Source organism: Chenopodium album, chromosome 13 (genome assembly GCF_948465745.1).
Source record: "Chenopodium album chromosome 13, dcCheAlbu1.1, whole genome shotgun sequence".
NCBI lineage: Eukaryota > Viridiplantae > Streptophyta > Magnoliopsida > Caryophyllales > Amaranthaceae > Chenopodium > Chenopodium album.
This window is the reverse complement of record NC_137846.1, coordinates 13,502,447-13,574,535: the sequence shown is the minus strand read 5'-3', so window position 1 is coordinate 13,574,535 and position 72,089 is coordinate 13,502,447. Positions and strand designations below refer to the sequence as shown.

General features: G+C 35.0%; 1 protein-coding gene and 1 pseudogene across 4 annotated transcripts; both read right to left on the bottom strand.

Moving 5' to 3' along the window:
• Positions 1-15,402: 15,402 nt before the first annotated feature.
• Positions 15,403-20,802, bottom strand: LOC145576361 (uncharacterized). Of its 3 annotated transcripts, XM_081634129.1 has the most exons (7): positions 20,695-20,730; positions 19,510-20,194; positions 19,109-19,169; positions 18,446-18,518; positions 18,085-18,133; positions 17,053-17,176; positions 15,403-15,863 (listed from the first exon to the last, which is right to left on the bottom strand). In XM_081634129.1, the coding sequence occupies exons 2-7, from the start codon at positions 19,563-19,565 to the stop codon at positions 15,756-15,758; spliced, it is 471 nt and encodes a 156-aa protein (XP_081490255.1). In that variant the 5' UTR covers positions 19,566-20,194; positions 20,695-20,730; the 3' UTR covers positions 15,403-15,755. The 3 variants fall into 3 exon arrangements, with proteins under 3 accessions (XP_081490255.1, XP_081490256.1, XP_081490257.1); XM_081634130.1 differs by lacking the exon at positions 20,695-20,730 and having other exon boundaries at positions 15,404-15,863; positions 20,108-20,194; XM_081634131.1 differs by lacking the exons at positions 19,109-19,169; positions 19,510-20,194 and having other exon boundaries at positions 15,407-15,863; positions 20,695-20,802.
• A 13,954-nt stretch (positions 20,803-34,756) lies between these two features.
• Positions 34,757-57,155, bottom strand: LOC145574609 (myosin-9-like; annotated as a pseudogene). Its single transcript, XR_014098106.1, has 38 exons — positions 56,737-57,155; positions 54,782-54,910; positions 53,727-53,870; positions 53,113-53,258; positions 52,882-53,038; positions 52,739-52,797; positions 52,343-52,502; positions 52,087-52,236; positions 51,870-52,006; positions 51,638-51,784; positions 51,430-51,531; positions 50,562-50,619; positions 50,379-50,480; positions 48,514-48,551; positions 48,202-48,328; positions 47,938-48,120; positions 47,716-47,847; positions 47,499-47,608; positions 47,286-47,346; positions 46,864-47,041; positions 43,922-44,127; positions 43,708-43,827; positions 40,680-40,778; positions 40,319-40,540; positions 39,951-40,090; positions 38,660-38,771; positions 38,264-38,305; positions 37,919-38,170; positions 37,228-37,383; positions 36,895-37,101; positions 36,660-36,803; positions 36,198-36,268; positions 36,016-36,115; positions 35,877-35,933; positions 35,703-35,759; positions 35,536-35,616; positions 35,342-35,424; positions 34,757-35,025 (listed from the first exon to the last, which is right to left on the bottom strand). The product of XR_014098106.1 is annotated as a myosin-9-like (transcript).
• Positions 57,156-72,089: the final 14,934 nt, after the last annotated feature.

The window sequence follows — 72,089 nt, the reverse complement described above, 5'->3', positions numbered from 1 at the left end:
AACTCTAACGAATTCCGTTAAGTGGTAGCAATTTTTAACAAACTTGTTTTTGTATGGTAGTAAAATAAAATAAAAATTTTCTCCGATAGCAAAAGTGAAATGCATGTGTTTTGATGATAGTAAAAGTGAAAATTTCCTTTTTAAAAAATTAATCCTACAAATATTTTGGGTACATTATCAATTTATGGAATTTTGATATAAGCTACTCCTCCGTATTTGATTTCAATAACTCAATCATTATGATGCTTTTAAACGGTTTTTTTTTTTTTTTTTTTTTTTTTTGCTTGCCAGCTACTTTTAAAAGTTGATATCAATATTATGCGAAGTAGTAGCTTATAATCTGTATCAATTCTTTAATTGCTAGCATTGATAATTTGATAATTCAATACGTAGTATTTAATATTTTCGATAGTTGATGTAAACTTTTTCAATTGTTAGTATTAGTATTTCAACTTGACATGAATACTTGAATAGTTGATATACTCATGGAAGAGGAATGAAAGTTTCTCTCTTGTAACCATTTCTTTGGCTAATTAGTCCAAGAACAATCCAACTCTTGAGGTGCAGCAAGAGGATAAGTTCAAACGCCTTGCAGCGGAGGATCTCAAACTGAACGAGGGCGACGAGCTCGATTGATAAATGTGTGCATCATCTCAGAAATTCTTGGCTTCAAGTAGGTAGAGTCCAAGTGGACTCAACCAAGGGTATTTTCGTAAATTAAAAAAAGTACCTTATCTGTATAGTACCAACGAGATATATAGGTAAACCATCCTTAGTAGTATCGAAATACCATCCTACAACACGTTGGTATCATTATAGTACTACGGTTGGTATCATATTTAAGAAATATTGTTGTTGGTATAAATTGATATATTGTTGGTATCCTAATTAGTGTTTCGTTGGTATCTAGCTGCGTTCGATTGGTATCAGAGCCATACAATTAAAAGCTAAACTAAGTTGTTAATTTAATTAATAATTAAGTAAAGCTGGAGAATACTAGACCTTCTATTGAGTGTAAGAAACCTGATTTTAAGCATTATTATCATATTCCTGAAAATACTAGTAATTTTGGCCCAATCCTTAATTATATAGTAGATCAAATTGGTGAATTAAGATCGGAAATTGATAACATACATGATCGTTGTATTAATACCGAAAATAAGATATCAATAACCACAATCGATATTAATAAAAAAGTAAGAGATCTAAAAGAACAGGTTAAACAAGTTCAACTTGCTTTAACAAACGAAGTTAGGCATCAATTTGGAAAAGAAGTATCATCTAATAAAGAGAAAATTGTCCCGTATAAATATAAGTATCCTTTTCATAATCTAGAAAATAATAAAAATTTTACTATATCACTCCCTAAAAGACCTACTAGTACCCAAGAAAAAAATAAAGAAACTAAAGATGAGCCCTCATATTCAAGAGAAAACATTTAACGAACTGCAAATCTTGTTTGATAAAGAAAAAGACCCTGATAAGCTAAACAAAATTATGAACTTAATTTCTAAAAAAGGAATTTATCTTGAAATGGAGGAAAATAATTATGTTTTTTTAGAAGAAGATTTATATCTACAAATGGGATTGATAAAATTAGATGATCTAGACTTTCTACCTATAGAAGTTGTCCAACAAAAGATTGAAAACAAACTAAGTAAAAGAATAATGGATAATAATGATGTTGGAGAAGAAATTATTAATGATATTAATGTAAACAATGTTATCCAAAGACCTAGGCATCAAGGAGAAGGAAGTTGCACGCGACCAAGATACATACCAGGAAGAGTACCCGATTTAGTGTCAAGGTTATGCCTAATCATATACCTAAACAAGAAGAAGTGACTCTTGAACCTATAAGTCAAACTGGTTATAAGCTTAAATTAAATGGTGTAAGAGATAGACAAGATGTTTTAGACCAGTGGAAAAAGAGTATGAGTAGTGTACTTAATTTAAACACTGAATGGACTTCTGAAAATTTCTTAAATTATATCGAACATAGTCTCTATGGCTGTGTAGAAGACTGGTACGATGGAATAGATGAAGAAGTCAAAACTGCATTAAGAGCTAGTGAATTACCTACTAGAATGTTTAAGCAGTTATGTCAATACATTGAGTTAGAATTCATTGGTCCTAGACCCGATCCTAATGAAAAACGAATGGAATATCAAAGAAAATTAAGTAGTTTGTCCATCTGTAATATGAAATATGTTGATAATTACATTATGGAATTTAAAACATATTATTATAAAATTGGTGAAAATGAAACAAATCTTGGCATGTTCTATGACAAATTATCCAGTCTCCTTAATGAAGAAATTAGCGAAAAATATCAAGAATGGAGAAAGAAATTCTTAGCTAGGGATGCCCTAGGTAATAGAATTACTTTTCTAAGAAAATGAATTGAAAAGAAATATAGAGAGGTTGCAGGAACTCAAAAAATGAAAAGACAATTTCTCACTTGTTGGGATTTCCCAAATAACTATGGATGTGAAAGAAAAAACTAAATAAGAGAAGGAATTATAAGAAAAATAAATTTGACCGATTAAGAGGAGAAACCTATAAGAAAAAGTACTATTAACATAAATATAGAAAACCAAGTAGGTTTTTTCGAAAAGCAACATATTGTTCTGAGAAAAAGAAAACATGTAAGTGTTGGTCTTGTGGAGAATTAGGACATTATGCTAATGAATGTAAGAAAGCTAATCATAAATTAATGGAAGCCTTAGGAAGTCGGGATTACATAGAAATACCAGAAGACGAGGCTTTAGAATTGGCTTTAAGCAATAATAAAGGAATAGTAGAAATAATAGAAGAAGAAAATGAGTATAATGAAGAAGCTGAAGATAGTGATGAGTTTGAAGATGAAAATTATGAAGAAATAAATAATATGATGGAAGAAGAGGAGTTAGAAAATTCAGAATCAGATGACAATGATGAGGATAAAATCAAAATGACTATAGGTCAACTAAAAAGAGCTGAGGATTCATTTGCGTCAAAGTTTTTAGCTATCAAGCTATTAACAGAAGGAGTGAAAATGCATAAAGGAATACAACCCATACAATTAATATGGAAGGTGGTTTATAAGTTGGTAAATACTATGGACTCATCTTTTAAGAAACAAATAGTCGATGCAATATGAGCAAGAAGGAGGTCCTAAGAAGAAAATTACACCTATAAAGTAAATCCTAATGAAATTGAAATTGAAAAAACTTGGGAGGAATTTTTTATGAACCCTACAGTAAGTAATAGATCAAGTAAGATGTTAATTAATGAATCAGGATTACTTCATATTGGGATGACTACAAAACCTAAAATACAGAGAAATATGAGTCTTAGAACATCAAGTCTAAGTAGACAAAATTCAACCATAATAAGAATGAAATTAAAAACAAAGTGATGAAAAGCCAGAAGAGGATGAAGAAGAAATATTAGTTCTACTAAAGAAACTAAATGAAAATTATGAAAATAATAAAGCGTTAAAACAATCGGCAAGGCATACCATTGATATGGGATCACATTCTAATTTAGAGTTAAATGAAGATCCAAATAATCCTATTGATAAAAGAAAGGTAATTGGATATAAGACCAAAACGGTAAGTGAACCAGTATATGAAGATGAAGTTAATATGCAAATGAAAGCTCGTAATGAAATAACCAGTACCAATCCTAATAGCATTTATATTCCAATTGATATATGCATTGAGGATTATAATAAATATAAATTATGTGCATATATTAATAGTGGTTGTTCTACATGTTTTGGAAAGAGGTCATTATTTCCAAAAAATTCTTGTGAAAAAAGGCTAAAAATCCCATGCAAGTTAGAATTGCTAATAATAGTGTCATGATGCATATGGAGATAATTGAAGAATTACCAATAGAAATTGGAGGAGTGCAATATGTTATTCCTATTTTATGGGCAATTGATCAACCTAGTCATGATATGATAATAGGAAATAATTTTCAGAGACTATACTTTCCATGCACAAACCATTGATCAAATAATCTTTACTATTAATGGTCATTCTGTTCCTATACAGAAAATCACAAAGGCTTATACTCATCAGACTATGGAATTTACGCGCAGCCAGCGTGGTGATAGGGTTACTCCTACACAACGAGAGGTTGCACTTAGAATTTCTGAGTGCGATTCATCCTTAATAGAACAGATAAATAGACAGCAAGAAAAATTATGTGAAAAACTATATTCAACAAATCCATTAGAACATTAGGAAAAGGATAAGGCATTTGCTAAGATAACTCTAACAAATCCTAATAATATTATTAGAGTAAGACAAATGGTCTATACCTACCAAGATATACAGGAATTTGATGAACAAATAAAAGAATTGCTGAATAAAAAACTAATTTGGAATAGCAAGAGTCCTCATAATAATCCAGCATTCATTGTAATGAATCATGCAGAAGAGAAAAGAAGTAAAGCTAGAATGGTCATTAATTATAAACAGCTAAATGACAATACTGTTTTTGATGGCTATTACATTCCTAATAAAAATGTGTTATTTAATAGAACACAAGGAGCCACATGGTTTTCTAAAATGGATTGTAAGAGTGGCTACTGGCAAATTAAAATGGAAGAAAAGAGCATTCCATTAACTGCATTTAGCGCCCTTCAAGGGCATTATGAATGGTTAGTAATGCCTTTTGGATTAAAAAATTCCCCACAAATATTTCAGAGAAGAATGGATAATATTTTTAGAGAAGTTAATCATTGTTGTTTGGTCTATATAGATGATATTCTAATATTCTCAAAAGATTTAGAACAACATAAGAATGATCTTAAAGCGGTAACTCAAAAATGTGCTGAGCATGGTATAATCCTTGGAAAAGATAAATGTGTTTATGCTAAACAAGAAATTGAGTTTCTAGGATTAGAAATTAAAGCAGGACAAATAATATTGCAAAAGCATATTTTAGAGAAGATTGAAAAATTCCCTGATAAAATTGAAGATAGAAAACAACTAGAAAGATTTTTAGGATGTTTAACTTATGCTTCTGATCTCATAGAAAATCTTTCTCTATTAAGAAAACTATTACAACAAAAACACAAGAAAGAAATAACTTGGAATTGGAAGGAAAGTGATTCCAAAAATGTTCAAAATTTAAAAGCTATGTGTAAAGATCTTCCTGTACTAACACTACCTACTAGTGAAGATGATTTAATCCTTGAAACAGATGCTAGTAATGAACACTGGAGTGTTGTGTTAAAAATCAAAGAAGGAGAAAGACTTTGCAGATACGCTAGTGGAAGTTTTAATAAAGCTGAGTTAAATTATCCTACAATGCAAAAGGAAATCCTTGCAGTCATTAGAGGGATCGAGAAGTTCTTAATATTCTTAGCCCCTAAACAGTTCTTAATAAGAACAGATTGCAAAGGCATACTCGGTTTTGTTAAAAGAATTTGTCTAATATGCTAGCGTAAGGGAGACTCCTGCGTTGGCAATTATGGTTTAACCAATTTTCTTTTACTATTGAACATATACAGGGATCGAAGAATTCTTTGGTTGATAGTCAACTAGAGAATTAGCTGATGGCGAAGAAGCACAAGACATCAAAAAAACCTCCTGCCTATCAACTAGAAAAGATGGAGGCAGAGAGAAAAACTCTTATTGAAGAAACTGATAAAGCAATGGAGCGGGTTTCACCCTCCACTTGGGCCTTGATGGAGGCCATGATTGTTTCCTCAAAAAGAAGATCTAGAGATGGTTTAATTAAAAGTTGTCATGTAGCAGTTCGAAGGTTCCTAATGTACGAAGTGATGGTCATTATCCTGCGACTCATTCCTGATATTCAGGATATAATACTAAATAAAATAAAAGATAACAATTTTAGGTTCTGGTATGATTTAGTTGTATCAAGGTCATACAAGATGTATGATGTCTATGATATATGGGGAAGTAGAATAATATTCAACATCAATTCCAGAGTGGGTACTGTGTCAATTCATCCACATTAACTGGAATGGAGGGCATCATATGTAGCAGAGCACTACAGAGCTTGGGATATGGGATGGTTCATAGTATTGTACCATTTCCCGATAATAATACTACGTTCTTTGAGAAGCTCACGAAATTCCAGAAGTATGTTTTTAGGAGAATTTATGAAGCAACAAGATATAAAGGAAGAGTTGAACAAGTCCAAGTGCAAAGTGCAAACATTGAAATGGTTGAAGGAAAAGTTAACTCTCCACATTTCCTGATCATGTTTGAAGACATTCATCGCAAAATCAAAGATCCAATCTGTATCCAGTAGAGACGAGTAAAAGATCCTACGGAGGCAAGAGCTTATGGATTTTTCTATATTGCTCAGTATCTTAACCAGTTCATAGCGTTAAAAGAAGAACCACCAGTCATAATACATGTGGAAAATACTACTATAGTAGCACCAGAATGGTTAAGAATTTATTTAGAAGAAGGAGTATTACATGGTGAATCAGTGTATGATTATCTCGAACAAGTTGAAGCTGGGAGATATTTATCCTTAGAAGGAAAAGAGTAATTATTGGAGATCTTTGTCACATGGGATGAATCCTATGCTGCCAAATGTGTGATGGATCTAGGTATAGAAGAAGATAACCAAATGTATGTCCATTATGAGGACAATAAGGACAACAAAAGTGGTCTACAAGCTATGATGGAGTCCTGAGCCCACACCAGCAATAATGTATTCTACTTTTACTGTTGTAGCACGTTTTATTTGTTTTAAAGAATCTTTAGAAAAGCAGTGAGCGATATTCACTTGTTGAGTGAGGTTTTCTGTAAGCCATAGAAAGTGTCGGTAACCTTTGTGAGCCTTCCCCTATATAAAGGGCATTAGGCAAAGAAGTGAATGCAGAGTTGGAAGAGTTAGCTAGAGAATTACTTTGAAAGCATTAGAGAGTCCTCTAGAGAAAAATACTCACCTTAAAAGAAAGATTGGTTCTCCATCTCTCTTAAAGTAGAGAAAACTTTTGTTCAGCTTATGTCTGTTTAAGCTTTCAGTTTGTGTGTTTGTTGTAATATATGAGTGTTGTAATATTTCAAATTAAATAAAAGTTTCGTTCAAGAAGGGAACGTTGTCCCCTTGAACCTTATATATCAAATGAGTCATCTTCTATTTAAGAAGTTCCATCATAAACACAATAAGGATTGTTTAATTAGAGATTACGATCTAAGGTAGGAAAGGAATTAGATCTATGTTAAGCCTGATCTAAGGTAGACAGGGTTGAGGTTAGCTACCTTGGTAAAGCCGGAAGCTTAGAACGCCGGAGGTTCCATTGTCGACTAAGTTCAGGTACTGGTCAAAACTCTCTAGTTAAAGAATTATTATTGCGAAGCATGGTGGGCTGTTAAACTGTTAAAATAATTTATTTTGATGTATAAGTAGTAGAGTTGTGATAACTAGTACCGTTAAAAGTCATTAATTAATAAACAAGTGAACAATAATTGATATTAATATATAAATAGTATCTACGGAAATACCTTCGTTGGTATCAAAAGAAATACCAAATAGGAGTTCGTTGGTATCAAAGGAGAGTACCAAATAGGCTGGTCTTGGTTGTTGTTGATATACCATCGACATTAAAATCAATACCAAACCACCAACAACGAAAGTGTCGGTTAAAGTACAAGTGGACCCTACTTGGTGTTGAATAAAGTAAGGTGTTCGTTGGTATCAAAAGAAAAGCTCGCATTATCTTGCCATCTTGTTTACATGGGTTGGGACAATTAGACACAAGAAGTATACCATAACGAAAGAGATTGACAGAATAGTCTCACTAGCTGTAACATTTGAATATGACCATTTCAATATCTTTTTAAAACTATCATTTCAAGAACAACTTTATCCATCTTAGCCTTAAAAGTGTTATGGACTAATGGTACTTGATATTTGACTTATCGTGCCTATGATAGTATACTAGTATGGTACGTGCCAATTAAAAAGTGACCGAGGGAGCATTAAGGGGTGATATATGTACAAAGGTGGTAACGATAAGAGAGGAAAGTATTGTTATACCCTGGATGAAAGAAGAAGCAGGCGGGGAGAGGATGAAAGCTAGATTTAATGTACCTATGTATCTTATCCTAAACTTATTTTCTATCTACTCGTTATTCCACTCACCAATTTCCATTTCCCCTATATTTTTTTTTCGTCTAATATTATTCTTATTATCCCTTTCCTTCATATCTAACCTCCATGTAATTACACTACAAGTCTTCAAATAACTCCCTATTATCTTTATAATTGTTATAATTGCTCTTTTTCTCTAGGCCAATCCAAATACTATCCAAACAATAAATATCAAATTATTTCCTTTTCCTCCCAGTCCTTTTTTCAATAATTAAAGATCATTATTAATCATTTAACCTATGCACTCTATCGAGTACAACTCCTATGTAACCAAAAAAAAAAAAAAAAATCAATAGTGGCAAGACATTTGTTTAGTTTATTAAAGACTGGACATTGATTCTATCTAAAAGTGTCAAAACCACACCCGATCTGACCCAATCTGATCTGAAACCGGCTGGATTTAGATTTCGACTTGAGTGGACAGAATAATTTGATATGACTCAACTTTAAAAATTGACCCGACCTAACCCGATCTCATTAGAACCGATCCAAACATCCAAATTGATACCTCTAGTTCAATCTATGGACTGGATTTTTTGGGACCGGCTATAGAAATGTAGCATGATCATGACATGGTACCAATAATACTAATACATAGAACATATTTTGTTTGGTAACAATAACCAATAAAGATAATGTACATCCAAATGAAATTATGTTTAGCCTTATCATATTTGTCCTATTCACTGATTAAGATACTTTGTCTTTCAAGCTAATAGATAAACAACGTCAATTATTATGCATGGTTGCTGAATGCTGATAGTATTTAAAAAATTAAATAAAAGGTTTGGTAACAAGTGACATTACCATGAAGCTACCATGCAAAGCAATTATGATGCATCTACAATTAATAATAAAAAAGAATGTGTAAATCATTTTAGGAGAGGAACATCCATAGTGTTTTTTTTTTTTTTTTTTTTTTTTTTTTTGGTTTTTTTGTGACAAAGAGCACTACCAACGAAAAACAAGCTAAACAACTAAAAGGACCAACAAAGGAAGTAACGATTACGAGCCCGGACTGCTAGTCAGTGCGCAGGAGTGACCCAGCTTCGAGGAACTTTGCAAAGGCGACAGGCTGAAAAGCGGGAAAGCATCTCCTGAATCTCCTGAAACAAGTACAAACAGGAAATATCAATAGAGCAGGGATGCTTGAACAAGGAGACCAATGCCGCGTAGTCCGTATAAATGAGGAGACTACGGTATTCGCGATGAACAGCAGCCCAAAGAGCCCACAGACAAGCCTGCATCTCTGCCTGAAGAGTGAAGAGCAGTGCTGACACGACCAGCCTTCGCACCCCCACCCAGAACCGTAGCAGAAGAGACATCTCGGAATACCCATCCAGCTCCAACACTATTATCGTGGGAAAGCCAGGCACCGTAAAAAATAAGACAATGATCGAGGCAGGCTGAGGCATCACCCCGAAAACACATCCACGCACAATCAGGATTAGGCGTAGGGGAGCACCACGAGATGGAGACAAGATATTGCTGAAAATTCTGAGCTTGTATGGCCCGATTTGTCCAATCCTGAGCAAGGTGGCGAATTAAAGAAGGAGACCACACCGCTTGCTGAAATATGCATTGATTTCTGATAACCCAAATAGCCTAGAGAAAGGAAACAAATGAGACAAGGCCAATGAAATCCTTAGCATGTCTGTAATAAGAGACAACGTCCACCATCCAGTCTCGGAATGAAGTATGGCCCCCGAGAGCTCCACTTAGAGACAATAGATGGGGAGGCCAAAGGGAACCAAGGACCCGACAGTCGCGAAACAGGTGAGAGGTTATCTCCGAATCATCGCGACAAAAAACACAAGTCGGATCCACCGGAATGCCTCTGGAGTCCAAATGAGCCAGGAGCGGCAAAGCATCATGAAGCAGCTTCCAAACAAACAGCTTAAAGCATGGAAGAAGAGGAAGACCCCAAAATCTCTTCCACCACTGCACAGAAACCGGTGTACTAATAATCGAAACAACTGATTGTTGAACCAGCAAGGAAAAAACTGATTTAGTAGAGAAGCTACCATCTCTTGAGAACTTCCAGTAAACAAAATCATCCATAGGTCTGTGCGGCCTTTCCAAGGCAAGAATATGCTGAGCCGAAGAATTGTCAAAGAGCCTAAGAATCTTGGAAATGTCCCACGCGCCGGAGCGCGGAATAAGAATGGAAGAAACATGAGTCAGAATTTCCGACGCAGACACGGAAGATTTAACACGTACCCCATTGTAGACACCCAAATGTGTCTCCCCAAAACCAAACCCAGTGATGAATACCTTTTGCGTCGAATGATTATCGAACGAGGTGAAAGTGTGAAAGGTCAAGTGTTGCGGTTGGTTTTTATTAAATTCTTTCTTTCTGTTTTCGAAAACAACTCTATTTTATGAAAACATCCAATCCAGTTTAGTTTGGTCCACGACAAGGGTCCAGTAATAGTGTAGTTGGATGGGGCTTGCAAAGAGCTTTCCAACGATATATTATAAGCCCAATTCCGATGAATAATGAGGAAGTTATGGCCAAAATACTAAACTGGGCCCGGTTTGATCTTTACATGCGGCCAATGATCTAGGGGAGGGCCCAATGTTAATTATTATTCCTAAAGTTATTAGAATTGATTATAGTCTTCTAGAATTCTCTAGAGGGTTGTCTTTAATCCTAATAGAATTAGAATTAATAATTATATTTTGATAAGTTTTACTTGGAATAAAATATTATTTTATGAAAAATACGATTTCAGTTTTCATACGGACTTTACAAATCGATTTTGATTCATATGTGGACTCCGTGTTGAAAGCGCGTAGAAATCCAGGCTGTCGCCACGCGACAGACCCTGTTGCCTGGCGACAAAGTCGGTTTTGCAGCGACAGAGTGGAGTTTTATTCCTTATCAAATTCTACCTATTTCCGGACTGTTTTCTTATAAATAGGGTCCTGAACCTCCGTTTTCAGAATACACAATTATCATCTACAATCTACAACAATCAATCATCTCTCTCAAAAGCTAGAAGCTTTCTCTCTCTATTCTTTTTCTAAACCTTCCCTCTTACAAAATTCCGCATTCACAAGATCTAGAAACACCTAGCCGAGTTCGAAGTTGCCTTCGCCCTAGACGTGAAAGGTTATAATTTCTAAGGGTTTGGTCCCTAATCTCTATTTCAATTATTTGATTTGATTCTTTGATTTTATATTTTCCTTGAAGTTACTAACGCGTGTATTTTGTTATTAGAAAGAGATACGAGGCATCAAAGTATGTAATCTTATTGCTCTATTCTTGTAGAAAGCATGTTTAAATTTGTTTAATTCCTAGTATCATGTTAGGATGTTATTATTGCTTTCTAGTATCATGTTTAGGGTGCCTTTTACTCTTTTCTAATATCATGTTAGTATCATGTTAGGGCTAAAGCTTTGATCTTTAATGCTTAGTCACTTGCTAGGATTTGTTATTAATCTTGTTAGTATCATGCCTAGGATCTTGCTATTATATTTAAGCTTTATTATTAACATGATTATGATTGTGATGATTGTTATTATGTTGCTTGATATTATTGTTATTGCTTGATCACGCCCTCTCTTGCAGGTTTAAAGGGAATTTGTACTTGTAATCACGCTTAATAAGATAATTAATAATCTTGTTTAGGGCTAATATGATTATAATTCAAGTGATCGTCAATAATAGTTTTGTTTGTGCATTAAATTCAACCAACATAGATAAACAGGTTTAGGGTTAACCTATTGATTGCATGTTAGTCAGAAAGCGCACATGAATACGAGAAGAATAAAGTAGAGGCCTATTTTATAGGGCAGGTTTATCTCTTTTAGGTTGGATTTGTACCTTCATCCCCGAACCCTATTTGGTTCAAGACCTTTTGGAGTTGACGATCTCCTGGATCGTTAATGGGTGTAATCTTCACCTTGTGAACGGTTTACAAGTTCCTAAAACTTGTTGGCGACTCTTTTGCTCTAGCTTCCTTCCCTTTGGACGCCACCATGCTTAAGTGTATGATCATAGTGGGGCTCAAGTTTGGGGTAATGCTTGAAATATTCCCTACACCCATCGGGAACCCAATCATCTTCGAGAATTCGAACTTGAGAACCCGAACCCACCTTCCAAGCTAAACCCTTGTTCAAAACATCCTACCCCTCCATTAAACCCTTACAGCCCCAAGACACACGAGATGGCTGGGCCGATGTAGAGCCTAAGAATGGGTACTTGGCTCGAAGGACCCTAGAAAGAAGGAGTTGAAGATGATGAATAGTCCGCCAGCGTTGCCTGGCTAGTAAGGCCTTATTAGCATGGGCGAAACTACGAAGGCCTAAACCTCCTAGGCCTTTTGGAAGATGTAACAGTGTTGCAGAACCAAACGCCATACCCTTAGAAGACGAAGGGGATCGCCACCAGAAGCGGGCTATCATACTGTCGATGCGGCTACAAATCGAAGACGGGATCTTGAAAACAAACAAAACATGATTAAACGAACCCACCAATACCGAATTGATGACGACCAACTTAGCTGCGGTAGACAGGCGAAGAGAGGTAAACTATGAAAGACGGGCAGAAACCTTGTCAACCAGAAACCCAAACTCCGACACTTTACTACGACCCAAGTCTACCGGTAGACCCAAATAAGTACCAAGGGACAATTGAGGCTGCATGCGTAAGCAACTTGCCAAATAATCCCTATAATAAGGAGGAGTATTCAGACTGAACTTGACAAAGGAATTCTGAAGGCTTATCATCTAGCCCGACACCGAACAGAACTGCTGCACAACTTGTAGCAGATTATCACAAGCGGTGGGCGAAACCTGGAAGAATAATAAGGAGTCGTATGCAAAGAACAAATGAGAAATGGAAAGAGCTCCTCTCGAGATGCGAATACCCTGAATCCGGGCCAAGTTCTCAGCTTGCCTTAACAAGGCCGAGAAAACTTCCATACAGAGGACAAATAGGTATGATGACAAAGGATCCCCCTGCCGCAAACCACGTTGAGGATAAAAAGCAGGGGATGAACTGCCATTCACCAACACTTGTTAAGAAACGGTGGAGATACACTAGTGAATAATATGGACCTAATACTTAAGGAATCCAAACGTCTTGAGCGCGCGTAACAGAAAGGACCAATGAACCCGATCATAAGCCTTGTTCATATCAAGTTTAAGGGCCGCAAAAAACCGCTTTCGAGCCTTAGAAGAATTCATAAATGAAAGAACCTCATGGGCTAGTAAGCCATTATCCGACATTAATCTGCTCGGAATAAAAGCATTCTGATAGTCCGAAACCAAAAAGGGCAAAACCTGACGAAGACGGCCCGTAAGACACTTGGCGATGCACTTGTAAAGAACATTACATAGGCCAATAGGTCTGAATTGAGAAACAAGCTCCGGACTATCCACCCTAGGAAGAAGAACGATAAAGGCGCGATTCCAATCCTTCAACATGTAACCATGTGCAAAAAAGTACTGGACTGCAGTGATCACAAATGGTCCAACATCTTGCCAATGAGTTTTGAAGAAAGACGAAGGAAACCCGTCAGGCCCAGGAGTTTTATTATCATCAATGGAAAACATAGTCGGTTCGAATTTCTTCGGCTGAGAAAGGAACCATAAGATTCTGTTGCTGACTAGCAGACAGGGAAGGTAAATTAAGTTGATCCCACCAAGAAACCTCCGGCATATCCAAAGATTGCGGAGGAATATACAGATCCTTGTAAAACGAGAGCACAAGCGATCGAATTCCAGTAGGGTCCGAAACCCACATCTATAGTTTGGTATAAGTAAAATGAGAAATAGAAGAATTCAAGAAAACGTGTGGAGGGTATTGAGGCAATATAAATTACCCTGTAGTCTGTATAAAGTACAAATTATTTCAGGTCCAACTCGAACCCATACTAGACCTGGCAAATGGGTCATTCGGGTCGAGTATGGGTCAGGTCATTTCGGGTCGGGTCAAAAAGTTATCGGGTCAAGTTCGGGTCGGGTCATTTCGGGTTTCGGGTTGATTTCGGGTCAACTGATAATCAGGTCGGGTCGAGTTTGGGTCGGGTCAAGTTTGGGTTGGGTCAGTTCAGGTTAGGTTAATTTTCGGGTCGAGTTAGTTTGGGTCAGGTCAATCTTCGGGTCAAATTTTTGGGTCAACTTCGGGTCGGGTCATATTCGGGTCGATGCATTGGGTTAAATTCAACTCTATATACTACCTTCGTTTTATATTATTTGCAACGATTTGACATAAAGTAGAGAGGAAAAATACCTAATCGTTGCAAATAATATGAAACGGAGGTAGTATATATTTATATATTTTTTGACGAGAAACTCACTATATTTATTAAGGCTACTTTTTTCATGGAATACAGTAATTGTTTGAATTTAGATTATTTTGTAATTTCATTTGGTATTGAACATTATGTTATGTACGCATTATTATTGTACTATTTATTTTCTAGACTTGTGAGAATTATGACTTTTATTTTGAGCTTTAGTTAATTTTTTTAATCTTGTGGACAAACTCCATAGAATAGTCGTTAAATTTCAATCTTTTTACGATTTTTTAATAACTTATAGAGATAAAAGGCCGAAAAAATCGAGAAAAGTAATGCTCAAAATTTGTAAATTACTTACATTGTTACACATTACAAATTAATAAAAAAACTAAGTCAGTTTGATTTCGATTTTTTCTATTGCGGTTTGCTCAGGTCAAGTCTTTAGCTTAAATAGATTCTGGTCATATAGGGTATAAGATAATTTTGGTTCGGGTAACTTTGGGTTTCGAGTCTATTTGGGTCAATTAATTCAAGTTAAAGGTCAGGTCACTTTGGGTATCGGGTTTACTTCGGGTCTCGGGTCACTTCGAATCAGGTCAACTTCAGATCGAATCGTTTTGGGTCGAGTCATTTCGGGTTTCGGGTTAAGGTCGGGTCAATCCCACTTCGGGTCGGGGATTGAGTCGGGTTGATTCGGGTTTTGGATTAATTTTGGGTCAATTTCGGGTCATGGGTCTAGTCATTCGGGTCGGGTCATCGGGTCTTGGTCAGAATTATCAGGTCTAACCCATACCAACCCAACCTTACAATCAATGTTTTTAATGGTGATAATTTTATTAAAATAAGCATATTGGCGATAGAATTGAAAATGATCCGACCGAACCTAACCTTGAAATCTACCTAAACAAATTACCAGAAAATGACCCAACCCAAAGTGACCTGATTCAAAACCAACCCAATTGACACCTTATTACGATTGCTCAACAAACTAAGGGAAGGTAACATAGCATCAAAAAGATTAAAGGAATTTTTCAATAAATAGAGTATATACATTGCATCCAAATCCATACAACTTCATCAGTGTTCACAAAGCAAATGTATAAGCCATTACAAATCCATACTCCATAAATTTTTTGTTCTCCAAAGACAATGAAGTTCAAGTATATCTCTTAGACCTTTACAAATAGAAACCCAATTAATTACCCCTAAAGAGGTAAAAAATAATAAGCCATTACTTTACACAAGAATTCATATTCATTCTAATTACTGCAGATGGTCATACAGCAACAAGAACAAGAATCAGAAAGCTATATCAGCCTTCACTCAAATCCTTTATATCGACAAAACTTGTTAAGCTGGATTCATCTTAGTCTAGTGTACTGCTGCTTCGTTGTCATCTTCATGATTCACCTTCTGAGACTTATCTTCAATGGTTTCCTCTGAGATGGTTATGGTGGAAGAAATTTTGTACTGTTCTAACTGAGAAAAGTGAAAATTCTTCGTCAGAAGATAACCTTCCTAATTTGCTGATAATTTTGTTGAGTTTGAATCAATAAATTGAGGGAAACCTAATAATCCACCCACCATCCGGGAATTAAAGTCGCATGTACTAATTTCAGGTGATGTCCGAAAATTAATGTCACTTTCCCTAAAATGTAATTAATCATCCATATAATTCCACTAATGCACACACCACTTTGATGTTCAATCAGTCCATTTATAATTTTCTTGTTATGCAAATAGGTTTAAGGATATAGTCAGATAAGTAACAAGTCCTAGGCAACTACAAACGAATATAGAAGGTGTTCTTACCATTAACAAAGGGGCATTCAGTCAAACCATTTCATTTCTTAATTATGAGGTACGGGTTTTAATGTGAATAAATTCCACAGCCCAAAAAAAAAAAAAAAAGCCATATATTATCAATAGGATGAACAGATTAAATGTTAGGATGATATGCGTATTGTGATTAAGATAATGGCCCACTAGATGATTAGTAGTGTACGCCAATATTAGAAATATATTCATTTGCATTTCTGCAGAGTCAACATTTATCAGGCTGATCATCAGAAATTCAGAATTGTGCCATTTGCGAGTCTCAAACAGAATCACATAAACATCTCTTTTTTTTAATGTCCCTCAGTAAGCTTGACCAAGGGATTAAAGACAAGATTGGTATCACACCTTGAGCTTTTCTTATCTAATGTGCTGAATTGAAACAGGAACAGAAGCAAATTGAGCAAATTCAGGAAATGTGCCCATTATGCTTGTCATTTTGGCTACTGTATATACTATCTGGAGTGTGATAGTCCAATAGATGATTCCCAAATATAGAAAGAGGTGATAGGAAGATGCAGAAGTATAATTCCTAAGAAAACTAGCAGTAATGATAGAAGTTGGTTCTCAAACTGAAAGTTGTATAGTTCTTTTTTAAGACACGTTAGCCTATTTTGTGAAGTCTCGAAGTGCCTGTACTTTTAATCTCATAGATTGTAAGAAGACTTGCTTTGTCACACACACACATACACAGGCACGCGCGTGCGCACGCACACACACACGCTTTGACACACACACACACACATCAGGCTGAGGGCAGTGCTTGTAAGGCTTACATATATACTGCCTATGGAAATTATACAACGAATACGATAAAAGGAAAGGAAAATACCTGCTTACAAGTCTCTTGATGGGTGGCCAGAAGCTCCTTGTATTTTGCCTGCAGCTCTGACATCTCAGTCTGAAGTTTCTCATATTCAGCAACAGTAGGTCCCCCCAATTTTTGTTGCACAAATCTGTAAAACCAAAACTATAAAACATTAAGGTAGATGTTCGTAATTAAAACAAGCTATCATAACTGATAATTAATAGTTGTAGAATCATTAATAAAAGCACAGGGAATCTGTTGGGGAATGGAATGACTGATTGAGCTCCAATCCCATCCAAAAAGAAATACAACCACTCCAAAGTTGCCATAAAAATAATTGTCTATAAACGAGTGACCAGTGAAATATATACTAATAAATCCCATAAGAGAATTTAAACGGTAGACAACTAGTGTCTCTCTACAGTCAACACAACCAAAAAATAAACCAAAGCCGACAAACCAACAAAAAAAATCAATAATGTGGCTAATATATCCTTTGGCAGAGGATTTATCATCTATATATCTTCCACATAGGTACAACGTACACATAATCTTATTGATCTGCCTTTAAGCTACTCCATGATTGACAGAGGTAGGATTTTAGGAATGAACACATTTCCGTGGGTCTTTGAACCTAGTTACCTACTCAAAAGTATAGTTGCCAAAGTCATGAAGATGCCAAGCTGTTAGCATTGTATCACTGGAATAGAGCCAAACGCCTAACCTGCTGTTTTGATTTTTAGCTAATACTTCTTCCGTTCACTTTTAATTGCAACACTTCGAACAAAAGTTCTTAAATTTTTAGTCAATGTATTGTAATGAAAAGTGAACGGAAGAAGTAGGCAATTTGGATATAGGAGAGCACACCAAATTATACACCATTATTTTACCATAAGGACTCTACAGTGAAAGTCAATTTCTAAGTCAATGCAGATATCACAGAAAAAGGATGAGGAGAAAAATTATATAAGTATGATAATCTCTTATGTCAACAATAATAATGACAGGAGACAAATTCATGAAGAAAACTGAGGGAAAAGTGTAAGAGATGCTTACTCTATAGCAGAGGAAGGCTTGTTATCTTGCTCATACAATGCAACAAGAACTACAAAACAGATGTACAAGAACTGGTAAGTACAATGACTATTTATGCAAGAAAACCAACATGTTTTTTTTTATTTTTTTATTTTTATTTTTATTTATTTAAAAAACATATAGAATTTATCCACCTTAAAAGATCTTGTATTTCTGCGCACATAGCCACATATAGATATATAGAAAAGTTCATCAGTAAATCTATGTGTACAAACACATACATGTATCTTCATGAGTACATCTATGTGTACATACACATACACGTATCATGTATGTGTCTCGTCAAGAGATTATATAATTATAGGTAAACAGAATTGCCAACCTTTAGTTAGAGAATCAATAGCGCCGCTAGACTCTAAGTACTTTCTAAAGGCTTCCTTTTTTGCTTCTTTTTCCTGCATAAAGAGGAAGCGGTAAGAGTCAGTAATAATACAGGACTAGTAATCTCAGCAAGAGTTTGACATAAAGAGAGCCATATAATATATAATAATGAAGAATATAAAATATAAACCATAAACAGAGTCCTTCATACAATGTCCACAAAAAATTAGCAAACTTAGAGGTAGACAAAACACGTAATGGGGCAATTTGTATCTAGGTATTAATAATATATGTCAACACACATGCACATGCGCGAAATTGCAACAAGAAAAACTGGAGTCTGGAGCTTGTCCCCTCAGCTTATTAAATGTTAACCTCAAAAAAGTGAACTTCATGTTGTTATCTAGTTTGTGCCACTAGTATATATGTGCAGTCCCATGTCAGATGCTAACCTCAGCTTATACCACTTGCAAGTTGATGTGAAGTCTTATCCCATAAGGGCCATAACCAATTGGTAGTGAGAGGATTATCTCCTTAGGCTTATAATTCTCTCCTACTCTCTAAAACAACTCACTTGTGCAAACATATAACAAATAAATTCCTCATAAATTGAGAGAATAATGGAGCGGGAAGTTAAACCATGTATAAAAGTGAAGTTCCATACCAAAATTGATTGGCAACCGAAGAAATAGCACCCAACATTTGTAAAATGTTTATCTTCTTTCCTATAATGAAGACAAATCACAGTCATATGGAACATCTACAAAACCTTTAAATATTCATCTTTCACAGCTTTCTATGATCAGATTTTTTTTTTTTTTTTTTTTTTTTGGGGGGGGGGGGGGGGGGGAAGATATTATAGCAAGGTCTTGATAGCATGTTTAGAGTACACATAATTTAGGCATATTGACAGCTGTATCACAGGGCAGCAGAGGTGTTCTTGACTTCTTGGGATGAATTCATAGGTTATAAATTTGTAAGACTGAAAGTATAAGCTGAAAAGCATAGAGCTGGTAGATCAATCTAATGTAAGTTATAGAGCGAATGTAAGAGATAACAGCTTACCAACTAAGATTAAGAGTGGCACTATTAAGGCGAGGGAGTTCAAGCAAAGAATACATTCAAGTATAAGAGTGGCAAGACTGTAAACATCTGCTTTCAAATTTAATTTTACAGTCGAAGCACTATTATTTTGTCCACATATACACATATTTAATACCATGACGAAGTTGGAAGCTTATATGCTACAAAGTTCAACATACACTTTCAGTAATCTTATTTATGCAGAAACATCTTCAACATAAACAAAAACAAGTGAGACTTTAACCCAGGACACACAATCCAAGTGTTCAGCATAGGCAATTTCTCGTTTATCAACTGAAAAAACTTCCCAAATATCAATTGAAGAATGAAATCTTCTAAATTAAATTTGAGCTCCGAGTAAAGTCTTCTCTAACCCTACTAGCCATCTCCTTTCTTCAATACACAACGCCAATCAATATAACCTTAAAAAAATGCCTACTCCGATTATAAACCTATTATAACATTACTAAATTTCCTATTGCAAGAACCCTAATCTTGTTTATAATCCGAAGATAGTGAAACATATATGAGATCTAATGTACCCATCAAATATTACTATCAAAATACCAAGATACACTACATTGGCATCATGAAACATGTATCTTCTTAAAATAGGAGTGCTTTAATCTCGAGAATTCCCACATAATAACTCTTGCCCTGAAAATTTCTAAATTCGAAAAAAAAAAAAAAAAAAAAAAAAAGTATATCATTAGTTCCCAAAATGCAATATGCCCTTTAGCTTATACTTCTCGAAATTAATTTTCGGTGCTAGCATTTTAACAAGGGACATCAAATGAACTTGCAACTGCTTTGATCTAAAAAATTGACCCAAATAATTCAAAGATGCTGAATTATTATTTTCTTTTTAAATAAACCCATCTAAATTTAACAATATTCTTGCATCAACCAGCAATTATCAGAATTCAATATGACAGAAGAAGAAATTAGTGTCTGGTTATCAATTGTGAAGCAACAAAATTAGAAGTTAAAGATACATTGGTAAAGTTAGTAGCTTTGCCAAAATGTAACAATAAAAAACGCAAAATAATGCATATGGAGTTACTGGGTAGTTTGCAGATTTACAGGAAAAAGCATATACAGAAATTTGAGAGATTAAAGCTAAACCAAATTAAGAAAATTGCAGATGAATTGTTTTAGGAGACTTACCATCATTGCTTGGTTTGAGTGATGTAATCTCCTCTTTACCCTTTTTTTTTTTTTTTTTCGGGTGGAGGAGTTGTATAATTGAAGTGAATGGAGAAACAAAAAGGAGGGAGGCAAAAGGGGGAGAGAAATTCCGGAAATCCACTTGTAAAAGTCACTCTTTCGCGTCTAGTATTACAGATTTACAATACTTTAAAATTTCAGTTATTTTACCGAATGCCTCCGAGCACTTTAATAATTCACCGAATGTCATCAAGGTTTTTAAAATTCACCAAATACCATCGAGTTTTTATAAAATTCACCGAGTGTCATTAATAACTAACGGTCGTTAATTATGGTTAAATCATGACACATGTCATGATATTATTGGTTCATTTTAATAATTTATTTCAAGTAATTAAATTAATATTTTTTATTCTCGATTTTCGTAACGAAAATTATTCGGGTTAAGTTTTGGGCGTTGTTTTGATTCTTTATGGATCAAATTAAGCTCGGAATTGGCAAAAAAAAAAAAACATTAAAGCACTGTTTTGTGTATCGAAAAATATCTCGATTAGCGAGTCATTATTTTTTAACCATGAAAATTGATCGGGTAAGGTTTTAGAGGTCATTTTAACTCTTTATGGGCTCAAATTAAGCTCGAAATTAGCAAAAAATAACGTAAATGCCCCGTTTTGTGTGTCAAGAAATATCTCGATTAGCATGTTGTTTTTTTATCACCATTAAAATTGACCTGGTAAGGTTTTGGGGATCATGTGATACTTGAACTCTTTAAGGGTCAAAATTAAGCTCATATTTGGTAGAAAAAATAACGTAAATGTCCCGTTTTGTAATTTTTTGGTAAAATAATTATGATTTTAACACGCAAAACAGGGCATTTACATTAAAAAAATTTTTTTTACGAATTTCGAGCTTATTTTGAGCCCATAAAGGACCCAAATTATCCCTAAACTTCACCTGGAAAATTTACATAGTTAAAAAAAACTGGCACGCAATTTTGATATTTCTCGACACACAAAACGGAGCATTTATGTTATTTTTTTGCCAATTTTGAACTTAATTTGAATCCATAATGGATCAAAAAATCGCCCAAAACTTTACCCGAACAATTTTCGTCATGAAAATCGAGGAAAAATGTTATTTTTATTAATTAAAATATATGATTAAAATGAACCAATCATATCATGTCATGTGTCATGATTTAATCCTAATGACTAACGGAGTTAATGCCCGTCAGTCATTAATAGCACTCAGTGAATTTTTTTAAAACTCGATGGCATTTGGTGAATTATTAAAGTGCTCAGTGTCATTTGGTGAAATAGCCGTTAAAATTTTTACGGGGCATTTCGCATGAAGGAACTGTCTATTCTATGTTTGCCATTTGGTTCAGATTATAGGGCTTTACATTACTTCATATTCTACTCACCTTGTTTTTGTTGAAATGAACGTATTTTTGATACTCATATAATGAAACTATTTTGCTGAAATTGAATTATTTTAAGAAAAATTTGTCAGAAAAAACCTTTTAAAAGTACCAATTAGAGAAAAAAAAATCTGTTTAAAAGTTTTTTGGTTAAAAAAAACCACCACGTTCATTTTCTTTGTAAGAGGAAACCTATTTCTTCAATTACCCTCTAATTAAGTTAATTAAACTCTAATTTCCTCTCATTTCTTCTAATTAACCTTTAACCCACCAAATTAGTAAATAATTAGATTTAATCTATATATATATAAAAAACCACCACCCCCTCCCCTTCCTTCTCATTCCTCATCCCTTTTCCCCTTCCCCTCATTGCAGCAACCCCCTCCCCTACTGGACCCGCTATCTAGATTCCCCTACCTACGGCGACCTCCTCCATCGCCAAACGACCCTCCCTTCCCCCCTTATCACCGCCGATGTCAACCACCTCCTTAATTGTGAAAAACCCTAGAAAATCAATTTGGGGTTTTTTAAAATTTTGTGCATCTTGCTTGTAATTGATGCTTGTTTTGATTATGTATATATGTATGTGATGCTGGGGTGATTTAGAAGCAAATTACAATTGATTTGGACTTAATTTGAGCATGTTTGAGTAAATAAGAGCCAAAAATCCGAGGGGGGTGGTGGTGGTCGCAACGGGGATAAGGGGGAAATTAAAGGGAGGGTCAACCGGCTGTGGAGGTAGGTCGTCGGAGGTAGGGGGATCTGGGTGGCGGGTCCGGTGGGTAAGGGGGGTTATTGCCAGGGGAGGGGGAAAAGGGAGGAAGAAAGGGAAGGGGTGGTTGGTGGATGGTTGGGTGGTGGGTTTTTTTTATTTATTTATTTTTTATATATGTAAATTAAATCTAATAGTTTAGTAATTGGGTGGGTTTGCGGTTAATTAGAAGAAATGGGAAGAAATTTAAGTCTAATTAAGTTAAAGAAAATGGAAATAAATAATCTCATCTTTGCGTGTTCTGATAATAACAATATTACCTTTGTATGTCATCATCTTTTAACAAAGCTTTTTACCTACAACTTGATAAACAAGTTAAAAAAATTTTTTAAGTCACGTGTCACTCAATAATTGGTCAAAATGAAAAAAGGTAAAAAATATTATTCAAAAAAAGGAAAAAAAAAACCCACCACCACCACCACCACCACCGGCCACCGTGAAACCCTAACCCTTTACCCTAGTCCCACCAAAAACCGGTCGACTGCCACCTTAAACCACTGAAAACAGTCGCCTAGAACCCCCCAATACCAAAAACCACCCCGTAGACCAAAACCCACTCCCGAAATCACTCCCTGACCCAAATCCCACCCCATCCCACCCCCGAAACCACCATAACCACCACAGGGCAAAGCCACCACCCTGAAAACCCCACCTAGCTGTCGAAAACCCATTGAAATGTCCATCCAAGCAACCGAAAACTTCATCCCAACCTCCCTAACTACCTCGAAAATCCCCACCCTAGCCCGAAAACCCTTGAAACACCCTATAAACGCATCCCTTTTGTCGGTCGGCCGAGGGTGGCCGACCAGTTTTGGTGGTGGTTGGGGTAGGGGATATGGTTTCACGGTGAGTGTTGGTGGCTGAGTTTTTTTCTTCTTTTTTTTTTTTTTTAATTTTTATGTTGTTTTTTTTTTTATTATAAAAAATGAAATAAGCCTATTAAATTTGACTCGTGGCATATAACCTATAAAATCGGTCACTAACAAGTCAGGGTCTGTTAAAAGAAGATAACATGTAAAGGTGGGATTGTCTCGTAAGAATCAAAAGGTGAGATTATTTATTTTCATTTCTCCTTAAGGAAATGGGTTTCCTCTTGCAAAAAAAATGAACGTGTTTTTTTTTTTTTTTTTTTTTTTTTTTTTTGCAATATAGTGCTTTTAAGTAGTTTTTTGTGACAAATTTTTCTTATTTTAACTGAACTGTCTATTACGTTATACCCCTTTTATTTCACCATTTTTTTTCAACTTTACAAAAAAATTGAACTTATTAACTTAAATTTGTTACATGGTATTTTTTTTACTAAATTTTAATGAAACTTGAATTAATTTTACTAAGTAAAACTCAATATTACTGATTTTTTTTTTATGTTTATTTTTTAAAGCTACTAATTTTTAATTTTTTGCTAAGTTATTATTATTATTATTTTTTTTACTAAACTTAACTTTTTTTTATTATTATTATTTTTTTATCGTACTTAAATTATTTTTAGAAAAATTTTTAAATTACCACCCAAAAATGTAGCCATTTTCAAACTAACCACCCATTTAATTTTTTATTTTAAATTACCACCCCTTAAATTAAATAAAGTCTCAGATTACCACCCACTTCGAAAATCTGCCGGATTTTCCATCTGTGGGCCCCACCTAACGCTTAATTTGACCTTTTGACTGATTTTCCCCCGATTTTTCTCTTTAAAAACGCTCTCCTAATTTCAATTCACATTTCCATCACCAAATTCTACCAAATTTCACTATGATTGGGGTAAATAGGTAGATTTGGAAATTAAATAGGTAGATTTGGAAATTAGGGCTCATGGAATCTTAGGATTTTAGAGCGCTCTAAACATTCTGCCTCTTAGATGAAATTGGATGAAAATTGGAGCGACCGCATCTTAATTAGGGAGCGCTCGCTTTGAATTCAAATCGAATTGGGGCTGAAGTTGAAAGTTGCGGCGACTGCGATTCACTCTAGCCGGTGCTTAGCTGCTGCAATTAGCTCCTTTTTGTGGCCTGCTGTTACAGTTGGAGAGGGGCATGCGAGTTGTTGCGCGGTTGTTTGCGGCTACAGATGAAGTGGGGTCAGAGGTGGGTATTGGCTAAGTTGAGAGGTTCGGTGTTGCAGAGTTGTTGATGTGTTGACTTGTTGTTGTAATGGATTAAATCAATGAAGGAAATGGTGTGTTGAGTTGTTGCTACAGAAGAAGAAGGAAGGTTTTTAGTAGTGAGGGGAGGAGAGAGAAAATGAATGAGAAGGGTGACAGTGTAATGGTGGTGATATGTTGTTTTTTTTGTCTGAAGTTGTAAAATTTGGGGGTTTAGAAATGAAATTTAAATGGTGTGTTGAATTTAATGAAGGAAATGATGATAGGTTGAGTGAAATATATCAGTGAGAGGATTAAATCGAGAGAAAAAAAGAAAAAAAAAATAGGAGGGAAGTTAGTTAGGTGGGGCCCACAGACAGAAAATCCACCGGATTTTTGAAATGGGTGGTAATCTGAGCATTTATTTAATTTAAGGGGTGATAATTTAAAATAAAAAATTAAACGGGTGGTTAATTCGAAAATGGTTACATTTTTTGGTGGTAATTTAAAATTTTTCCATATTTTTACTAATTTTTTTTGGAATAAGTGGAAGAGAACAAGACCTACTATGTAAATTATAAATATAGAGAACTAGACCTTTATGCATCGATTTACCAATGTAATACCCCGTATTTTTATACGTATTTTATTTTAAATAAGTATTTTGTGAGGTATTTAAATAATTTGAAATGAATTATTTAAGGCATTTTAATTATTTATTTTAAATAAGTTTGGAAAAATTTTATAAAAGAAAAGTTTTATTTACTTAATTATTTTATTAAGTTGGGTTTTAATTTAGAAAAGTTTTATTTTAGTTAAATTTTATTAGGAAAGGGATTAGGAAAGATTAAAAAGGAAACTTTAGGTAAGATGGGTTTCTAGAGAAAGGGATATAAATATTCAACACATGGAAAAATTAAACTTTGCCCAGAGTGGAGAATACCCAAGGTAAACTTTCTCTCCCTTCTCCTTTATTTCTTTTTTCTTTTTTTTTCTTTCTTTTCTCCTTCCCCTTTTCGCACGGCCGGCCACCACCACACACCACCGGCCGCCGCCACAACCATAGGCGCAAGCGCCAGCAGCCGGGCGGCACCGGCTGGGCGTGTGCCGTGGTGCTGCTGCTTGCGGCCGTCAAACAAAAAAAATTTATTCTTTTTTATTTTTCTTTTGTTTAATCCTAGATCTAATTATAAATTATGAGTTTTGTGATGGTTTTATGATGATTGATTTTAAGTATGATGCAAATTAATTTTCAAATTTTAATTTTAATTAAAAAGCCCCAACTTTTAAAACCCTAGATTTGTAAATAATTGATTATTGAAGGAATATGATTTAGGGTAGTTTAAACCTTTAATTTGAGGGTTTTAAAGCATAATTACAACAAGTTTTTATGAATTAATATTGCTGGAATTTTTGTTAGTAAGCTCAAAATTAAGTTTCTTGAAGGAATTTTGATTACCCATTAATAATTGGGATTAAAGTAGGACGTTTTAAATGAATTTTCAGCTTGTTTTAATTATGAGTGGTTTAATAATGAGTGGTTTAATAAGAGTATATATTGCTGTAAATTTGTGTGGAGTAGATTTTAATGCCATATTATGATTTTGGATTGTAGGAGACTTTGAAGTGAGTGATTTCTATTAGTCGTGGCGATTTTAAGATCGTATTCAAGGTACGTTCGCATACTTGGTATTTATTTGGTGATATAGGATCATGCTAGGCTTTGAATAATTGATTCCAAATAGAATTATGATAATTTTTGGTTGGAATTATTATTTGGTTGATGTTTGTGATTGAATTATGAAGCATGAATTATTTGTGATGGATTATTGAATGGAAATAATTATTTGGCATGTTATATATGAACCACACTTTTATTATTGGCATGATAGAGAGCATGTTCAATTAAACTAAATGTTTAATTTGGTTTGGAATATCAAAGAGGAATTTTATTATGGTTCATATAATTTTTATTGATGCTATAAGCATGAGAAAGGAGCTATGTAAGTGTCTATGTACACAAGGAATAAATTATATGTTGGTGCCTTAGTGCACTTAAGGTGTTTCTAACACCGAGGGATAAGAGTTGTGGCGCATTATGCGTTTAAGGTGTCTTTGACACCGAGGTAGATTGAAAAGGGTTCAATATTAAATATTATGTGGTCACTAATTATTCAAGAATTAGAATGGTATGTTTGATCATTTGAATAATTATAATGTTTGATTGTGTTATGGTTTGAGAGTCATCACTAAGTTTAATAATATGTAAACAACGTAAAGTGAAAGAGATTACGCACCAAAACTCTTGGAACGTATATACCTTGATTATGAACATATGGGGGGGGAGTTATGGAGTTTTATATTTAACCATAACTTCTAATGGGAGTATAGGACGATGTATTTTCCTTTTATTATTATGCGCAGGAATTCCGCCACTTACGAGTAGTTATTTTATACTGGCACGGTTAGCTTCTGTGTTAGTAACATTTTATTGGGGCAGATTAGGGGGGAAACCCGTTTGATGCTGTAATACCCCGTATTTTTTGAAACGTATTTTCTAATTAGTATTCTCTTAAAAAGGGTATTTTAGTAATTTATTTTACTATTTGGATTTTGGAGCCAAAATGATAATTGAATTTTGGCGCCAAAAGTATTTTAAAACTCAAGTATTTTTGGATTTTGGATAAGATTTATTATCCATTTATTTTATTTAAAAACCGGATTATTTATATATATTCCAGATATTTTAATTAAACAAAATTATATTTTATTTTTTATTTAAAAGGGCCGAAAATTCCTAAATTATTAACTATGATTTTCGGATTTTCTATGTGTAGAAAATCTGATTTTCTTAGTTATTTTATTTAGTAAATAATTGGTATTTTCCTAATTAATTATTTTATACAAAATATATTATTTACGCAATCATTTTTAATCCTTAAAATCTAGCAAATATTTCCCCTAAAACTATAAGTGGAGGTCCGAAAAAATGAGCATAGATATGCTCAATATTTTCGGCCACCATATGCTAATTTTGGGTTAATTATTTTGTTAGTTTTGTATTTTAATTATCTTCCTCAAATTCCTTATTTCCTTAATTCCTATTTTCCATCTCACAAAGATTTGATCATCTTATTTTCCTGCCTTTTATTTCTCTTGATTATTTCCAAAGTAATCTTCCTTGCCATATTATTTTTCATGACAACATACCTTCAATATTTTTGTTATACACAATCACCTTAATATCCAAACTTTCCTTAATTCTTTTATTCACTTCTCCAAGTAATTTCCTTAATTCTTTTTACCATAATTCTTCCCAAATTCTCTTGCTATAATTCTTGCATGAGCTAGCCTATAAATACCCCTTCATACCTCTCATATTCTTCACACCAAAAACCCAATTCTCTTCTTCTCTCTTATTCTTCTTTTCCCTAAACCTTTTCATACTTTTCTTCTCCTATTTTCATACAAATATTATCCCGTATACCTTTGAAGTCAGTTTTCAGGCACTTCTGGTCAGTTTTTGGGGTATTGATGTTTCACAGAAGATTGTTCCTCTCAAAAAATCCTTGAGGTTAGGCTCAAGAATCACCCAATTCGGAGTTATATTGAAGGAGTTATAACCTCTGTAAGTTCTGCCTATTCTTTCCAACGAAAATTCAATTCTCTTTAATTCTATTCTTTTATCTTCTTCATGGTTAGTTTTCTAAAATACAAATAAGCTATAATTTTATATTAAAGTATTATTTTAAAAGAGTTTTATAGTCCAAGCACATTAGATTTGAGTTTATGTTGTGATAACCTTATGGTTATGTTATTTGCAAGGTGTATTCGTGATTGAACTTTGAAAGTGCGAAGTATTGATTGATATTTGGAATCAAGGTTCTTGAGGTTCTTTTTGTGTGGTTTTTCTAGCAAGGATGAGGGTACGTTTAGGTGGCTAGATACCTTTGAAAGTGATTGGTTTGAATAACATGTTTTACATGATTTGATTGGTGATTAAATTAAATTGATTTGAATTATGATTTTGAAATAAATTATGTTTGAAGTTATTGATTTTAATAAAATTATTTTGAATGATTGATTTTTAAATCATGTTTTGAATGGTTTGAATTATTTATCATGTTTAAATAAAGGATTTGATTTTAAAAGGTTTGTTGAATTAAATAAAAGCTTTTTCAAGGAAGAGTTATTGATCTTGAAAAGTTATTAATATGAGGATTTATTCTCAAGTATCTATTTAAAAGGTTTTTATTTTAAAAGTATGTGGAATTATTAAAAAGGAGTTTGAATTATATTGGAATTTATTGGATATTAAAAGGATTTATTGAACCATTGAATTATTATTATTAATGCTTTATAAGCATGTTGGTAATCCCACTATGCAGATTTGGTTTATTGATAAGGCCTTGGACTTTGTATGACCGGGTCTTTCCTCAAGAATAGCCTTGTAATATAAGGAGACTAGCTTGGGAGGTGTGCACACTTGGGCGAGGAATTGGATTAAAAGAAATTGGTTCATAATGAAGGAATTGGATTTTTAAAGGAATTGGTTTTATTAATTATTTTGATTATTGAATCATTGAAATTGATTTTGGAATAATGAGTTTGGAATTTATTGGATTAATTATTGGAATTGATTTTGAAAGCATGTTTGCAAATAAATTGAGTTTACATTATCTTGCACTTATCGTACTTAGCATATTTTGCTAATCCGTATTTCTTATTTGTTTTGGTTCGCCCTGTTTACCGTAATGGTAAGCAGTGTTGACTATTTTCAGGTGGAGTCATGAATGAGCATATAGGAGTCCCGGGATTTGCTTCACCTACTTTAGGAATGTTGGTCTCGTCTTTATTTTAATGTTACTATTTTTATAAGTATTAATAAAAGAAAGTTGAGTTTCCACTGCAAGTTTTGTTATTGAGTTAAGTATTTTGAGTAGCCTTGCGTTATCACGCGGCAGTAATACGCCTAAGTCTATGTATAATTATACGTATTATACTGGTATTTCCATAGAGGGAGATTTGGGGGTGTTACAGATGCATAATCAATGCTAAATGAATCATTTAGTTACTTAGTTGAGAAGTCTCGTCGTATGTTATGTGCTTGTAAACAGGTTGCGACGAGGTAAGTTGTGTGTTAATAGGTGAAAGCATGTTAGTGTGTTTAATTACGCTTATGTACTCAGCTTTGCTGATTGTGTGTTTATGTGTTTGTTGGCCTTGTCTTTACCTTGACCCTATGATGACCCATTTTTAATGGAGAGTAGTGGAAATAAGTAGAGAGAAGTTTTTCAGGTGATGAAGCATATTCATAATGGACATGAGTAAAGAGCGAATCATGCTAGTTTCCATAAGTTTATGTTATGTTTATTGCTTTGATTATTTTACTATATTATATTTGTGAGACTAACGCAAAGGTTTTGAATTGGTTCGGTTTTGTTAAGGGCTACAATGGTTCCATGTTGTAGGTTGACTTTGTTTTACTTTGGTTTGACTTTACTTTCGTTGGTTTACTTTTTAAGTTGGGTCGTTTTGAATGTTTTTAAAAATAGTCTTCCACTGTGTGTCTTTGATAGTTGCCTTAGCTGTTTTCACGGTGGCGGTAATGTCTTAGATTTTCCTATTTCGAGTTTTAAATAGAGTAAAACAGGTATTTTTAAAAGAAAGGAATTTTTAGGGTGTTACAACGAATACCAAAATTGATTATTAAACCTGATCAAAGTTGACCCCACTCGAATATTATCGGGTTTGGGCTACATGTTTTTTTTATAAGTATACCACTAGTATTTGGTCCTGGGTAATGCCTTGTGTCATTACATGAAAATTGTAAATGTACATTGAATTTATAAATCAAGCTAATATACTCCGTACTTGGTTTTGATTTTACCTTTGTAAAAAAATCATGAAATATGATATGGCCTTGTGGTATGGTATTTAGTTGTTGATCTAAGATTGCGTGTTTGAATTTGAATGGACAAAAATAATTATATATATTAATTAATAATATAAGTTGTGCATTAGTAAGTGTGAAATTTTAAATAAACAAGAAAGTATAATAGAGAAGTACCACAAGTAAAAAGAACATGAAAAATATGTATGAACAAAAAGAATAAAATACGGGAAAAATTGAAAAGAAAAATTCAATCTTTGCACTTTTTTCTCCTAAAAATCCAACTTTCATTTTATTCCTCAAAAATCAAACCTTTATACTCCACCTTCTCCAACATATCCATTACCTGTTGATGACCGATTTTAGTAAGTTATGTGTCACGTGTCAGCCATTAATAGGTCGCTTATTTTTTAATTATTAAAAAACAAGAAGAAAAAAATCAGAATACCCAGCCCCACCCTCCTTCCCTGACCACCGTATCCCCACCGGCCACCGGCCACCAGAACACAACAACCCCATTCCCTACCGCCCATCGAAACCCAGCAGCCCCATTCCCTTCGCCACCCACAATCACAACCCACAACACCCGCATGCACAGCCCACAACACCAAATAACCACCATCACCACCAACCTAGACCGTCAGTTGCAGACCATTCGCCACTCGCAATACCACTTCGCCACCCGTAATCACCACTTCGCCACCCACAATCACCAAACAACCACCGTCACCACCACACCTCTTCCAAATTTAAATTCCGACAACCATCACACTGCACCACAAAACCATAAAACCCAAACCCCCGAAATCTCACAAAATCCACCACCTACAAACCCACGAAATCCCACAAAAACCACCACCTACAGACCAAAAAAACCCACGAAATCCCATAAAAACCACCACCCGCGAAATCCCGCAAAAACCACCACCTACAAACCCACAAAACTCACTACCAAATTGAGCACGAATTAGCATTTGAGGGCGACATTTGAACAAATCTTCTAGGTTGGTTCGAAAAATAGAGGAATAGGTTCAAATCGTGGGTTTTTTTTTGGTGGATTCTCGCCGGAAGAACAACAGAGATGGTTTGTTTGCTGGTTTTGGCTTGAGGCAAAGGTGAGGTGGTGGTGGTTTGGTTTTATTTGGTAGGGTGGCAGTTGAGGTGGTGACGGTTAAGAGGTGGCTAGGTGGGGAGGCGAGCAAGGATTGCGAGGTGGGTTGTGTGGTGGCGGAATTGGTGGCACTGGCGTAACTACGGTGTTGTTTCCTTATTTGAGGAGAGAGGGGAGAGAAAGAGGAGGAGTGAGAAGGGAAGGTGAGAGAATTAAAAAAAAAAACCTGTTAAAGGTTAAAGGTCAAATGGATCTGTTGGAGAAAGTGAGGTACTCCGTATAAAGTTTGGATTTTTGAGGAATAAAATGAAGGTTGGATTTTTAAGAGAAAAAAGTGCAAAGGTTGGATTTTTCTTTTCCATTTTTCTTAAAATACAAGTATATTAAATACTATCCCCGTTAACCATTATCTGCAACTTTGGATCCCTTCACGGACTCCTAGGCAAAATTTGGTAATGTTGTTTAAGAAATTTTAGGGAGAGTAATTAAAACAAAGAGGAGAGAGAAAGTGGGACCTGCCCACATATTTTTTTGGCTGGAAATCCAATTTTGGAGGGGAACGTTTTTCCCTCCTAAGTTTTTGGTCAAAATTTGAAAATTTAGCCAAATATTTTCCCTCCAAGGGAGACTTTAATTTTTCCATTCAATTTTCAGTGGCTTATAAATACCAGCCAACACATTTAATGTTCATCACCATTGTCATACTTCACCATTACTACAAACCACAATGTAAATATGTTTCCCAAAAAATTAAGTTAGCACTAATTACACATCATTAGCCCATATTTACCCAAAAACTACCCCTAATCTAAATTAGTGCTACCTACATTAAGTCATCTTGATCTTCTTTCTTCAACCCTTTTTACAAAATCATGGCAGCTTCACCAGCACCAAAAAAAAGACTTCAGCTACCACCTTTTCTCCTCTCTTACACTCTGAAATTCAAGAACAAGCACTCAGTGTTCCAAAAAAAAAAACAATGGATGATCAATATGGTCATGATGACCAATTCTATGGATTGATCAACTGCTCATGGATGAAGAAGATGAGAATGCTTTTGAGCTTTCAGACATTGATTCTGAAAATGAGGAAGAAACAACCAGCAGCAAATCAGACAGAGAACAATGAAGACACAAATGCATCTCAACAGGCAAGAACAACATCAAGAAAACAACTGACTTTGGAAAAAAAAAGAGAAATCATTGATGAAATGTTACTGCAAATGCATGATGGGCAGCTGCACAGGGGACTCAAGGCTCAACTGGCATTAAGATTTCAAGTCCATAAGTCAACAATTACAAGAGTATTTGATGATCTAACCAAGCAGATGTCATAGGGAAATGTGATTGATGTCAGAAACAAGAAGTTGGGGACATGTGGACGCAAACCAATGGAATTCTTTTCATGAATTTCTCCAATCAGTGCCTCTGTACAAGAGAACAACAGAGAGAAGCTATGCAGCAGCTCTAAAGATTTCACATGTCACTATACACAATTTGAAGAAAAGAGGCAGACTTAGAACTCACACAAGCAACAACAGACCAGCACTTACTTCAAATCATAAGGTTGCAAGGTTAAAATGGGCTTTAGCTCATGTTAACCCTATTCTAGCACAAGGGGACCCAACATTTGTGAACATGCAAGATGCCATTCATATTGATGAGAAGTGGTTCTGGTTGAACCCACAAACAAGGAAGTTTTACTTGCTGCCAAAAGAGAAAAACCCATATAGGTGTCAACAGTCCAGAAGGTTCAAAATCAAAGCCATGTTTATGGCAATGGTTGGTAAACCCCTGTATGATGCTAACAAAAACTTGCTACATGATGGTAAATATGACATTTTCCCTTTTGTATAAAAAAAAAGAGCAATTAAGTCAAGTAAGAACAGAGTAGCAGGGACAATGGAGACCAACGCAATAGAGAGTGTCACCAAGGAAGTGATAAGGAAAATGTTGCTGGAACATGTTATCCCAACAATCAAAAGCAAGTGGCATCCCAGCTTACCTAAGAATGTGTTTATACAATGGGATAATGCAAGGCCACACCAAATCCCAACAGATGCAGAGTTTCAAGAAGCATGCACATCAGATGGGTTCAACATTCAGATGGTTTTTCAGCCACCCTAGTCCCCTAATAATCTCAATGTGCTTGATCTAGGGCTGTTTACCTCAATCCAATTCATCCAATATCAATCTTTTCCAAACAATTTGGATGAATTGATTGAGAAGGTCAATGAGGCTTATGCTGCGTTTGATCCTAAAGTCAATAGGAATACATGGATCACTTTGCAGAAATGCATGACTGAGATAATGATTAAGAATGGAGGCAATAACTACCCCCCACCACATATGGGCAAAAATAGGTTAGAGAACCAAGGAAATCTTCCAGAACAAATAGAGGTCAGCATGGACATTATTCATCAAGCAGTGGAACATCTCAACACTTTGTTCAGGCCAGTCAACCAACCACAAGATGAAGACACACAAATGCAGGTAGATGCTGATTAGAAGGACAAGTAGGAACAGCAAAAGATGAACACGTAGACTGCCACACCTAACCACATTATTTTGTGTAAGCAAACCTAAGTACATATTAGGTTGTAGATGTATGTTTTTGCTTATCTTTTTTGTGGTTATACGATTTTCATTTTCCTATTGCGTGTACAACTGCAGCCAGGAAGGACTATGTTTTTATGAAATCCCAATGGCTCCAACTGAAGCACTGTAAAACTGAGGAATTATACATATTAAAGGAATATTGATATTTAACTACACTAGAAGCTACAGTAAAAGCAAAAATAATATTTCAAACCTATCTATCTTTTCAGAAAATTCTTTCAAAAAAAAAAATCTTTTCAGAAAATTTGTGCTGAGACTCAAAGACATGATAAAAAAAAATAATAATAAAAAAATAAAAAAATTGTGCTATCAACTAGTCAGAACGAGGCAGCAGGAAGCTGAATCCCGAATTGTCGCGAATAAGAGGAGGAGGTTCAACGTCTGAGATATCTGTTTTTTCCATTGATTTTGATATGTCATCAACAGAAAATGGAATACTGCACCAAATAGAAAAAAAGTAAAAAAATTAGTCTCTAACAAGCAGGCATATGATCTAGTTTTGGTTGATCACTTGAAAAACTCTTGATATCCTGAGTATATCAAGATGATAAACTTGAATTTTCTCAGATAGAAACATGTTTGTTGAGGAAGACATCACTACTAGTTCTTTAAGTATGTAACACATAAACCAGTACAGAAAAGAGTTCCAGAATCCAGAAGAAATGGAGGAATGCAATTCACACTATGGCAAGACAAAGCGGGATCAATGTAATTCACTATATTCTCTAAGAGAAGTCAGAAATACGAGCAGACCTTGAATCGTCATCCAACAGAAAAGAACTGCTAACTGCGCTGTTTGAGTCTTCCATCATTAGGACCCTCATATTAGATATAACCTGGTTGCAAAGAATAAATTAAGCTAGCAATTGGACATATTAATTCCAACAAACCAACTAAAATCTATTTCTTCCATAATCATGAAGGCAAATATTGAGAGCTGGGCTTACCTCTGGACTCACGCTATGGGTGCCATACCTGTCATCCCAGTACATTGTGCTAATCCGGTACAACTGTTGTATACTTAGAACCTACCCACAGGCATAAACAGTGGTCAAAACTTTTTGAAGATATTACTATGCTGATCAACTATTGATCTCAAATATTTTTTACTCACAGGGCAGAGGTGATGGCTAATTTCATCCAAGGATTTCTTTGGCTTCTGATGTATGACCTGGGGAATTAAAAAAAAAAAGAGTAGAAAATCATATTACCACTCAGCTCTCTTGCACATCAGTCATGATAATAACTGTGTCTGATGAAACAAAGATGATGAAAGGAGGTATGTTACCAGAAAACCAATAGCCTGTCTAATATGCTTCAGTTCGTCCCAGGCTGAACCTGCATACTGCATCCTTTCCATATTACTTCATATTAAATAGAGGATAACTACATGAATTCAAAGATCAAATAAGCTTAAAAACTGATACCTCTTCTGTTGCAAGGTAACACCAATGTTCAAGCTCAGCCAAACCAGCCTTAACATATTCACCATTACTAAATGAACAACATTCACGCCTTAATAGAAGGCTGCCTCAAAAAGTGGAGAAAGCTTACGTTATATTTTCTATCAAGAGTTAAAAAATCCCAAAGTATAAATGAAATACAATACCTGTTGAATAATTGAACATTGATGAATGAGAATATTTGTGTGAATACCTTTCGTGCCAAAAATGGAGGCACCTGAAACAGGAGGAAGAAAAAACAAGCCAAAAAAGCATTAACGGTGCAATGACTAGCATGAAAAAGCATATAATAGGATGGATGTTCACTTAAGACATCAAAGAGGGAATTGTAAAGTTATAATGTCTATATAAGATTTTTTTCCTTTTTTTTAAAAAAAAAAAATCAAAAAGGCATTCATAGACCAGCGCAATCAAAACCAGCCCATTGAAATAAATTGCCTCATTGATCTTCCCCCTTCCTGTTTAGTTCTTAATTTCTTCCACCTTTTCTATTTACTCTCTTTCATGCTGCTTCACCTTTTCTATTCATTTTTCCAGTGAGGTAAGCTACTATGGCACAGGACAAGAAGAAACCAAAAGAAACATAAGAACAAAGAGGTTAAACTAACATGATTTGCTTTCGATGTGTTCAAGAAAGTCCCGAGACTTTTAACAATTGCTTGCCAGTGAGCAATCAGCGCTTGCTGGGCTGCAGTGTTTGCAACTGAACGTGATGAACTCTTGACTAAACTTGCTCTTGATGTCCGTGGAGCCTATTTAGAAAAAGGGCTAGCTCAGATCAGAGATAACTCCAGGACTAATGACTTCTATTTCAACTCGAGGAAAAAAAGGCAAAGTACAAACCTGGATGCACAATCCAAGCAGTGGAGAAATTTCTTTCTTAAGATTGTCTCGAATCATTCCATAAATCTTTTCAACGTATGCTGTAAGCTGCTGCTTGAAAAGCAAAGCTGGGTACTTGGCTTCAACTTGGCGCAGAGAATCTGTACCGCCAGTCATGCCATTATTGGCAAAGGCAAGACTAACTCCATGCGGGATTCCTCGGAAACTCTATATAGAGGCAAGGAGGATATGGGACAGTTAAATTTGTCACTAAAAAAATCAGATCTTTCAAGAAAATGAATCTACTTCAAATGGCATAACTTGGAAAGATAAAACCTTCTCAGATAAACTTACCTGGCCCATTCTCCCAAAAATAGTAGCTGATGACGTCCTGCGGCGCTGTGGTGCCATTCCAGCCGCACTATTTGCCTTTAGTGTGTGTTGCAGCAGCAGAAGAAGAGTTGACGCATTTGACAACCAATAAGCCAGTAAATCATTGTTATCCTGTGCCTATTTTCAAAGAAAACGAGACTCAACTTAACAGATTTCATTTGAAAGACTAATCCAGAATATTAGCATTTTTTTTTTTTTTTTTTTTTGTCTTCAAAAATATATATATATATATATATATATATATATATATATATATATATATATATATATATATATATATATATATATATCTTCTAGACTTTTCATTATATCTACTTTGATTCTCATCCAGAAACCTCAATAATCTCGAACCACTTATTCGTAAATAGAATGTAAAAAGTGAGAGGCAAAAAGAATTTGATGTGATATCTGTCCACAAATGGGGTTGAAATCAAGATATTAACAGCTAGGAAACAAGTCAACTTAGCAAATTGTGCATGTGCTTGTAAGTTGTAACGTAAAAGACCATGCAAAATGGATGCCAAGGACATCCCGCTGGTGTCCAATCGTTGAACAGTGTCCCTGTTTCCAAAATGTGTCTGGTACTTGGATAAGTACCCATGTCCAATACATTCACTTATATCTTAGTAACATAGTGGCTCAGATTACAAACCTCAATGGCATGACCAATTGTCTGTATAATTCGGTCAAAAATACCAGTTCGCTCCACTTCAAATGATCTCCAATGGAGAAGGCATTTGTATATTAAGCAGGCAGCTATCGGTCTGTTCCCTGCAAACCCCAGAGGCTGCACTATACATTGAATAAGCAATTCCTGATTCTCCTGCTGTTTTTCATTAAGAGATTTTTGTGGTTTCTCTTCTACTTCGGTTTCTCTATGATTCATGGAAGGGCTATGCAAATCCTGAAGCATCAAGAGGAAGTTATATGAGTAAAATAGAAACTGCAGTAGGCATAATGCAAAGTGGCCGAGCATTAATATTTTAAAGAAGGATACCCGATAATGCGTGTCTACAAATTGGTTACTTTCAGATCCCCTCTGCCAGTCAAACAGGAAAACAAGGAACATTAGAGAACATTTAGATTTCATAATTTGGAGATTATTAATTTGTTATTCCCTCCATACCAAACCAATTTTTCTAAAGTCAGTTGCCATTTTAAGATGTCTCAAAAATATCTTCCTGTCAGTTATAATAAAACAATATTAAAAATGTTACCTTCTCATGAGCACTTTGGGCCCTTCTCTAGTTACCTTTTCACACTATTACATCAAGTTTTTTCACTTTCCTTTACAAACATTTTCTCTCTCAATCCACTTTATTCTCCACGTCCAAAACTAACAGCAAGGCTATTTTCAGATAAAGGAGTATTCAGTATTCATCACCGAGTATACCTGACGAACCGATCTTTGGCGACCTGAGGCGAACTTATTGGATGACATTGAGACAGCTTGTTGGCGAAGAACTTGATTCTCTGATTCCAAATTGGCAATCTTCTCTTCTAGCCTGATCGGAAAGGTCAAAAAAATGTGAAATAAATGTTAGCGTCGCCAAAAATTCGATTCATCAGAACTGAGTCAAAAACATTAAAGAATTACATACACATGTTTTGAACATGCCAAAATAATGTTGATTCAGATCCTCCATGCCTCTCAATTCAATATTGAAAGTCTATATAATGCAGAAGTTACTGATTCAAATCTTTAATGAAAGAAATTACTAGCTGAACATGATATAAGCAAACTAAACACATTACACACACGCCCATTCAGGATGGGTATCCAATGTAGGTACTACAGTCTCGAAAAGAAGAGAGAGACATGCAAAAGGACAACTTAAAATTAAAATCAAATAACATATGGAGGCATTGATAGAAATAACACACAGAAACTTAATTTTAATGACCTAGCACTACCCCCTCTTCAGGGAAGGTCAAAATGCATGCATTCAAGTTCCAGTTTCATGTTTCAGACTAACTCTCAGTGCTTAAGGCTGACAAGGTCTTAGACACTATAACAGGGTTATCTTGAATGCAAACTTATCAGCTTGCAGGGCTTTCTCCTTAACAGCAACCTATTTACAGTTTCTTTTATAATAACGAATCAACAAGTTTAACACTTGATATTGGGAATTTTCTCCAAGTAAAAATGTAAAATACAGGCAACCAAAAAACAAGGCAGTCTCAACATATCATCAGGAACACTTCTCACATAAAGTTGACAGGATAAAGCATCGAGGATCTTGAGATACCGCAGATTTGACAGCTTCTATCACCATTATCTAAAAGTAATATACAGATAATTATTAATTAATTTATCCAGCTACTTTCTGTCCCAATTGCACATATCTTCCCAATGAGATGAAAGTAAAACCTTAGTGTCTGTAATCAAGGAGACAAGGACCCATTAATTTACAGTCTTTGTGACTCAGAATCTACACAAATTTGAGCTAGAACCAGCTTCCTTTTCATTAAGTTACCAGAACAAAACCCACAGCAATTCCAAACTTTGGGTTGCTAGTAAGGGAATGCTTCAACAACTTTACATTATGGATGTGAGAAAACTCTCTTCTACAGCACAACTTGACACATCTGTTTAAGCCACTACTATAAAACTGAGAGATATAACACCATCTGTATTCAGACATGTAAGAAAGGAGACTTTCATATGCTTGTAATAACATTACCTATTAAGGGATTCTTGGAGCAGCAGAACCTTTCCATCTGAGTCATTTAACTTTTTAAGCCTTGCTTCATTCAATTCATGTGCTTCAACAAGTTTCCGATCAGATTCGTCAGCTCTTTGTTTCTCTACTTCAAATAAGACCTGAATATTATAGATCTTAAGAAGTCAGTCAAAGTGAAAAAAAAAAAGAAAAAAAAAAAAGAATGTAATAATAATAATAGTAATGTTAAAAATTGCACACAAGCTGACCGTGAAGGTATTCATGCAATACTTACAAATATTTCGAATACAATTTCAACTATATTGGAACGTGTAAAGATATAAATTATTACTAATTTTATGGGACCAAAGATCTATGTCTAAACTTACCTTAAAACTTTCCACTTCTGCTTTCATAGAATTTAGTTTTTCTGTATCTTCAACAAATACTTGAGTTTCTTTGACAATAGGGGATGCTTCTTCATGGGCCTGTTTCAGAGCTTCTCGTTCCTTCGCAAGTAACGAATTTGTCTCATCTATTTTGATTTCCATAGCTTGCACAGTAGTTTGCAGTTTTGCTATTTCCTGGGCTTTTGCTTCCTCTATATCGGTCTGCAAGATAGTAGCATATATCTTCTTATTAGAGCATCGAAGGAGGGATAATAATGACTTGAGAGCAGTATTCAGCTAAAACCTAGTCCTCAACAGAATTCACAACTTCATGACTTGCAAATAAGAAAAAATGCAGTACCCGCAACCGTTTTTCCAGCTGTAAACGCAATGAGAGGTCCTCAACTTGCTTCTGAAGCTTGTCCTTTGCTTCCTTAAGGGCCCCTGTTTCTCTTGACGCCTGCCCAATACAAATGGAAACCGTTGATCAAAAGCATGAAAATAACAAGCAGAGGGGAGCATCCATGAGATACTATGATGTTAAATGATGGTTCTTTTGACTGAAATTGACAATGACGGTAACAGGATGTTATATATAGAATGGATAAAAAAAAGTAATAAACTTAAAATAAAAAAAAAAAAAAAAAAAAAAAAAAAAAAAAAAAAAAAAAAAAAAAAAGGAAGAAGAAGAAATTTGGGATATTATTGATAGTTAATTGCTTTTTATGAGACAAAAACACCAAATAGAGTAAATCAATCCCAGCTTAAGTGGCTGGACACTTTCACTAAGAATTAGCTAACAGAATAGAACTTTAGTCAATATTGATCATATCTCCTATCTCCCTAGTGGGCTCTATTACTATCATTCCTTCTCTAACTAGCTCACTTTTCTTGCCCCTCAAGATACTTGTCAAAATGCACTACTTATAATGCCCTTCCCCATCGACCTGATGCAGACCATGCAGTACAGATATTGATAAGATGGAAGATTGCATTTAGCTTTAATCATATCAAACTTCCTTAAGTAATGAAAAAACATAACATGAGGGAGGGGATTGGGAAAGCATGCATTTGACTCAATTAGCTCCATCTTCATGCCTAAATGGCAATTACTTCAGTTCAAAAAATCGAGTATGAAAAGCTTAAATGTTACATGAACTAATCAATTGATTTACTAAATGGATTTTATGTAACAATTTGTGATCTTGTAGTCTTACTTCCTTAAATTATTTAGTTTTAAGATTACAATTTGTGATCTTGTAGTCCTATTTCCTTAAATTTTAAGATTACACTTTGTGACCTTGTATTCCTATTTCTTGTATTTGTGATCTTGTAGTCCTATGATCTTTAGTTTTAAGATAACAATTTGTGATCTTGTAGTCCTATGATCTTGCAGTCCTATTTCCTTAAATTTTAAGATTACAATTTGTGATCTTGTAGTCCTATGATCTGCAGTCCTATTTCCTTAAATTTTATCTTTTAGTCCTATTTCTTGTATCTGTGATCTTGTAGTCAAATTTCGTGATCTTGGTAGTCTTATTTCTTGTAGTCCTATGATCAGCAGTCCTATTTCCTTAAACCTCTCTCTCTCTCTCTCCCAATTAATAACCACACGGACCAAAACCACACGACCGTGTACCTTGACCCACACGACCGTGTGACATGTCTTGCAGTAGCGGACCTACACGACCATGTACCATGAACCACATGGCCTTGTATATTGAAGAGTACATAATAACACTGACTACACGATCGTGTACAATGGACTACATAATCGTGTACCTACTCGGTCACCGATTCAAGGCATATTTCTCAACAAGTACAATTCAGATTAGCAAGCACCGGGACAGAAGGGAATTGTCAGCCTTTTGTTTTTACACTTCAGTATGTGACATGTGCAGCAAGAAGATCCAAAACATAATGTAAAGAACTGAAATTAATAAGTAGTTCGTAAATGTAAAGAGGGGGGGGGGGGTCTCTCTCTCTCTGCACAATCAGCTTTTTAATACAGCCCTCTATATCTACCCCAAAAGCCTACACCCCCTATTAGTTACTCTTAATATGCATGCACAACCCTAAGAAGACAATTATTTGAAGACAAAAGGAGTATGTATGATATCTACAACAAAAACAAAGGAAGAGAAAAACAAAATGACAAAAGCATGATCAAAAGGACTGTAAACCATAAATTAAATATGAAAAATATACCAAGGTAATCCTAGTTTCAGAAAACGTAGCAAGGAAGATATTGTAAGCAACAAGCAAAGTAACAAAATTTACAAATCTCCTAGATTTGCATAGAGGATAGCCATCTACTGAAAAGAAAAATAAAAAAATAAATCCATAACACCAAGAAATTCCCTGCCATATCTCCACAATTAAACAATAAAGATCTAAGCTGTCCTTGTCTTCAGCCTGTTAGTTTTACTTAATTCTATAATGCTTTCATCCAAATAGAAGGGTACTGCTGTTACTTGATATCATAAAGGCTAAAGTATGTCCTTATTCTATTACTAACAGAATCACAAGACAAAAAGCTTTGATTGCTATGTGATTACCATTCTTAGCATGTATTTGTACAAGGAATTGCATTACCCTGTGCCATCAACACTCAAACCCTCCTATATAGGATATCAAAAGATCTATCTTGACTAAAGAACCAGCTGCAGCATTACACGATATTAAATTTATTTAAACATGAATAACATACAGCTGACTAAATGCTACATGTCCAGAAAACTCTTCTGAAGCACTACCCAGTAGACCTTACCCTATTCCCATACAGTAGCATTAACTGAAAAGGTGTTCATTTCATTAATTCAAATATCTAAATTCCAGGTGATGGCCTAAATTTTTGTTTAATCAGCCAAGCTTGGAGCATTTGATTCTTCCTCAGCCACATTCTTCAGATGTATGCTGTTGGTATCAAGAAATAGAATCATAGCCATTAAATATGATATATTATCAAACCATGGATGTGAATGAATTGGAATCAGGAGGACAGGGACTTATCCCACAGACCTGTCTCCATAACCTGCCCAAAAGGGATCAGCCAGCGCCAATCACATGTCAGTCAGTAAACGCTTAAAAATGTAAAGATGTACCATGTTGAGCCCCTCATACACTAGTTAACTATTGCAGGGGGGGAGGGGGGATTGGGTGTAGATAATTGTTAAATATCCCTTCCCCATCCTTTGTCAGGGTAAATTTATCTCCTGCCAAGCTTTATAAGAGAAGGGCTAATCCAGTTTATCAAGATACCCATATCCCAGCATTTGAATTTTCTGTTTATGTTGGATGAGGACATAAATGATAAGAAATACTGCCATGTATTTATAATATACAGGATGGCACAACAAGCATAATGCAAGCAAAACTCGATAACTGACCATCTTGAGCTTTCTTAGTTCTCGTTTTGCAAGTCTTCCCCTCCATCTACATTGTGTAACTAAGGATGCTTTCCTTAGATTTTTATAGTATGATGAAGCTCTATGGCAACGCCATCGGCTCTGTCCCAAGTATGACCAGAGTGTCAGAAGTATTATCTTTCAGAGCAGAATAATATGATAAAATGAGCCAATTCTGAAAAAAAAAAAAAAGAACCTGAATAAGAATTGCCACTTTGTTTTGCCTTCTAATGTGGTATTCTTTACGAGCAGCCATTGTCCGTAAAGTCATTTACAAGGCTAGAACTGAGATACGAAGTTTATTATACTTATTCTTAGCTTGAAATTTACGTGCATTCTTTTGAATTCTGGTAGCGGCTGCTTCCCTTCTCATTTTGTCAAACAGTTTGCAAGCAAGGTTTCCTAAAGCCACATGAAAAATGCATATGAGTAAATCATAAGTATAAATTGCATGTTAAAATTCATATAACTAGGGAAAGGAACATTTCCTTGGGCTCTCACACAGAGAGACAGCTCCAACTCCCCAACTTCTAAGGCCTAGATGCGCCCTACCCTAACCACATCTAAGAGACAGAGAAAAGAGGAAACAGGGGGAGGGGAGGGTGGGAGAGACCTAGCAAAATTGTATGATTTATAATCCTTTAATATATTAAGAGTTTTTTTAAAAAAAAAAAACAAAAAAAAATGAGAAATACACATATTTATTTTATACGAGACATGAATGAATTAGTTCTCTAATTAGATTAACAGTATGTTTGGAAAGAATGGCAGAGGGAAGGTGTGGATAGCCTTCCAAATCTTCCAACAATTAAAGGATTTGGTTTATCGTAAGTGAAAGGGTAATGGATCTTTTACCATCTCATCCCATCCCTTCCCTTCCTGTCACCCATTCCATATCCAAACAAGGGAAAATAATGTTTCACTCTCTGTAACCCTTTAAATTGCCTCATACAAACAAACAAACAAACTATTAGAGATTCATACCTTTTTTTTTTTTTTTTTAGAATGTTGACTCATGTTCAGGGACTGTTATGCTTTGTTTGGACAGCAAAGAAGGAAGGAAAGGAAGGGGAGGGGAAAAGGAGGAAGGGAAGGGAAAAGAAAGGGAGGGGGAGGTGAGCTCCATTTTCCCTCCAAATCTCTCCAAATTTTGGAGGGATTATGCTTATTAAAGAGAGAGGGAAAATGTATCCCTCGCTCTCCCTCTCCTTTCCCTTCCTTCCCCTAGTCCTTTACCCAAACGAGAGAATTTGTCTCCCTCCCTTTCTATTCTCTTCTTTTTCTTCTATTTCTTTCTATCCAAACAAAGTGTTAGGAAATGTATGATCGTATGTGTATAAAAGCTATCTTAAAGTCAGCACATAGAAGTGATCAGTTTTATGATTCGGTATATTGGGCTTATTAAGCATCTAAATTGGTATTGGATCATATGTGTAGAACCTAGTTCCATCTCTTTTGATTTTGAGGGAGCACGGTTGAAGATTGTATATACCATAAGTTCAATGGGAGTAAACATATTTTCTTGGCCTTATGTGTTGATGACATATTGCTTGCCAGTAACAATATAGAGTTATTGCATGTAACCAAGACATTTGTATCAAAGAAATTTGAAATGAAAGATCTAGAAGAAACATTCTCTTTCTTAGGATTTGAGATATATCGTGATTGTTCTCGAGAATATAACCAATTAGAAACTATATTGAGAAGATTATTGAAAAGTTTGGCATGCAAGATAAATCAGGTGATACCCCTGTTGCTAAATGAAATGGGGTTTGTCTCGACCAATGCCCTAAAAATAATTTCAAAACATAGAGATGCAAAATGTTCCCTATACTTCAGCAGTGGGGAGCCTTATATTTATACACGTCCGGACATTGTGTAAATTGTTGGCATGTTTGGCAGATATCTAAGCAATTTGTGATTGGATCACTGGGAAGCAATCAAAAGACTGAGAGTAATGCGATATCTTCAGAGAACAAAACACCACATCCTCACACATAGGAGGTCGGGTCAGTTAAAGAACACTGGATAGTCCGACTCCGATCATGTTGGATTCCAAGGCTATTCTAGATCCACTTCAGGCTATGTTTATCCACTTGCCATAGGATCCATATCCTTGAAGAGAGATAAATAGGAACGAACTTATACAGATTTCCACTTTGGAAGCAGAGTTTATAGCATGTTTTGAGGCATCTAATCATATTTTAAGGCGGCGAAATTTAGTCACTGGAATGTGAATTGTAGATGGTATTGAAAGACCTCTAAAGATATTGTGTGACATTAGGTCTGCGGTATTGTATTCTAATTAAAACAATAGTAGCTTGAAAAGTCAAAACATATTGATATCAATTTCCATGTTGTTAAAAAAGGAATTCAGAGTGGAAAGAGTTGATGGAACATATTGAAACAATCTTTATGAATGCGGATCTCCTTACTATACCACCCAAGATCTTTCATGCGCATACAGCTCACATGGGTACTACGACATTTGGCAATGTTCAGATTTAGTAAGAGTTTGTGTTAGAATGTTCATTTTATTACAGACAATCTTTTTATATAATTCTAGAAGAATCAAGTACATCATTTAGTCAAGTTTTGATATAAGTAGGGCCTATTCTGATTTACTGAACTGAGCTAAACTGAACTGAACTGATTGGAGCTGAATTGATTTGAACTGAACTAAACTAAACTAAATTGTTTATGAGAGAAGGAAATTAGGAACTGAACTGAATTGATTTGATTGGAGCTGAACTGAAATTAAGCTAAAGAGAACACGCCCGTAATCATTGGGGGCTTAGTCATAATATTAAACACAAAGGCTGTTTTGGTCCTAAGTTGGCATGATAATTGATTAATGGACAAAATTTCTAAGTGATACCTTCGTTCATGATAGCAAAGAATTGAGGTCATAAGAAGGTCAAAAGAGTATACATATTATATGAGGAAATTAGGAAATACATGAGGCCCAAGTGGGAGATTGTTCATATAATAATAACATAGGCCTACATGTATGATCATATGTGCATAAAGCCATCTTAAAGTCAGCCCATTGAGGTAATCGGTTTTTATTATTCAGTGTATTGGGAGTGTATTTTGAAGTAATTCTTACAATGACGCTATTTATAATGGAGAATTTACCTCTCAGAGATGCTTGTATGCACTCTGCTGCCTCACACAATGCAATAAACTGTTTACGGGCATAATAAGTTCGCACACGTCTCTGTACAATCTTTGCTGCATTGCTGAGTACCTCAGCTCTTCGGGCATCCAATTCAGCCATCTGACCAGCCCTCAGGAACACTTTAGTTTTGCCTATCTGCAATAAATCTGTTAAGTAAATAACTGAAGACAGAATACAGGAAACCGACCATCAAGTGGACAAACAGTTTGGCTGAACTTAGATAGGATTAAAGCAGAGCAATTCACTTCAACAATACACTGATGTCCATATCAAACACAATAACTCAATTCCCTTGAAAAATTAGCATCAAGCAGAAACCTTAGAGGCTATAGTGAAGAATCAAATTGTCATCATCTCAAGGATAGGAGTAGAGTAATACCTGGTAACCTTTTAGCCCTTTCTTTTCCAATATTTTTTCACATGCAACTTTGTCATCATAACTGCATACGAACTTGGTCAGTTAATACCAGATAAACCATTAGGAGGGGGAGAGGAGAAGAGGATGGAGTGATTTTGTAAAAAAAAAATCAACAGAAGCAATAGTTCAACTTCAGTTTTACATTAAAAAAATTTAAAAGAAGATGATACATACTTCCCTTCTAAGGCCTCTGGAACAAGGAGTCCAAATCTATTAATAAACTCAAAGAAAAGACGACGAGTAGGGTAACCTGCACAACTGATTCTGATTGCCTCTAGGACCCCCTAAATGAACAAGCAAAAAGTCGATAAGTCAGATTGAACCAGAACAATAATTGTGGTAGAATACATTCTATACATTAAAAGTAGTCAAATAGATAAGTTGCACTCACGCCACAACGCAATTGTTGTAAGATGTTCACATTCTCAAAAATAGAAGGCTTTAGATGATTATTTGGCTTTATACATCTTATGTAATGAGGTTCTGTTGAGCTTAGTATCTCCATCAGCTGTTGCAGTTGTAACTACAACAAAAAAACCATATAACAACATTATCAACCTATTCTACAGAAATAGAAGAAAGTTCCTTAAAAGTCAAATATGTCGAAAAGTACCTTAAACCGAGAGCCTATAGAGGAAAACTTAGAAGATTTGTTTGAAGATTTTGTTGTCTCCTCTACCAATGGAGGAAAAAGGCCTGCTACAAATGGACATTTGGAAGATGTTACCAGGTCTTGATGTTCAGGCACCATATAGTCCTTATTTTTGTCCAAAAATTGATCTGATTGATATAGGACCTAAATCAAAATGCAGTGAATGCAAATGAGTATCATTGCACCAATGACAAAGCACAATAAATGACTGAAAGGTCGACATACCTCCCCAGCATAATGAGAAATAATGAAGTCTGTTCGTGAAAGCTTTGGCTTGAGAAGGCGCTTGTGATTTTTGTAAGTCTGATAAAGCTTTGATGCAAATGTCTCAGGAGTTGACTTGGGGAACATACTAGAGAAAAAGAAAGTATAACAAAAATGTACATGAGCGCAACTGGGAAAGGAATTAAAACAGCCCGCTTCAAGATAAATCTTGCAAAGGTAAAGCAACCTTAGAAAAGGCGAAGGAACAAGAACTGTGTGCTTTCTTTATTCAATACATGTGTATCTATACATAATTAAAAGTAGAATGCTTACCAAGCCTCATCCAGAAGAGCTATTATTCCACCTGTTTTCTGCAAAGAAACATAGGGAAAGGTCAGGCAAAGCAACTATCCTAATTCTAAATAATAGTTGCATGGGGGAAAAAAAAAGTGAGCAAGAAAATTCAACTCAATAGGTAAAATCCGTATCAGATCAATAAAAGTCAGCTTAACACAACAGGGCCTTTGACACGAAAGAAAATGATGATTAATGGTTCAAGTCTTTCTTCAAAAGTTCATTGTTGATTACTTTACTTAGTTTATAAAAGCTAAACCCTAAAAAAGAAAAATAAATGGGAAAAGAAACTAGAAAGAAAAGAATATGCATCTCACATCATTGAGAGAATCAATTTTAAAATAGGCATATATAGAAATTTGTCTCAGTAATTAGCCCACATTCTCCCAAAAAACATTAAATATTTCACAAATTTACTTGATCAAATCTCTTCCCCCAGGGATTGGGCCACCTCGTCTTCCCCTCCTCACTCCCTCCCTTTTTCCTTCATGGCATAACAAGGTTCTCCAAAACAAGGGGAAAAAAATTATCAGCAATAAATGGGAAGATAAAGGATAAACGAACACTCAAACCCCAAAGAAACAAGAGCAATAAGCCAATAAGAAGGATGCATTTGGGGAAGGGGAGGAAAAAACAAAAGAGGAAAGAAAGACACATATATAATTCTAGGAAGCTTTACCATGGTAAAAGAAAAAAATGAAAAAATAAATTACAGACCAAGAATCCATGTGAAACTAAACTAAGCTAATCCAAGACCAAAAATCCCCCTTAATTTGTTTGAAATGTTCTTCATAATATAATTATATACACTAATAAAAGCCATATCAAAGATAGGCCATAAGACCTCTTGGTTCTTGCAACTATGCTAACTGATAATAGATTATTCATATGATTATATTTATTATCATTGACTTGTTCTCCAATGACAAAATTACAGATCCTACCCTCTAGTCCTCTACATAGGAGCTTCCTGCACTCAGTTTCTAAACTCCAACCTATCACCCTTAAGTTTGAAGGTGCAAGGTTATTAATTCATAATTCATGAATACGAATGTTGATGTACTAAACTAATCACTCATAAGCACTGGGAAACTTTAACTCCCATTTATTATAAATCCATAAATAGGAAACAAATTTTCTAATTGGACTACTTGCCGTTAACACGAGATCTTATACCTCAAGTTCTTATCTGTATATCTGCATTCTGTAAATTTCTACCTCTAATCTTATTTTGACAATAAGCTCTAGATCCTGCCTTTCATTTCTTGCAAACAAGAATGTAAACAACTAAACAATCATGCGATCACCAGTTCTTAACTTTGTAAACGATGCAATTATTTTATATGGTAGTTATCCTAATCCTATTTTACTTTACATATCAGCACAGTAAAAATTAAAAGAGCAGACTATTACCAAAAATCGAGATCACGAGTCTATGGTAACACTTAGAGAAGCCCCAAGGTATATGGTTGACATGTTTCATTTAATCTCAACCCACACCCAAAATCTTTGGGATAATGTGTTGAAGACTTGAAGGTGAGTGCATTCATGATTTCCTCACACCTATAATATGACTCATGACAATCATACATGGTACTTCAGTTTATTTCCATTCCCTTTTATTTGGGCTGCAAAAACGGCATAGAGCTACATTGTTCTTCAATTTGTGATCTAGAATCTTAATATAAACTCTGATCATAGAAATAACTACCCCCCCCCCCCCTTCCTTCCATTCAATTATCATAACCTTACAGGATTTGTCTTAAAACCCATATCATTTAGGGCTGAGACTGAGATTCTTGGTCAAACAACAATATTGAAAGATAACTGAGCAAGAAAATTACCTTTTCGATAAGATCAAGAACATCTTGATTGTCGACAAACTGAATGTAGCTCCAATGAATCTTCTCTTTTGTATACTCCTCTTGCTCCATTTTGAAGACATGCTGCAAGTGCCCACAAATTTTTATTAGAGCTGAAAAAGTAAAATCAGTTGAAAGTGCAAGATTTATACAAAAAAATCTCACCTGGTTAAAATGTTGCTGAAGCTTTTCATTTGTAAAATTAATGCAAAACTGCTCAAAGCTGAACAAGATGATACCAAAATATAAGTTTTTCCTTGTCTTTCAAGAGAAAAAGGCTTTCCAAAAATTTAAATACATATAATCCCTTTGTATAAAAATAACTGTCACATTATCCCAACCCTGTAAATTTTACAAGTCTCCATGGTTTTACAAAAATAACTTTGTGATACCTAGTGTCCCAAGGAATATACATGACTAAAATTTATGGACAGATGAGAACTATTACAAATGACCAGACAAGAATCAGAAGGACATATCAAAAACAGTACAAATTTAGCAATCAATGTTCCTCAAAAACAGGAGGGAAAAGGCCATATGCACTTAAATTCTGAGTCAAATCCTCAAAACCACTTTTAAGGCCACCAAAATCCAATGAATGTTGATTACCCTTCCAGTAGGAACAAACAACAATGACACATGTCAAATGATATTCCAAAGGATCAAAGGCTCATTTAAGAGGTAATTGCTCCAACCAAAACAGCTCATCACATTACCTAACTAAACATGTAAAGGGTCCAACTGGAATCTACACAAAATTTGCCATTGTAATGCTTAGAATGCTATTATACAACCAAAACAGTCCCAAAGCCCAAAACTCAGATCTGCTAATAAAATTACAGCTTCCATAATAAACAACAGATGTATAGTAGGTACAAGCAAAATTGGTTGACGGAATTCTATTACTAAGTGAAATAGATTCTCTGCAGATGTCTAACCTCTGATAGACCAGAAATTAGTCAGAATAACAAGACCCATGTCTTCACAATATATATACAAACAAATTTTCCTTGTCAACTTTGTTTATTCTTACCTGTTATGCTTAAAACTTTCAAAACCATAGATATCAAGGACGCCAATCAAGGACTTCGAATTTGGATCCTGTCCAATTGATACATTAATTTTATCAACCAGCCTGCAAAAGGAAAGCATAAATCTAAGAGAAGAATGACATCATTATTCAAATTCAAAAATAGATAGGAAGCGGCAGCAATAGGATTGCTCTAACACTTTAATCATACCAGTCAAAGAGACGAGAGTAGATTGTCTTAGCTAAGCCATCCCTGCTAACTGTGGCATTCAGAGGATCAAGACTTCTTTTTATGACTTCCTCAGGGGTAATCATGACACGTTTCAGTAACGCATCTTCCAATGCCTGAGCATCACACCTAACATAAATTAAATAAAAGTTAATTTTCCTGTCTGTGTTAATGTTGCTGCCAAAAATTGTTGATATGCAGAAGTAGTTCATACATGAGAAGTTCCGAGACAACATTGAGATGAAATCTTGATTTATCATCTTTTATAACAGAGGAATCTATCTCCTTTCCTTTAGCAAAATCGATATTTCCAAGATGAAGAATTGCAGCTACTACTCTAAAAATTGCTTCCTGAAGAGAAAGAAAGTGAGGAAAAGAAAATGCACAGCACCACAGCTTCATATCCATGCACAGATAATTAAAATGAATACCTGCTCCTTCTCACTGATTCCAACAACATCCATAGCTCTTCGAGTGGCAAGATAATCTTCTGCATCACTCACGCCAACCAAGTCAATGCACTTTGACTGATTAAGATAATGGAATGTTTTTGGACTTCCTAGTTTGTATTTCTCTATCTCCTTGAAACCAGAACAGCGTCGCCCAAAAAATCCCATTTATGTCAACATTTAAAAGAAATGGAATACACACATACCAGTAATAAGACTTATTTGAACAGATTTATACCTCCTGAGGTGCTGCACAAAGCAGATAAAAACAATGGTAATTACGCTCAGGATCACTGACTTGGCAAACACGAGATCTTTCTAAAAGGTAAGTTCTGATAGCGGCCCCTGATATTCTTCCACGCTTGTCAAACTGGATCTCCACAAATTTACCGAAGCGACTGCAATAACAAGTAATTTAAAACATCCAAACAAACAAAAAACTTAAGGGCATCAATCATGGATCCCAGGACAAGAATCGATTTCTTATTTTTATGCAGAAACAAAGAATATCTTTTGTACAATTTTTGCTGCAATATATGCTTAGAGATGGATTAACACTGATCTTTAGGAGCCAAACATCCTAGAAATTAAGTTGCATAAAGATGTTTCATTCGAGTGGGAAAATATTGTTCACCTGGAATTATTATTTCTGACTGTTTTAGCATTTCCAAATGCTTCAAGAACTGGATTTGACTGCATATCAACCAAATAGTACATGTAAACTTCATATGACAGAAAAAAATAAAACATATGGGGAAAAAAACAAAAGAATCATACTTCGAGAACTTGTTGCTCAACCGTGCGTCCCTCAGTTGATGAACGACCCCCCAAATAAGCAAGGTATCGCATCAACATCTTTGTAGTCTCAGTTTTACCAGCTCCACTTTCACCACTTACAAGAATTGAATTGCTTTTCCCCTCATTTATCATTGCCCTGTCCATCCACAAAAATTTACTCTTGTACAACACTTATATTTTGAAACAAAAAGCAACAGGATCAAATATAACCTATAAGCAACATCAGCCACTGCAAAAACGTGAGGACTTAGCTCACCCAAGGGTGCCCCTTTGTATTGTTGCATCATGTGAGAATCATAGAGATGAGGCAGTCTTTGAAATGGATTTATGGCGATGAGTATATTTCCAGTATAAGTCTATCAACAATAAAAATATTTGCAAAAAAAGAATTCGGTTAGAATCTTACCTTAAATGATATATATTTTAAACTATATGGTAAAATATATTGAGGAAAGCGATAGATACACAAATTAAGCCCATGGTGTTCTCTGAATGAAACAAAATTTACATGTAATCCTAAGTGCATGACAACCCCTAAAAAACCCATGCAGCAAAGGCCTGCAAGGCAGGCACCTAAGTAAACCATTCACTCTTAAGAAAGAAATTACAAAGAGACCAACCAAAAAATCTTATATTACTCCTTCCCAACCCTAGGCGCCAAAAGGTAAAGCCGTAAAGGTGGTAAACTTATTCCCAAACCAAAACATAAACAGTAACAGGACAGAACCAATGGGTATTCTTCTTGTACAATTATGAAAGTCTCTCTCTCTCCTTCTCAATACTTTTTCTTAAAGGGAGGGGGGATGACGCCCAGCAGTACTTACATAGATTTCGTTGAACTCATATCTAGTGCGCAGGTTCTGTAAAACACCTGGCTCATGCAAATAAGACAGCTTTGTCATGTCATCAACCCCAGCTGGAGGAGCTTCCATATCTTTGGGATATAAATTTGACAATTTTGCAACAACCTATACAGAATACAGGTAAGACACTTAATAGATTACAAGTCACTAAATTCTTCAATTCTGAACATGAACAGATTAATTTTATTAGCCACCAGAATCAATCAATTTGAAGATGAATAGATAAACTATACTTTTCTACCATAAGAATAAGATTTTATACAATACCCTAGTGTTAAAAGATAAATGCTTGAAGCAACAAGTCTGATGTCAAATGCTTTTCATAAATAAGCAATGGGAGCAAACAATGCCATGTTCAGAAACACAATAGATTACAAGCTCTGAGGCAATCAAAATTTTATAGTCTATTCTATATATCTATGAGCATGTGTGAGCCCAAGTCCTTTCAAATGTATGACAAGGTAAAATTGGGTTTTGACTATAGAGAAATTAGAACAGAGTCGTTTGCAAACAAGTAATTTTCACAATAATGTTTCAGCCAAAGTCCTTTCCAAGTATGACGGTATACACTTGGGTTTTGACAATACGAGAATTTATACAATGGCATGTTCCCAAAGCACATCTAACTTAATTGGCACAATGGCATGTTCCCAAAGATCTCTCACCAGAGATATAATCTAGCAAATCTCTACAAAGCTGAGCTTTGTTTGATAACCATCTACTATCATAATTAGCAATGTTAATGACCAGTAAAAATCATATATAATGACCTAAATTAAGCTGGGTTGTTGGAAATACTAAGAAAGAAAGATTAAAGCTACAAGTAACTTAAGGAGGAATTGAAGACAGACTGATAGAGTAATTGAAATTATCAGGTGACAATCTTGCTAGCCCAAAATTTGTGTACAACCAGCATAACCCCTCTCCTCGTGTTAACATCAAAAGGCGCATCAAACCTCCATCCACTAGTTTTGAAAGTGTTGATTGACAAGCAAAAGCATAAAATGTCAGGGTACCTTATTTTCATCTGAAGTTTCAATTTCAGCTTCTTGTCCATTTATTTTTATAACTTGTCCATCAATCCAAGCTGATTTTAGGTCCTCAACCCAGACATGAGAGCCTGCTTTTATGTTAACTGGAGTACCCTGTAGCAAATAAAATGAATAATATTACAGATCATCTTTAAACCAAAAAAAAGGACCACAATTAAACAGTATTTGGATCAGAGAAAATGGGCCATCAAAAGAATTGTCATCAACTCATCAAGAATATTACTTTGTTCATGTCTCACTGTACACTTGCAGCTGTATCTGAGACGAAGTGAGTAAACTGAAGTCCAGGACTTAGTAATTAGCACAACTTTATGTCCTGGGATAGAATAGATTCTTTATATTTTGATTCTGTTTACTTATGGTGCATTTCCCCAATTGGCAAAGGACTCATCAACAGATTCAACACCAAATAGATATTTTGATTGAGATTAAAATTAACATAACTCAAGGCTACATGATTACTAGCTTTTGATGCAAACGATAAAGTTAGAGTGCTCCTCACTATGTACATGACATGACCTTGGTATCTCCCCACAGCAACATAAGAAAGACACGGACGCAATCAAACATTATAAAATAGGCATATATATTAGAATGTTACATCATAGATCGTAGAGAAGTATAGGAAAACTTGACATGACATTAATATTCATTGGATCTTACGAAGTACCTGGATTTGAACCCTGGATCATCTTAGTCAAACTGGTCGAACTTATCACTGAAACTATTTAGCTGGCTAATGTGTTTTTTACATCTTCACTGCAATGGACTCTACTATAAACTGGATATCAGCCATTCCACAATATTTTTCTTGCCATACTGAAAACTATTACATATACTTCAATATAATTGAACTTCAATTCAAAAAGCGCCATCAAAGAGTTTCAAATAAGAGCTATGTTGACGTAAATCTACCATTAACCCTAATCAACTTCAGCTGAAACAGAGCCTCTGTTACTTTGCTCAAAGGATCTAATATGAAACTTCATACACCTTTAGTTCATAGGATAAAAAGACATTTTATTTAGTCCATCATAAGCCAAAACCAAAACATCGAGGACAATAGTAAATCTTTACAGCTTGCCTTTTTATAAAATCCGCTTTCATAAAAGCATACAAGTTAAACTTATATTTCGTTACCATATTACGAGGACACCTCATAGCAAAGGTAGAAGTTACTTCTACAATTTGATGCTTTATACAATTATACCCCATTCCATAGCATCTCCAATGACAAGCTAATTGCATAATTAGCTTGTCATTCCACATAGAATTTCGATTCCCATTTCTAGCTAGTTTCAATAGTTTGTATCCCAATGAACTAGCAACTCACTTGCTAATTAAACAAATCCTACTTGCCAGTAAATGGTTGGATACCATTCTACCTCCTTTTTCCAAGCAAATTAGCTTGCCCAATCTAATTTTCCATTTGAACGTCAACAACCCGGCAATCAAGCTATTAGCTTGGGCCTTTTAAAAATTACAAGCAAGTCGCTAGCTACAATCATTGGAGATGCGCTTAACTCAATAGAGGCCATGCACATAATACTTAATAGTACACGGTTTTTCTAGTATGACGAATTTATGGAATAAAAAAAAAGTTTCGTTAACTAGATAGATAATATACAACGAAGGGAATACCATACAAGTATTAGACTTCCACTGCATTAGTATTAATTTGACATTACCAAGCTTTGTTGCATTAATTTAACCAATGGTACTTCCATGACATTCTTCATCATCTAAGATATCAAAATCAAACCAAACAATATGAAACTCAAACAATCATCATTCTTACAAAATTTGACATCTATAATTACATCTAAAACCAAATATTTTCATATCTCATAACAAACAAATCATCAATCAAATTCCAGCAATTCAAAAACAAAAATAAAAAATAAAATAAAATCACATACCATCTTTAAATATCAAAACCTTGATTCAATTATCGCCAAAATTTGCAATCATAATCATCAATTACACGTTCGCCAATCAAAACCCTTGTCCAATTAGGGTTATAATCCACCAAAATCAGAGAAAATCAATTGATTTTCATCATCATCTTCTTCTTCCTCTTCTTGGTGGTTGAATATGGAGTTGAGAATAGTGATTTTCTCTCTCCTCGGCAAAGAAGTGGGAGTGACATTCTGCAATTAGCCCTGTAACTTCGCGTTGATGTCCATCAATCATTGCAAATTACGCCCAAATTGTAGGAGATTTTTCATGGTTCTTAAATAATCGTAATTTTGCAGTTTTTCTCGCTCGAAATTGGCGCGTAAATTGTTTCATTTAATTGTGTGCATTTTAGAGAATGTGAAGTGCTTTTTGATTTTGGGTGGTAATGGGAAATTTTGTAGGAATTATTAGATTCATCATTCTTACAATACTTCATCTATCTCAACGACGGTTAAAATTTTCAAAAAAAAAAAAAAAAAAAAAAACTAAAAAAAATAAAAAATAAAAAAGGAAAATTAATTGCGAAATCGCAAAATACAATTAGTTTTTCCTAAATTGTTACAAAACTGGATGATATTATTTTGATAGAATTTTTTGAGACGAAGCTAATGAGATTCCACATGTTGAACATCAATAAAACTTACCTAGTTGTCAAACAAGTCAACAATGACTTATTTAACTCAATAATAATTAGTACAATTTTAAATAACGCATTAAACGGGTTTTCAACCAAATTTCTAAGTGGGGTAAAATACTCCAGAGCTAATCAAGTAGGCAATAACATATGATTTTTTTAAAAGCAATAACCCATGTCACTAACATAATAATATATACTTCCTCTGTTTCAAGTTACTCGCAATAATTACCAAAAATGGCCGTTTCACATTACTTGCAACAAATTTTTTTTCTTTCCTTTTTTAGTAAGTTTTTATGTGTGATTTTACAAAATTATCCTTATTTTTTTTAAACACCCTAATTAAACTACTGATTTTAACTTATTAACTTAAACCCTAACATTAATTAAATTCATTATTTCCCCCGAAATCATTCCTCTCCCATCTAAACCCACCACCCACAACCCTCACCGGCAATGACAAAACCATAGAGACACCACCGTTGCTGGAAATCGCTGTTGATGTCCCTTTTGTTATGGCCGCCTCCGTTTTCTCTCTCTTCCTCTTCTTGTTGTTTTGTCATTGCTGATGAGAGTTGTGAGTTTCGGATTTTGGGGTTCTGGGTTTGGGTTCAAGTTCATGGGTTGTGGATTTTTGTGGGTTCGTGGGTTGTGGATTTCGGGGATGTGGGTGGTGGGATTCGGGGTTGTGGGTGGTGGATCTAGGTTTGGGGGTTGTGGGTTTCGGGGTTGTGGGTGGTGGGTTTCGTGGTTGTGAGTGGTGCTCTGGGTTCGTGGATTGTGGGTGGTGGATCTGGGTTCGTGGGTTGTGGGTTTCGGGGTTGTAGGTTGTGGTTCTGGGTTCGTGGGTTGTGGTTCTGGGTTTCGTGGGTTGTGGGTATCGGGGTTGTGGGTGGTGGGTGGTACTAGATGGTGGTTGTGGGTGGTTTCGTTGTGCTAGATGGTGGTGTTGGGTGGTTTCGTAGTGCTAGGTGGTGGACTGGTGGTGCTTGGTGGTGGTGGTGTTGGGTGGTTTCGTGGTGCTAGGTGGTGGACTGGTGGTGCTAGGTGTTGGTGGTGGACTGTTGGTGCTAGGTTTTGGGTTGGATTAACACTTAAGTGTATCCCTTATTTTTCATTAAACATGCTTTGAATATTTTGTTTAAGAGTCCGCAATTCCCTAGTTTGTTGCGAGTAACTTGAAACGGAGGGAGTATAAGAAAGTACAGCGTGTTTTGTAAAGTTCATTTAATAAAGTTAGTATTAAAGACTATATAAATGTTTTTATTCATAATTTAAATCAATAAATTCATTTATATTTTAATTAAATGTACAAAGTGCAAACTATAGTTGTATGTTTATTTATTTATTGAATGTTATTTACAATTTTTCAGGGTATTATTTTTTAATTCATAAAGTTGCGACAAGATATCTCAACCATTGGTGATATTTTGCTTTACTAATAACTAGAAATGTCTAAAATAAAACAAAATCAAGAGGAACTTTAATTGATAAGAAGTGAGAGAAATACAAAATGAGGAAAGAGAAAAAACAAAAAGAAAAACAAAAAGATTAGAAAGGATGGATGATAATATAAGAGAAGAATATATACTAGTAGAAGAGGTAAAGTCTAGAATACACCTAGTGTACAATAACTTTTTGTCCATCCAACCATCTAGTATTATATTTATTTGAAAAGTGATTATATCATTAAGAAATTGATTATGTAAATATATCATTCAAAAAGTGAATTTATCGTTAAAAAAATATCAAATACTAGTAGTAATTATTTCATCCAAAAGATAATTATATCATCTGACTAAATTGTTTAAAATACGTCTATAATGTGACTATATTATTTGAGTGTGTCAAATATTAATTAATTGTAGACTGGATCCATACAAGACCTGCTAGAAGAAGTCTTTAATAAGACTTGAAACATATAGTAAAAGATTGATAAAACATTAACAAGAAATGCTAAAATCAAAATAAATGTGACTAACTTGATAAGTAAAGATGTAAAGATAGCTATGTATGATCATGAAAGTATTATCTTAAGTTAGTATAATAATAAAATATAATTAATCACTACTATTTATCTTCAACTAATTTAGTAAAAAATGGAAAAAATAATTTATCGGAATTTCAATTGGTTTTCAAAGTTTTAGAGAAAAATCATTAACTCTTCTATGATCTCTTAGTTTTGAGAGTAATGAGAATAGAAGGTAGCCCAAATAATAATTGCTTTCACCTCCAAAGTGGTCATTTAGATACATTATAATAGTAAAGTTGGTTTTATTAATCCCAAATTTGCCAATTTACTATTATTAATCCCAACTTTCGATTATTTTTTTTTAATAATCCCAACTTTAGGAGGGATTTTCTTTTAACAGATCAACAAAAGTCAATGACCTATGATGATAGTTTACTTGACACGTGTTAAACCCTGATATATATATAAAAAATAAAATAAAATAAAAAACTAGCAAAAAATGAAAAAATAATCCTAACACCGGCAATGCCCCCCGACCACCACAGCCACTCCTTTCCTCACTTCTACCATACCGAAACCCCCTTGCCACCTCTGACTAACCAGCCTTGTCTTCCCCTTCCCTCTTCCCCCCACCCCCAAATCAACCCTATCCCCGCAACCACAAAGTCAGCCATGCCCCAACTCCCACCGAAATCAACTACTTCCATCCCTTAACGATCTCGACTTCCAACCTGCCAGAGTAGCCCCACCCACCGAAATGACACGAACCCTAACCCTTTTCCCTTTCGATCCAGCCTAACGAAGGATGGGTTTCGATCGGTGGGTTTTGAGCGAGGTAGGTTGGGTTTCGATTTGGTTGGTTTTAGGATTGGTGGGTTTCGATTCGGTAGGGGAAAGTGAGGTGGTAGGTCAGCCGACCAATTTTACGGATTGGGGTAGGGTGGCCGCCAGTGGTGGCTGCAAGTCAGTAGCCCGGTAGGTGGGTTGGGGTGACTGATTGTTTTTTATTTTTTATTTGCTCTTTTGTTTTTCTTTCTTTATTTTGTAACCAATTACATTAAAACACATGACATTTTAAATAAAAAATAAAATAAAATAAAAAATCTTTCAACCGATCATAGGTTATTTGGTTTGTTAAAAGAAAATGCCCTTAAAATTAGGATTATTAAAAAAATAATCGAAAGTTGGGATTAATAATAGTAAATGGCCTAAAGTTAGGATCAATAAAGCCAATTTAACCCATTATAATATTATATACAACATTTGATATTGTGTTGTCTGATGTTAATATAAGTTTAATTATTAATTTAAAAAGTGATATGTTGTTAATGAAAATTTGGGAAAAGATGAGTCATACAACTATTAAATAATTCAACACTAATTTAAAGATTGTTCAACTGTATATGGATTATTAATTTTCATTTCAAATCAAAATAAATGGTATGAGTATTATAATAAACTAATTTAGATCTAATTTCACTACACTATATCTCTTAAGCAAATTAAGTTAACATTAATACATTTACAAATTACGTGAAACTTTTATATAAATTTTACACTTATCAACTTCAATTCCAAAACACTGGCAAAAGATCCAATTATCTCCTAATCTACATAAATGGACCTGTGGACTGTTATGTAAGCTTGAGTGCAATGAAATCAATGTAGGAGCAAAAACTATCTCTGGCTTATGGCAAGCATTACAATGAAATGGTGTGCCAACTGAAACATTTGTACGCTTCAAACATTTGTTGTCGTCAACATAAGCATCTACCTTTCAGTTCAAGATCTGGAACTAAAACATTTGTAAGCTTTGAACATTTGTTGTCGCTAGCATAAGCATCTTCCTTGTTAGTTCAAGATCTAGAACTTCGGTTCTCAACCAACTGGAGTGTTGTCTTCCCAATGCAGTGCGATACTTTACATTGGTGAAAAAGAGAAAAAAAAAAGGCAGCCTATAATTATTGGTATTTACATTAGTTGAATAATACTAACGAAACTATAATGTCAGTAAACATACATACCTTTTCCGCTTCACTTCTGTAATAGTAGTAATGGACTTTTCGTTGCTTGAGTATGTGATTTGCAACACTCGACCCTGATAATCTAATAGGAGCTTGCCCTGCAAATAAAATATGATGGTGGTTAGTGTATAAAATTAAGTTAATGTTATTTGTTATTAACAAGCAAAATGATGTCTTAGTAGCCAGTTAAAGCTAAGAAAGCTCTAGATCCTGTAAGATTATGGACGATCCATGTTGACATTCTAGTAAACTCTGCACATTAAGAGTAAGTGTGGTTAGTCACTGATTGTGTATAAGCAACCACATTTACATATAAACATTGAATTACAATTACCTCGACGAGTTTCGGCTTTAAGAGCTAGGAACCAACAACGTTGAATGTTTAAGCCTTATTTGTGAGGCGTTGGCATTTTGGAACAGCAAAATCATTCTTAATTGAGACAGTCACTGTTTGATCATTACTGCAAGAAAAAATTATAAATAAGTACACTGTATGCTATATTTGAGTAAATATTATGTGAAAAACTGTAAGTTTTTATTTGATTATACATGTTATTAGTAATCATGATTTCACGGACAAGATTTGTATGACTGACTAATAGGACTGATCTATGTTGATCCTCTACAAAAAGAACGACTCCAACGAAATCTGTAAAGATCACAAAGTGTGAATAGGAGCTAAAAATATCCATGGGAGACTATTACAAAATATATATACAAGCCTAAAATGCTAATTATGTAATGTACAACTAAGAGAATCAATTACATAGCAATTATAGTCTAAGAGAAAATATTATATAAAGATAGAAGATAGTATGCGTTAATCTGGACTTATAGAAGTCAAAGATATGAGTAGATAATTGGGAAGGAAATCAGCTCATAATTTGCATATCAAAAATAATATCATATCATGATATTATTCTCTACATGCCCCCGCAAGACGGACGACGGGTTAGAAAGTCCGATGTTGGTGAGTAAGACATCCAACCTTGGTCGAGAGAGTGGTTTTGTGAGAAAATCCGCTAGGCGGTCACCGGTTGAGACATGAGTAACACTTAGAGAACCTTTTTGAACTTGTTCACGAATGAAGTAGAATGCAATGGCTAGGTGTTTCATCTTGGAGTGAAAAACAGGATTAGCACTAAGATATGTAGCACTAAGATAGTCACAATAAATTACCGGAGTATGAGCCAAGCGAACACCCATTTCCGTTAAAAGAATTAATTGGATCCACATTAATTCTGATGTAGTGGAAGAAACAGCCCTATACTCAGCTTCAGTGGATGATTTAACTAGTGATTTTTGCTTCTTAGAACACCAAGTGATAGGTGTACGTCCAAGAAAAACAACATGACCCATTGTAGAGGTGTAATCATCTCGATCACCTGCCCAATCGCGTCGAAAAACGCATGAAGTAAGGTGGAGAGTTACGGTATATGTTGACACATTTGTCAAGAGTACCACATAAATATCGCGTAAGACGTTTGAGTGCTGACCAATGATCAGATGTGGGGCGATGCATAAATTGAGAGAGCTTATTTACCGTATAAGCTATATCGGGTCTTGTGAGAGTGAGGTATTGAAGACCACCTACAGCAGCCCTGTAGTCTTTCGGTTCCTCTAGTACAGTACCAGAACTAAATGTTAAATGTTGCGTGATGACCATAGGTGTTGGAGCCGGTTTGGCATCAAGCATGCCCATACGTTCAAGCAGATCAATGATATATCTACGTTGACTAAGAAAAAGACCATGAGTAGTAGGTTGGACTTCAACACCTAAGAATTAGGACAACTCACCCAAGTCCTTTAAGGGAAACCTGTTTGCAAAGATTTTAATAAACAAATCAAGGTAAGTAGCATAAGGCCCAGTGATAATTATATTATCTACATACACAATAAGATAAATGGGTGTATTAGAGTGATGTAGTATAAATAAAGATTTATCCGAAACTCATCGCTTGAACCCTTGACTAAGTAAAAAATTTGTGAGTTCAATATACCATGCTCGTGGCGCTTGTTTGAGGCCATAAATAGCCTTCTTGAGTTTACAAACATGAGTGGGAAAAATTGCATCAATGTAACCCGGAGGTTGAGACATATAAACTTCTTCATGTAATGATCCTTGAAGGAAAGCGTTATTAATATCAAGTTGTCAGAGATGACAATCTTGAGAAACTGCACGACTTAATAATGAACGAATAGAAGCCGGTTTGACAACCAGGCTAAATGTCTCGGTATAATCTATTCCAGGTCGTTGTTGGAAGCCCTTTGCAACAAGTCGAGCTTTGTAGCATTCAATTTCACCCGTCTTGGTATATTTGATTCAAAATACCCACTTGCATTTCACAATGTTTTGGGCTGTGGTAGTAGAAATCAAATCCCAAGTGCCAAGTTTATGGAGAGAAGCAAGTTCCTCCTCCATTGCTTTCCTCCATTTAAGATCTTGTAAGGCTTGAGCTACGGTGTTTGGAACCTCTGGTTTTGTTTGAGTGGAGGTAGAATTGACATATTTTTTGTTGGGTTTAAACATGTTATTTTTGGACCTAGTAATAATACCAGATACCGGGTTAGTTTGCAGTTGGGTGGTTGGTAGTGGGCTGCATCAAGATTGAGTAGTTGTTGGGACGTGCACTAGTGGAAAAAATGTCATTTGTAACACTCTATTTGTAACGGGCAATGATATGTTAGTTACAATAAACCTATTTGTAACGGGCAAAATAATGTTTCGTTACATTAAAGCAGCGTAGTGGGTACGAAAATTGGTATTCGTAACGGACAAAATAATGTCCGTTACAAAAATTACACAATTTGTAACGCGTAGTGTTTTGCTAGATACAAATACTTTTATATTTGTAACGAGCGCTATTTGCCCGATACAAATAGATTCGGTGTAAATTTAAACCCTAAGTCTAACTTTTTATCCCATTTCGAGCAGGCAAACATCCGTCTCTCTCTCTCTCCTCTCTCTCTAATCTTCTAGATCTCACTCACTCTCTCACGCTCTCTCTCCTTATTGATCTTTGTAATCATGGCAACTTAGATGATGGTACGAAGTTTACAGTCGGTCGCTGATGGTACGAAGCTTACAATCGGTCGCTGATAAAGCTTTTTGAAGATGGTTACTCTAGTGTTCAAGTCATGGTTACTCTTATGCGCAATGAGATAAGCATTTGGGCTACTCGTACCTAAAATGTTCTTGATAATTTCCCCTTAATTTTGTTTTTGATTTGTTTTGATTTGTATTTGCGAATTTAATTTTGGTTTTTGATTTTTGGATGGATTGGATTTGGTGAAGTGAAGAAGGATTAAGGAGCAGACCTCGATTGTGAAAAGGAGGTTTAAATTTCTAGATCTGCATGTGAGAGGGTTAACAACAGAGATCTTTACACTATTTCCCAGTGCGAGATTCTTTATTACAAGCTTCTTTGAGGTTTTGCTATTATAAGGTATATTAATGTTTAAACCTCTTCTTTTACATTGAATTTTAATTATAATTCACTGCATTATTTTTCTAAGAATCGATTGACTAGTGTAGTCGGTAACTAGATCTAGTTCTAGTTTTGTAATTCGCTGCATAATTCTCTTTGTCATTTTATTATGTATGATATTTATTGAATTTATTGATGATTTTCAATGTGAAATGTGAAATGTTTTATAGTTTCTATCAATTTTTTTTTATCCTACAGGAGCTTTGCATGTTGCTGAATGCAAGCCTAAAGCTAAAATTATTGATGAAAGTAGATAATTTTATTTGACAGTATGATTCTAAATCTATTTTTGTGTACTTATATTTTAGTTTATGAAAATTGAAGCACCACTTCTGCTGTTTTAAGTTGTTATCATTGATTTCTCATAGATGGGAGATTATAAGCATATGAGTAGGGCTGGCAAAAATTGACCCGACCCGAAAAAAGCGGGTTAGGGTTGAGATTTTCGACCCGAAAACTTAAATGGGTCGACACGAACCCGAACCCGAAATTAAATGGGTTAGGTTAAGGTTGAAAATCTCAACCCGAAAAAGACCCACTTAACCCGAAATAAATTTCAGGTCAAAATCAGGTCGGGTCAACCCGAACCCGACCTGATAACCCGAACTATTTAAATATTAAAAAAAAAAATGTAAAAAGCCTATTAGCCCAGCCCAAATTCATAAAGAGGCCAGGCTTCCTTATTGAAAACCCTAAAATCATCTTTTTTATCCCTCATTTCTTCAGCCGTTTTTCCCTTGCTTCTCTCTCTTTAATTTTCTCTCTCCTCAAAATCCCTAAATCTATTCGCCATTGTTAAATCCGAGTACTTTACCATTGTTGAAGTCGAGTATTTCATCATCTCCTTCACTCCTCCACGAGACGCATTCCTCAATTCCTCTCCTTCATCAATCAAGGTATCTTCGAATCTTCCTTCATAATTTTTTTTCTTTTTTTTTTCGAATTTTGCTGTTGTTAATTTTATATTTACCTGATTTCGTTTATTTTGGTTTATTTTTACATGTTAATTTTCGAATGTTATTACTAATTTTGGATGTTAAATGTTGTTGTTAAGTTATTATAATTCTGTTTTTGCTAATTTTCGAATGTTAGTGCTAATTTTTATTGTTAAATGTTGTTTATGTTATGGTAATTCTTGCTAATATTTGTTTTTTATTTCTGTTTTTCATGAGCATGCATGTTTTAATTTAAATCTTGGCTTACTAGTTAGATCTAGTCTAATTTAGATCATATGCATGTTTTATGTTAGTGCCTGCATATATAACTATTCTGTTTTTGGAAGTGCAATATTTGTTGTTTATTAATGTTGTTTTGCTTTATAGGTTTGGCAGCAATAAATAGCCACCCATATTCAATTGGAAATGCCGTGTGAACAATTTTGAAGCTTGAGGCGGTGTCCGTGGTGAACAAGGATGTCAGGCACAACATCGCTCGATCTTAATCCAAATGAAAATCTTATTGCATCTTCTATTATTGTTTGAGAACTGTAATTTTTGTTATAAAAAAACTTGGTTTGTAAATCCTAATCGTTAATTAGGATTGTTATGTTACTTTGTTAAACTACGCTATTTAATTTTGGTTTGATTTAAAACGCTTAACCCCTGAACTACTACTGTTTAAAAATGAAAAAAAAATTATTCAGGTCAATTTTGGGTTAACCCGAACCTGAATATATCAGGTTTGGGTCGAGTTAATTTCAGGTCAAATAAACTTGATTTTAACCCAAATAAAAAATCAGGTCAAATAAGGTCAATTTCGGGTTGACCCGAACCTGAAAATATCAGGTTCAAGTTGGGGTTTTCAACCCGAAGAGTTAAATGGATCAGGTTCGGGTTGGGGGGTAGCTGACCCGAAATCAGGTGACCCGAACACGAACCCGACCCTACCTGATCCGTTTGCCAGCCCTACATATGAGCATATAAAGTTGTTTTAGATGCTAAGGGCCTTGTTATATATCTAGCTCATTGAAGCTAAGGTAATTAAAGATTTTGGTGAAAGAAGATTTTACAAATGATGGGTAGCTATTGCAGGTGTGATGAACTGAAGCAGGCAAGACAGGTTGATTGGATATTTATCGAAACTGTGAAGTGAAAAATCTTAGAAAATAAAAAACTTGAGTCTCTTGTCGTTGCACTTTTGCACTTATTTGGTGAAAATTTTACAGGGTTTATATGGGATTTTAGCAACTTATTTGAATTTGTAGCTTTGCAAAGATTAGAGCAGCTAATAATTCTTAAATAAGTGCTACAACTCTACAAGTCTAGCTAATGCTTGAATTTTGAGTTATGTAGTGATTGTGAAACCATGGCATGTATAGGATGGCTCACTGGTTGGCTATGATTTTGTTGTTTACATGTAAATTAATGTGATTTTCGAACTAAAATAATAGCGAGGGTTTAGATTTTGGTCTAAAGAATATCTGATTTTTTGATAACTAATTTCGGCTTTCCTAATTAAGAATTATTTTATTAGTTTGTGACTATAAGGTTTTGAGTGGTGATCTCTAACTCTGTAGTAGAGGAAGGACTAAAAGAAAGTCGTATGTGTGTAAGATACTTTAATATGCCAATTTGTAATTCAATAAGTATTGTTTCGGGGTATTTTTGGAATCCCTTGGAATACTGGTCACGCTCTGCAGGCAATGAGACTCGGACACCTGCACAATAACGGAACTTCGGTTTATCGGAGTTCCGCCTTCGATGATTAAGTTAGATATCGAAAAACGGAATAAACTAGAGAGAGAAAGTAGAGAGAAGTTGGAGCTTTAAATGCTCTTTTTAAGGTTATGTCACAATCCCCCCTCCCATCATAAATGATTGGGGTATTTATAGGGGTTGAAATTTGTGCCCCTAAGGGTTAGTGACCTAAGAATTTGTGCTCTAATTGGCTGCACAATCAGTGTAGGGCACGTGTCCCTTTGAGGCGTCGTTTTTTGCGGCATTCAAGGGTAGTTGGGCCTCTTGATGCAAGGAGGTCTTTACTATCTTTATTTTTCAGGTGCTTTTATGTTCTTTATACGCGTCGTCTTCCTATAGTGACACGTGTCGCCATGATATTGGACCACGTATTTGGGGTATTTTTTTACCCTAAACATTTGCCCTCAGATGGGGTGACTCGTTCCCAACGGGCCACCTCCTCTGATCCCACTCGTCCGAGTACTTAGGTGTCTTTGAACATTTGAGGATGTGTGCAGAGGTTGGACAAGGTCGTCCGTTCGTCTGATTGGGCCGAATGCCTTGTCCGATTAATATGACGTTTTCGAGGAATTTGGTCTGATCGTCAGTCGGACGGAATGGGCCGAACGACTTTAAATTGGGCTGATGCCTTGTTCGACTCGCCTGACATCTTCAGGGGACTTCGTTTGATAGTCAGGCAGATAAGGTGGGCCGAATGGCCTTAAATTGGCATCCAGCTGTTCTCCATTTTTCAAGAAAATGGTTCAACTTTCGAGGCAGGTGTTGAATTTGTGACGTCCGTTCAAATTCCGTCTTAAGTGACGAGGCGGTTTTTGAAGGATTTATGTCTTCGTCGTGTGCAATTACTAGATATATAAATGGATCAAATTATGGAGATAATTAAGTTCGGACATTTGGGTCGTCGTTTTATCATAGCTAGAGGTACTAACGATCTTTGGGCTAGTAAAATAGCCTAAAGCCCAATTGGACGGATCCTATAAGGTCACACAAAGGGTCTAGATCGGGCACGAGAGGAGAAGGCCCATGATGGGCCTCATCCTCTAGTATGGCCGGCCATATGGAGTAAGGTTGAGGGTTTTGGGCTTCCTAACCCTAGTCTAATTATAATGTGATTATAAATAGACTAGGTTCCTAGGGTTTTCTAGTAGTATGAAATTGTCTGATCAGTGAGATCAAACCCTAATTAGCAAATACGAGACCAACCCCTCTCATACTCCTCTCTATCTCACGGCTCTCTTTGTCCTCCTCGGCGCTAGTGTGGTGGTTTGTGGTGGTGGTGGATCGTGGTGGTCGGCTTAGTCCATTAAAGGTGGTGATCGCGGTTTTCCTCAATCACTCGACCAATCTAGTATTGGTGGACGGCTCGTTCGAAGCTCGTAGACTAAGTAGAGGAGCAAAACTTGAGGCTCTATTCTCTCCCTGATTTGTCAATCATTTGCTACATGGAATTCACGCTTCAAAGGTATGATTATGTGTCTTGTGTGTTATGCATGCGATCTTAGGATTAGGTACTTTTATGAATATGATTCATGATTTTCCGATGCGTAGTACCTATAAACTCATATAGTGGTATCAGTTAGCCTCTTGCATGAACGCACTTGATCATATTAATACGATTAATTTGAAGTCCATGTTAATTTTATAATCAATTAAGAGGGAGAAATTAATTTAATTATGGTTCAAATATTATACTTAATGTGATTAAACTTTTGGAATTGATTAAATGAGATTTAATTATGCTCAAATAGCCATGAAGAGGACCGAATTTTAGCCCTAAAATGTTCGAAATTTTCGAACCCCCTAACCCTAATTTCGAATTTTTCGAAAATTCATAGCTTAAAATATGATTTTGGTGCTTGATTTTTGATTTAATTCGAATTATTTTATGTTTCATAATTTTAATCGGATTAATTTATGCATTAAAATGTTTTATGTATGATCATTGATTTAATTTTAAGAGTTAGAATTAAATTGGGATTAATTTTATGATGAACCCTAATTTTAAAGTTGAATGTGATTTAATTTTAAAATTTGGACTGATTTAATTTAATTTTTATAAAAGTTATTTTAATTAAACCAAAAAAAAAAATAGTTTTAAGGCCGGCAGCCGCGGCTGGGTGGCGCAGCCACTGCGGCTACCGACCTGGTGGAAGTCCAAGAGGGAGGGGAGGGGAGGGCGGCGGTCCAAGGTGGCTGGGGCAGCAGCTGTGCAAGCGTTGCACGCTGCTGCCGTGGCTGCCACTGCTACGGGTGCTGTTGCCTTGCGGCAGTGGCTGCTGCAAAGCAGCCAGCCACCGTGGCTAGCTCCGGTTAGCCAACCACGGTGGCCAATAGCCGTACAATACGACTTTTTCAAAAAAAAAAATAAAATTCTGTTTTGAAAAATATTTCAAGATAGTTACAAAATTATTTTGGGATAAAATCGGTTTTATTTTGGATAAAATCTTTTGTTTTAGGATAAAATCAAATCTTGCAAAAGTTGTTATATTTGATATTATCCATATTTAAAGTTGTTAAATTGGTAATTATCCATAAATAAAGTGGTTAATTTTGGATAAGATTGATTAGGATATTCTGAGCATATTCCAAAAGGATAATAATTGATTGAAATAATGTGATTATCCCATAATTAGATTAGGATAATTGATTTTAAAATTATTTGATTGGCTAATAATTAGGATAGAATCTCCTAAAGTTTTTATGATAATCATGGAAGATTAAATATGATTTATCTTTCTAGATTAAAATAAGATTTGATTCAATCTCATGCCTAAATTAAAATATATGATATTTTATGATTGGTCATGAATAATATGCGATATTATCTAATTATGATTAAAATATAAGATATTTTAGGAAATGCGTTGCTTTAATTATGAACATTTGATGTTGTAGTTTAGACAAGCATGTTGAGTGGTTTATTATATGGTACTTTTATATGATATTATGTTGCTATATATAGACTAGTATGACCCATAGATTCTAAAATACGGTCTGCGCATCGTGATGTATTTTTGTAATCTAAATACGGTCTGCGTACCGTTAAGTATTTTTGTAACTTTTTATTTAAAGTAAATAGATTAGTTATTTAAATAGTGTTAGTCCAAAGAAGCTCATGAAGTGAAGGCCCAAAAGGAGCAAGGTGGATGGAGATCCATGATGATTCAAGTGGGAGCTTTTCATTTCTAGTTTTCTTAGGACTAAGGGGCCATGCTATGTCATGTTTTATTGCATTAGTAGATTATGCATGTTAGATTTTATTTATGTTGATTGATGATGCGCTAGAGTTCACTAATAATCACAACATAAATGAATCTAGGTCCCATTAATATTGAGATTGCTTTTCCAATTAGGTACCCAACAATCCTTTAATAGTAAGTGATGGGTCGGCCTCAACAGAGCGTCACTTGTTATTTAGGTAATTTGGGGTGGATCACGTTCTACATATTTAATTGGTTACGCTCAACAAGGTTACCTAAAGAGTTTAGAACCTTGAAGCAAAGGGTAATAATTAAGCATGTGATGGTCAATTATTCAACCAAGAGTTACAAGAGTTGTAATCAGTAAAGAGTTTACTCACCTTGAAAATGTAATGCTTGATGGTAGGGCCTCAGTCCGGTAAACTATTACACAAATAAAGGATCTTGGAATCACTTAAAATTCAATTGGGATCAATTAATGTTGAATAAAGTGCTTTAAAGTTACCTAATTAATTCGTATATGGTACTTTAATGTTAAATTAAACATAATTATTAAACTTTGCCTTATTTTGACATAGATGGTTAGCCGTAATCACAATGACAACAATATTTACAATCTTCGACCATTCCTTGAGAAGGATAGGTTGACAGGAGAAAACTTTTCCACTTGGGAAAGAATGCTAAGGCTCGTTCTGAAATCTAAAGGTAGAGAGGGTGTCATTGACACCCAATTTCCAGGACCTCTGCCAGAAACTGCAACTACGCCAGAAGTTAAGAGGCACAAGGAAGCTCATGATAGAGCTGTGCCTATCACTTGCTTGATGATTGCTACCATGGAACCTAGTCTTCAAAAGCGTTTTGAGGATCAGGATGCGTACACAATCATGCAGGAACTCAAAGCATTGTTTAAGAAACAAGCAAGAGTTTAAAGGTATGAGCTTCATTGTGAGATTCTGGATTGTAGGATGGAGAAGGGTGCCACAGTTCATGATCATGTTTTCAAAATGATTGGCCTTATTCAAAGTATGGAGAAACTGGGGCACCCATACAGTGATGAGATAGCAACAGATATCATTCTTCACTCACTTCTAGAAAGTTTTAACCAGTTTATCATGAATTTTAACATGACTGTGACTGCAAAGACTATGAATCAATTGCACGCAATGCTGGTTAGTGCTGAAAAGAAAATCCCTAAGGAACCTAAGAAGGAAGTTCTTATGATTCAAAAGGGAAAAGGGTTCAAGAAAAAGGGGCAAAAGGCTAGTGCTAAGAGCAAGGGCAAGCAAGTTGCTAAGGCTC

Bases quoted from the DNA above. Each gene is read 5' to 3' on its own strand.
- LOC145576361 (XM_081634129.1), bottom strand. From the start codon at position 19,565: ATGTATTCTTTGCTTGAACTCCCTCGCCTTAATAGTGCCACTCTTAAT. The intron at 19,170-19,509 runs GTAAGCTGTTAT...TCTTCATTATAG, and splicing joins GCCACTCTTAATCTTAGTTG to GAAAGAAGATAAACATTTTA. The intron at 15,864-17,052 runs GTATTTTCCTTT...CACTTTTCTCAG, and splicing joins ATCAAGAGACTTGTAAGCAG to TTAGAACAGTACAAAATTTC.